Below are 65,664 nucleotides of genomic sequence, written 5' to 3'. Positions count from 1 at the left end.
AAGTTGTTGATTTAACTGAACTGTTAATAAAATATAAAGTATTAAACTCTGCTTTGTCTAAGCCATCTATTTTTATTTTAAAAAATAAATTAAGAAGTGGATTTCACAAAATGCAAACTTCTCAAATTCTTGATTTACATGTTATGACCATGTTTGTCCACCAGGTGGCGCCAACTTGATAAAAATCTGTAAAGTTGCCTTTTGTGTGAAAAACCAGTTTTAGAGTTAAATATTGTTTAAGATCAAGTCAAAACCATAACATGTGACATTTATCATCTACATGCATTAAATTAAATAACACCGTCTGTCTATAAAACATCTAAACGAGTCCAAGTTTCACAGTTGGTGAGATTTTTATTGTCTCAGAGTTTCAGGCCTAAATATAATACGAGTTAACAGTCCTGATTTTAAAAACTCTTGTGATTAAATTGCACGTTTGAAGAAGATGAAGTGAGCGAGGGCAGAAGTGCTGATGTTTCAAACATCAGAAAAGTTCCTCTCGTCTAGTTTCACATGCAGGTGTCTGTTGGCGTCTTGTTTTGTGGTTGCAGCTCCTGTGGTTCGATGGGGAGTCCCTCCTGGTGTGGGGACTCCTGTGGGTGTTGTGACCTGGCAACAAACTAAAGATGCAGGAATTACCCCGACGGTCACGATGCACATGAAGAGCAAGTAAACAGACTGAAACTGATGCACGTTGTGTCAGATTCATCAGGCTGGACTTCTTTGGTTTACTGATCACGAGACCATCTGAGTAGTTCATGTTCATTCCCTTCAAATGGGAAGAGACTTTAGAATATTTTTCCACTTGATGTTTCACATCTTTCCATTTCAAACCTGTCACTGGTTTGAAACAGATTTATTTCTGCAGCAGCTCCTTTTGGCCTAATGACATTCTGACTCTTTGCTAGCCCTCTGTTTATTTTGTCCTTTAATTTTTAAATAATAAACACTCATCTGTCATTCTCTAATTTACACAAATGCATGGCACTTCTCAGTAAATGCCTGGGAAGCTGAAAGAGATCACCTGACACCTGAGGTGTGGCTCCAGGTGAAAAACTGGCAAACACGTCTGACGAATGAGAAAATACCCACGAGGTTCGTTTTCTCTTACATCACATCCAAGCCGTCTGATTGGACAGCTGCAAATGTGATTTTATTATTTTGTGCGTTTCATTGTTTCCATCACACACCATCCATTTTCTCTGCTCAGTATTTCCCAGTCTTCAACAAGTCACCAGCCTCTTCAGGTTCATCGAGGTGTGAGTTCAAACAGGCTTTGGTGCAAAATACAATGTGAAGATGAAACTTATCACCTGGGCTAATTGTGTTTTTTATTCTTTTTATAAGGTATGTGTGAAACTGGAGTATAGGAAAAGCAGTGAACATCTATTTCAATTAGTTTAAAGTCACAGAAGGTCAGAATAAAAGTTTAATAGCTATAAACGAGGTGGTTTGGTTATTTTATGTGAGCGATGAAACAGCCGGCCAAGAATATTCCTGTCAGAAGTCTTTTGGTCCACAAAATAAAAAATGCATCATCAGAACTTTCTGCTAAAAGCTGTCAATATATATACCTTTATGATTTGTTGTATGATTCTTTTTAAATCTATTTTCTGTTTAATAGTGTGAATTTTTATGAAGTTTTCACACTATTGTGAACTATTTTTCTTCTGTACGTTTGTCGGCATCTCTCGTCCCGCAGTTTTCAACCTATGCCAACAATTCATAAATCAAAACGTTCAGCTCTTTCAGGTCAATTCTGCTTGGTGTTGGTGCAACTTTAGCTTTTTTGAAATATTTAGCCTTTTCTGCCACTTTTTGATCTCATAGAAAATGAATTGAGCTCATTTTACATCCTTCAAATCTTTAGATCTGTTTAAACCTTTTACTGCTCCTTTCACTTTTTGTTCTGCTTCAGCTTCCTTGTGCAATTTTAAACTTGTTTTCAGCTACTTTAAGATAATTTCAGCTGTTTTGTGCTCCTTTCAGCTTATTTCTGAAAGTTTCAGCTTTTCTACTATTTCAGCTACTATTTAACTGTTTTATGTTAATTTAAGCTTTTTCCGCTAATTCCACATTTTTTACACTTTTTTCAACTTTTTTCAGCCTAATTCAGCAAAATGTGCTCTCTTCACTTCCTTCTGGTAATTTTTTTCTGCTTTTTAAGCTACTTTTCAGCTGGATTTTTCTTTTTTTGGCTGCTATTTTCAGCTTTTTTTTAGCTAATTTTCTAATTTTTGTGCTCATTTCTGCTTATTTAAACCTAATTCAGCAAATATGTGTTATTTCTTTCTTCTGTTAACTTAGACTTGTTCATTGTACATTTCAGCAACATTTCAGCTTGTTTTTAGCTAATTTCAGCTGTTTTTCAGCAAGTTCTTCAGCAATAAGCATTCATGCTGCATTTTCACAGGAAATGTAATTTCTCTAGTTCTTTCTTGGGATAATAACGGAGAAGAATCAGCTGATGAGTTGCTTCTTACATGTTGTTGAAACTTACCATGGTGATCCAGCAGAGTACAAAAACTTGAGTTTCAGCTCAACGTAGTTAACGACGCAGGTAGTATTGTACCCTTCAACGTGTACTTCCTTCATGTGGTGCATTTACCTCTCAGCTGCATCTGATCATCGTTGATCGTTACTTTCCCCATCGTTCCCTCGAAGCGCCTCCATCTGAACAAAGCTGGGATGAGGTTTTCATTCTTTCAGCACCGTGAGAACGACTCTAGAATGTTGGGTTCAACCAGAACCAGGATGGACCGGGGAGAACTGGAGCAACTTTGGTGGCACTTTGACCTGTGCTGCTGTTCTGGTGCTCTTCATCTCAGCGCAGCACACTGATAGTGAGGACCAACAACTCAGAACTGAGCTTCCAGCTGCTGCTGACCCTCAAGTTATGTTTCTTGTACGCTGCTGTTCATTTGACGACCCAGAATGCATTTCAAAAACAAAGACTCCCCCCATGTACGCTTTCTTGCACCGGGCAATCTCGCCCTTCGGTGGACACAGTCAGGATTTGGGAAACCTGTAGCAAACGTTCCCCGAGAACATTAGAAAGTGGACCTACAGAGATCTCCCGTCCTCAACTGCTGCTTCACAAACTGTTAATATTTTTCTCAGAAGTTACAATTTAAAGTTTCAATTTACCTCTCCCTCATCAAAAATCATGTCACACTGGTTTAAAACCAACAAAGTCCATGCACAATAATCCTTGTTGACATGACTGTTGACGAGGGAGAGGGCCGGCACTGGAGGAGGGGGCGTGCCAAAGAGACCATCTTGGCACCAACAGAACTGGTTTGTTCCACTTTGGAGTAAGCTGTTTGGGGGAAGAATCAGTTTTGTGTTGTGTGTTTCCTTGACTGATGAAGCCTTCTGGATGAAAGGTGAAACGTTTCAGCACAAAAAAAAAAGAAACTGTCCAGATAACTTGACTGAAAATAGTTGGATTGTATACCTGGATTGTTGAGCATGGACTTTGTTGGTCAGTAACTCATTGATCGGACCGACCTCCTCTTTTTATCCATCAAGTACAACATCTGACCTGTGGTGTCTTTTTTTTTTTTCAACCTGAACATAAACACAAACCCAACACTAAACAGAGCCTGAACCTATAACCAGATAAAGTCCACTCATTTCTGTCCCAAGATTACCCAGAAGGCCGTGCAACTCACACAGTCTCTTGATTTAAAGTACATGTGATTTCAATAATCCACAGCGACCACAGATTCTGTAAAATGTGAAGCCAAAACACCACTTTATTAAATGATCAATAGAAACCTAAATGTGATGTTTGAGCATCTCGAGTTATCACTCCTCAAACAGAAATATTGTGTTTGTTGCTTAACTTTAGGGATTTTATGTGTGAATAATTTAAATAATATGCCCACTGTCTGTATGCAACTCATACTTTAGTTAGTATTTATTACAAGTGAAGGGAAATTCCAAAAGACAAAGTCCACACTGCTGTTGTAAAACTGGACACACTATACGAATCACTTAAAAAAAAATTAAAAAAACCCTCTTTCCTGCCTGTAGAACAGGAAATGACCACGTCTTAAACTTATTGTCTGAACACGTTCAGGCAGGTTCTAACAGCCATTCTGACTGGTATTGTTCTACAGGAAATAAACTTTATCCCTCTCTCTCTGTACACACGATCAGAAGGTTCTGGAAATGAGCCCGGCGTGGAGTTTCCCTGTCAGGCCTGTGTGTGTTCAGCCCAAGTGAACGGTGACGGAGCGCTCGGGTCACACACATGAAGTAACCGAGCGGACACCTGGGAACGATTCTCCAAGCAGCAGCTGCTTCCACCGTTCAGTGAAAACAGCGTTCGGTTATTTCTAGTCAACAAATGTTTTGAAATGAACGTCTTCAGCTGTGCTCCGCAGAGCTGGGCTGAATTTAAAACATTCAGGCTCTCCCAGTTTGTCTCAATCTAAAGGTTTCCTGAACTCAAGTGACCTGCTTTGGTTAATGCACGGTTTTGTGGCGTAACTTTGAAACGGTGACTCATTTAAAGTGGTTATTATTTTTAGACAAAGGCACATTCTAGTTTGAGAGTTTCACTCGTTTCCTGAGGACAAGTTCTTCAGGATTCACAAATAAAAGCTGACATTTAAACATGAGACGCAGAAGAAAAAAAATTCATGCAGCTGCCAATACATTGTAAAAGTGAAAGTAGCTTAGTACGACGGAGCTTTAGGGCCACGCTAAGAAGAATAAATAAATTAAAAGCCATAAAATTACGAGAATAAAGTCGTAGGGGACTTTTTATGTTTTTTCCATGAGTCTGATCCACGACGCGACCTGTCAATCAATCCAGTAGGCGTGTCAGCAAATGACCGATCCGAAGCTAAAGAAGTCGTAATATTATCCAAACTCCGACACGGTTACCGCATTTTAACTGGTAAAATGAAGAACGTTGAGCATCTTGTTAAGTTATACTTTGGTACTGGTTTTACAAATAAGGAAATAATCTGTTAGCACATCAGCATCAGATTATTATCAGTGTCAGGACTTTGAACCTGCTGACAGTGAGGTGGTACGCTCTGATGGGCTGCAGTAGGGGTGCGAATCTCTCTGTGTCTGGCGATCCGATTCGATTCAGATTTTTGGCGTCACGATACGATTCAAAATAGATTTTTCGATTCTGAAACAATTTTTCTATTGAAATTGTTATAAATTTTGTTTCAATTATGTAACTGACAAGCTGAAAAGATTAAACAACAATGTAAACAAATAGAACATTTATTTAAAACAATAATTTTAGGTTCTTTACTGTATCAAATCTTTTTGATTCATTTTATATTTATACCAAAAATAGGAAAAAATATAGGAGTGCATAAAATTCTGTTACTTAAATTACCAGTATTAGGTTCGCTTAGTTGCCTGAATTTTTCTAAAAAAATAAAAATAATAATTCATCCATCCATCATCTTTATCCACTTCTTCCTTTTTGAGTCACTGGTGTCACTGGTGCCCATATCAGCCATCACTGTGTGAGAGCGGGGGACCACAGGTCTCCAGTCCATCACAGACAAATAATTCAAAATATATAAATATAAAAGTAAACAGACTTCAGCCTACCCTAGTATATTAACCTTTAACTCAAAATAAAATACAGACTTCACAGTTAATTTTAACCATATTGCTCTAACATTTGTTATATTTTCAAAACTTAACCTAATATGAAATATACAGACTTCACAGTCTTAACCGTATTGATTCATTGGCTAACTAGCTTGCTGTACGGTGGCCTACACAGCTCAATTCTACGGCGGCTGAACGGGGAGTAGGAGCGGAAAAAATATAAAACTTAAATGCATTTTAAAATCGATTTATGGACCTTTAGAAACGATTCAGAATCGCCAGGACTAAGAATCTAGATTCTTTGAAAAATCTATTTTTTTTTCTGCACCTCTAGGCTGCAGTGCAGCTCTGCAGGTAACAAGCATTTAGCTTCGGATTGGTCATTTGCTGACACGCCTACTGGATTGATTGACAGGTCGCGTTGTGGATCGGGCTCGTGGAAAAAATAAATAAATAAATAAATAAACGAGAGCTGGAAAAAAAAAAGTCTCGTACGACTTTATTCTCGTAATTTTATGGCTTTTAATTTTTTATTTTTTTTAGCGTGGCCCTAAAGCTCCATCGTAGCTTAGGAACGTATCAGCTAAACAAATAATAAATATATACTATACACTCATTCTGAAGTTCCTACATCTCTTTTATCTTTCTCCTTTTTGTCCGTTTCACAGGAAACAACAGAAATTTCACTTGCGTTTTATTACTTCTTTGACATAAACACACGAGGACACGAGGGCAGAGTTGGACGTGTGGCCAGTAGCGAGTGGTAGTTTGAAGGCTTGAGGGCGAAACTAAAGAACAAACACGGCCACAAATAGAACGAGGGCTGGTTTCTGTTATTTAATAAGTGCATCGTTAAACGAGCGCGGTGAACAAACGTAAAAGTCCCGTCCAAACAACTTTTCTGATTACAAATGATGTCATGCTGCCAACATCGTCTAGCAGGAAGTTATTTGGTTTTACCAAAAGCAAGCACGAGCACACGAAACAGACTGTATACAGTTTATCTGTCCATTTACTACGTTCTAAAAGCAGCAGTTTACAGAGCTTCTAATGGCTCCCAGGTTCAACAGAGAAGTTCACCAGTTCTCTTTTCCGTTCTCTGCAGACTGGATCCCATTTCTGTCTTTTTAAGATTAAAGCTTGCAGCATTTAAAGGAACGTTTTAGACAGGTACACCTGCTCCTGGTTGGTTTAGCCTCGACCAGCAAGGCTTTTAGGTTAATAAAAGAGGAGAAATGTGAAACTAGAATTACACAGTGCAAGCAGCTGGAGCCAAGTTGTTTGGGTTCCTTCAGTTTTTGGGACATGATCTGTTCCTGGTTCTTTGCATGTGGAAGTTTGACCCCAGTCTGACATTCAAAACTAAAGCAAGAGTTTCAAAAGAAGAGGGGAGAGGCGTCGTTTGAACCCGTCTGCAACGACCTCATAGCTCGTCCTCCGTCTTCACCTGCAACACGCCGTCCTGCGGTTCCGCTTGTGGATTCTGGTTCTCGTTGACCAGCATGTTAAACTGGATGTCGTTAAATTGGGAAAAGTCCTGTGGGTACGGGCCGAAGTTTGCGTTGTAGTTCAAGTCCATGCTGGCAAAGGTGGCGTTTGTGTCCAGACCCAGGTTGCAGGGTAAGTTTGGGTCGGACAGAGCGTTTAAAAATTCAGGGATCTCCAACAACTGATTGATGAGGAGCTCGTCTAAAGCGCTGGAGTCCTGGGGGTACTTGTCCATCTCCATCTGGACGGGGTGCTGGTTCTCACCTGGTGACGTGACGTTTGGAGTCGGGAAGAAACGGCTGCTCTGATCCAGTGGAGGCGTGGTCTCTGAAGAAGAAGAAACAGATTTAGTCAATAAAAATAGAGTTCATAACAGACCTGTCGTCAATGTAGCTTGGTACTAAGACATGATCATATTGAAGCCGATAATCAGACGTGGAACAGCGTATTAAAACAAAACGTGTTATTGTGTGAATGCTATTCGTGATCCTTTTTATATTCATTATGATTCCGGGTTCTTTAAACTATTCTGTACGTTTTAAACATCTTTCTCGTTCCACAATTTTTGTGCTATTTCAACAAATCAAAAAGTTCAGCTCTTTCAGGAGAAGGGTGCTGTGACTTTTGTTGTTAGTGCAACTTTAGCTTTTTGAAATATTTAGCCTTTTCTGGACATTTTTTTTCTCACAGAAAATGAATTGAGCTAATTTTACATCCTTCAACTTTTTAGATCTGTTCACAACCTTTGTGTCACATTTTGTTCCTTCAGCTTCCTTGTGCAAATTTAAACATTTTTCAGATACTTTCAGCTGTTTTTCAGCTGTTTTGTGCTCCTTTCTACTTAATTCTGCAAACCACAATATTTTTGAGCCACTTTTAACGTATTTCTGTTAATTTTAGCTTATTTTGCTCCCTTCAGCTTATTTCTGCAAGCTTAAAACTATTTCTGCTATTTTAGCTACTATTTAGCCGTTTTATGCTAATTTGAGCTTTTTCTACTAATTCAAAATTTTTTGCACTTATTTAATTTTTTTTCAGTCTAATTCAGCAAAAATTTGCTCTCTCCACGTCCTTCTGGTAATTTAAGCTTCTTTCTACCTTTTTAGTTACTATTCAGCTGTTTTTTGGAAATTTCCACTTTTATCAGATCATTTCCACTTTTTGTGTTCATTTCTGCTTCTTTAAGCCTAATTGAGCACAGTTGCCCTCTCTCCACTTCCTTGAGCTTCTTTCCGCCTTTTCAGTAACTTTTTGCTAATTTCAGCCTTTTTAGCAAATCGACTAATTTTTGTGTTAATTTCTACTTACTTAAGCCGAATTCAGCAAATGCGTGTTCTTTCTTGTTTCTTCTGATAACTTAGGTTTGGTCTTGAATTTCAGCTACATTTCAGCATGTTTTTAGCTAATTTCAGCTGTTTTTCAGCACGTTATTCTGCAATAAGCATTCACGCTGCATTTTTGCAGGAAATGCAGTTTCTCTAGTTGTAGTTTATTCTTCTTCTTTTGGCTGCTCCCTTCTTCAGGGGTCGCCACAGTGAACTAACTCACACAAAGACTTGACAGTTGTTTTTACACCAGATGCCCTTCCTGACTCAACCACAGACCACCGAGCTACCACAGCCCTCTGTGTGGAGCAGATGGCTGCCATCTAGGGCACCCAGGGGAGCAGACGGTGGTGTTAAGGGCCTTTCTCAAGAGCCCAGAGTGGGGCAAATGAGGGTGGAGACAAGTGTGGGCATTATTGTAATCAATAGTTTATTTATAAGCAAATAAAATATTGAAATAAAACTTGAGCCCATGTGGAGTAAAAGGCACCCTTACACAACATATGTAGCCATTTATTACTTCTTCATTCATGTTTCTGTGTTTTCCCGCAGTCTGTTGGGACAAAAATATCACACCACCACTATTCATCAAATGTAAAGTTGTTGTGAATCATTTCTAAAAGCCTGACGTTGAAATCAAAGGTCAACACCGACCTATATTCAAATACGTACGGCTGAGTCATCGAGCAAATATGTAGCACATCTACAAAACATCTTTCATAGCTGGAGTGACTTGTTACAGCAAGAAAACCATGTTCACAGAAGTGCCAGTGACTTAGTCTTGTTTTCATACGTCTCTCAATAAGTCACGTGCACAATGAGCAAGTCTGTCGGGTAGCACAGGCGTAAAAAAGGTAAACACAAAGCCCGGTTCTTGTATTGGACCAGCTGCTCGCTGTGACGGCTGAACAGATACGCATTCATGTTTGACTGAAAAGGAGCCGTTCAGTGTCTGATAGCCATTATTTAGACAGCAGGGTGTAATCCTGAAACTTTTTTGGAGATGCACTAAGTCACAACGTTGCTGCCCTTTAAAAATGCTTATTTTATCTTATTATGTATTTAATGCTGCTGCTTGAGCAGATTTGTTCACTTCATCTGTTATACTTTTAGCTGAAGCCAGGCGTGGGCAACATTTTTTTTTCCGAAGGGCCAAATCAAGGTATTTAAAGCAATCAAAATAGTACATAGATTTCCTCTAAGATAATCGGGAACACTTATTTCAGGCTTTCTCTTGCTGTAGTGAAGTTAGTATGCTTGATATAAATGTCTCCTCAATACTCTAGCAATATAAGACACATTCTTTGCAAACTGGCTCTTGAGACAATATGTTTGTTAAACAAATAAATAAATAAACACTGTATACTTAAAAAGGTTTTGACATTTCTTAATCCAAATGTTTTTGATGTAATTACTCAAGAGGTTTAATGTAGACTTAAGTTTAATTGATAAAATGCTAGCTTTCATCAAATTATTTAAAAGTTTTCTTTTTGAATTAAGAATATTGAGGGCTGGGTAGAGGTTGTCCAAGGGCCACTTTTGGCCCTCGGGCCATATGTTGCCCACATCCGACTTCAGCCATGCCAAGCAACAAAGTCTTCCTGTTTTAGCATGTACGTTTGCTAACTAGACTTGTAGAAAAGTAATTAGGTACCCGACTTTGAAATTAATGCGGCATAAAGTTAAAAGGGAATATAAAATTAGGTCAGCTTTGTTGGATATGTAATTGTGACTTATTAAATTTTTTAGATAAAATTTTTTTTTTTTTATTTACTTCACTGTTATCAAATTGACTACATTTGTTCAAAGTAAACCGTCTTAAAGGTATTCAAAAAGGTCCCACTGTAAGGCTGGACGTTGGATGAATGAAGTGAATAAATTGAAACTACCCGTACATGTTTCGTGTCTTTTTGTTAGTAGCATCGTTCACATATCTGCAGAAAACTGGCAAAAACAAACAAAAGATAAACTGCTAAACTACTCTCTTCTGTTGCGGCTTTGGTCAAAGAGTCAAAGAGCCGCAAGATGCAGACCCCTGAGCTCCACCACCAAGAACCAGTCCACAGAAGCCCACTTTAAAAGAGCCGAACTATGACTTTACATACAAAGATTTAGTTCAACTCTTATCATTAATGGATTAAATAAAAAAGTTACAACTGCTTAGATAACTGTGTTTTAGACAGTTTAATAAGATTTAGTTGTCTACTTTTGGCACTTAATGTACTAAAGAAATGTAACAATGCATATGGAGATGGTTTTTACATTACTGCAGTAACTTTTCATTGTCTTGTTGTATTTAAAGCTTAACTTTACAAAAAAATAAAAATAATAGCGATAATAATAATAAACAGATTGTAGCCAAATGATCTTTTCTCCTGGTAAAAATAGTCAAAATAACCAAACAATCTGTGTTTTATTCCAGTTTGTCCTCACTGAGGATGTGGTTGTCTGAATTTTCTAAAACTATGAGAAATAAACGTGGATTTTTAGTTTATTGTTAGCAGCCAACAAGACCCATTAACTGTGTAAGAGAGTAAGAAAAATGCTGCTCTGGTAACGTGGTTCCAGTCTGGGCTGGTGGTAGACGTAAAGCCATAATGGGACACAGCACAGCCCAAGAAGACACTTTGCAAAATAGCCTGATTCACACCTTGTAATTACTATGCAAGTACCTCCTTAAGTAACTTGCAATTATTCTGTATGTTTCTCTTACCTACCCGTTCTTACCACATATGAATGCCCAAAGATAACCTATAATTAACTGTACTTTCAACCTGTAATAATTATCATATTAGTACTACCTGAAGTGCCTGTAAGTATCATGCAAGTGTGCCCAAAGTAATCTTTAATTATCCTTTATGTAATTTCTTAAGTACCTGTAATTATCCTCTCATTACCCACTAAGTAACCTGCCATTACCTTATATGTGCCCCTATAAGTAACATGCAACTATTCTGTGAGTTTCCCCATAAATAACTTGTAAATATCATAATTGCCCTTGACATACTAAAGGTCAAAGTCAAGGTCAAGGTTTCTTTATTGTCACTCTCATCATATGTGGTACATGTGGTGGAACAAAATTATGTACACAGGGTCCCATTTACATCCAACAATAGTATAAATTGTAAAAGAAAAACAGTAAACAGATCTAAGATATGAACTAAGAAATATGCTAAACTAAGAATACACTGAACACTAATAGTACAAAAACAATACTCCGAACAGCAGGAGCACAAACTTGTATGTACTGCTATAAGTACACTGTATATACTCCTGTAAATACCTTTATGTATTTCTGTAAGGACCTTTATATTTTCCTGTAACTCAGGGAAAACCAAATACATGTGCACATACTGTTTGCCATTTATACATACATTCAATCCTAGACATGTACTTTTATCTTAATACTGTGTATTAATACTGTGAGTTGCTGCCATGGAGGACGCCAAATTGAGTTTCACTGTTTTTAACAATGCTATTTAAAGTGACAGTAACAATCTATTCTATTCTAATGAATAAAAAGGGACAAATAGTGCACAACAACTATGAAATTATTCCAAAAAAGAAACTGTCCAGATGACCTGACTGAGCATTATTGGATTTGGTACCTGGATGATTGAGCATGAACTTTGATGATATGAAAGTGTTAGTTTTTAAAATGCTTGCTGGATGTCTTTATGCTGGATTTGTTACTTTTTGCTTGAATTTACGGGGCACTTCAGATTTCTACTGACACACAGACCCCAGTGGTACTGCCTGTGGTTCTAGCATTATTAGAAGACGTCTGCTCATCTTTCATGTAACGGCGGTTAAGTTATGACACGCAGCAGAAAAAACTACACATCAAACTGCAAGAGTCCCACCTGTTACGCAGGATTTGTCCGAGGTGCTGCTGTCTCTCTTTATTGTGGCTCTTTTTCGCTTCACCTCGTACGGATCTGAAGAACACACGTTCAGAAACACTCGGATTAATCTCCAGCAGCTGTAGAAGCAGCTTCACCCGTTAATGACTCGGACCAACGTGCGGTCCTCACTGACCCTGGTTGTGTGGCAGGAACGTAAAGGGGACTGGCTCGCTCTCCATCTGGTCTGAGACGCGACGCAGGACGACCATGACCTCCACCTCCTCTGTGATGTCCTGGTCCTGGTAGGGCGGCGTTTTGAACACGATGGCTATCTGTCGATGAACGTCCGTCTGGGCAAACTCCCCGTTTGCTTTCCACATCCCTCGCCTGAACAGGATCTCGATGTCATCTGTGGATTGGCAACAAACCAGAAGCTTACGCCACTCTTACTGGCTGACCTGCTTCCTGTCCACATCTTAGCGCAACAAAGTATCCAGATTACCACGTATGGAACATAAATTACAACTACTGTTTTATCGACAAACATATTTAATGCAAAAATACTTAAAAACAGCAAACACAGGCTGTATTAGTTCTACCAGCCTTCAAACCAGTAAAGCCTGTAAATGTTTCAGTTTTAATAGACGTGTATTTTATGATTAAGCTCATCTTAATCACCTGCACACCTGAAAAACACTCGACTTTATCTAGAAGTGGCGTCGGGTGAGAACTGAAAAATATGTACCTTTGATAAATCTGTTCTTTGTGACGAGCCGACTCAAAACAATAAATAAATAAAAACAAGTTGAAATAACTTTTACATTACCAGAAAATTAAGTGTTTTCTATCTGCAGGACATTGTTTGCTAGATCAATGGTTCTCAAACTGGTCCATGAGCCGGTGCTTGGGGGTCCACCCCATTTTCTTTTGGATGTTTAACAACACATTAAAATACAGCAAAATGCAGGAAATCACATCTACTTTATTCAAAATTTTCTGGGGGAGGCTGAAACTTTTTCTCCTCTGTAAGGGGTCTTGTAAGGTTTTTTTTCCATCTTTATATCACTTCTTGGTCTGCTGCCTTCATACATCTCCTCCTACACGTCTCTGCGTGAGTGCAGCTACAGCGTGCGCTCTCAGGACATTATTACCTGCAGTGTTCCCTCAGTGTGGACTGAACTAGACAAAAGAGCCTTCTCCTACTCTGCTCCCGTTTCCTAGAACATCTTGCAAAAAGACCTGAAGCTCTCGACCTTGACCTCTTTAAGTGGCTTTAAACATCTTCTTGGGAAAAACCAATGCAGACGTGTTCCTGTTTTTAGTTTTCTACACCGCCTTATAATCTAGCGGTTTTTTTCGCTGCTTTTCCTTTTGATTGTCTTTTTGGTTGCCATTTTATTTTAACTTGTTAAAAAAAAAAAAAAAAAAAAATTGTATGCATTTTTTATGATTGTCTATTGTTGTCCACTGTTGTCATCACTCTTTGTTAAAAATTCAGGTCTCTCTTGTAAATGAGTCCCTGAGGCTCAATGAGATTAACCTGTATAAATAAAAATTGAATGAAAAAAAGGGGTCCCTGAACCCAAAAAGTTTGAGAACCCCTGTGCTACTTGACTTCCACTTCAATTTGTCAGAGCCGTTTGTATATTCAGTATGTACACAAGCTAATTAAAAAGATCTTTTAGTTCAAGTTCAAGAAGCTTTATAATCCCTGAGGGGCAATTAGTTTCACAGTCAGTAGACACACAAAACCTCCATACTAAAGACAATGAGACTTTAAAATAAAACATTAAGTCATCACTGTTCGTTGAGAAGCCTGATCACTACAGGGATGAATGAGTTTCTCAGTCTGTTCGTTCTACATCTGCGCTGCAGATAACTGCGTCCAGATGGAAGCACCCTGAACTCACCACGGAGTGGGTGATCAGGATCTGCCAGAATAAGCTTGGCCTTGTTCACTGACCTCGCCTTGTGTTTTAAGCATCTCTGCAAAACCTCTTACCTTTTTGCACTTTGTCACAGAGCATGTAGACCTCAGTCTTGCCCCTGCAGGACCCTCGGGACAAGTTCAAGTTGCAGATCTTCAGCTCCGATGTTGTCGTGGCCTCTTAAAAAAAAAAAGAAAAAAAGAAAAAAAAAAACGACAAACGAGAGCGCGTGAGAAAAAGGAAGTTGATGAATAGTTGTGATGCATGCCGTTGGTTCCAACTGTGACCAAGAGTCAACGGGAAGTGTTTCGTAATCTCTTACTTTTGTCATAAATGGGTTTGGAGACGACCGGGCTCAGAGAGTCGTTCCTGCCATCTTCCCACTCGAGCTCGCACTGAAAACACAGACGCACCGAGTTCATGTCGATGTCTTCGATGCCCTTAGTGAAACCAGCTGAGGGGGAGAGGAGGAGACGGCAGGCGGCGTGTCGGATCGATCAGTCTCAAATGTTAAAATTGTTGTGTGTGTGTGTGTGTGTATCTGCGTGTGTGTCCTGCTCACTGTGAAATGGGTCTATACTTTGGCTTCTTCTCTTCTGAAGCGAGACGTCCAGCTCTTTCCTCCTCACACACTGAATGCCAAGGTTGGCAAAGCTGCAAGTCAAAAATAGACATAAAAACACATTTTAGTTAAACGTTCGTTAAAAAGAAGAAGAAAATTAAACTATAATTCGTGTTTGACGGGGGTTAAACAGCTGATCACCTGTGACGCCGGTTTGTATGAGGGTTGAATGAAACCACACAGATGCCAGAATCAACGGGGCAATCTTTACCCACAAGGCAGTGGGGGTGAGGCCGGTGTGGGAGGTCTTTGGTTACCAAGGAAACGGTGACGATGACCTTCTTTAGGCGGTCAATGGGACCATGAATCTGTAAAAAGTGAACAGGGCAAGGTGAAAGGCAGAAATTAAACTTTTCCTTTTTAAATGTACAGATTAACGTGAGAAACGGTAAGAAGCAAACATTTAAAATAAAAATACAAGCGTTCACACCAGAACCGAGCTGAAATTTATTAACAGAGAAAGAAAGCATGAAGCAGATCAACTCAAACTGTTGTTTATTTTAATAGTTGTTTTTTTTTTAAGTTTTTCCCTTTTTAATAGAAATCCAACATTTAATAACATATTGTTTTTAGCTCAGATCTTAATCTGATGGTTCAGTTCTTCTTTTGAGACGAAAAGCTTTTGCAGTCCTGTAGATTTTAAAAACACCAGTTTTACATTTTAACTTTGTTTCCCATTAAATGCATCATGTTTCTGTTTTCTCCATTGACTCATGTAGTCGTTTAACGTAATAAATATTGCATGGCGTTGTTTTTATATTAATGCAATAATCTGATTATGTTTACTATCAGTATATTTTGTTTTCTCTTTTATTGAAAAAAATACATCTATCTTTGTAATGCACTGAGGCAATGAATGTATTTTATTTTGTAATATGTGCTTGGGTAAATAGATTATTTCATAGTTCTAGAAAAATGTTAAAATACACATTTTAAACAACAGATTAATAACAGTTTGTAAATGCAGATAAGAATTTAATCTTTTGTTTTATGCGTTTAAAAAAAAAAGACTATATCCGAGTTAACAGGAAGTTGGAATAAAGTGCGGGAGAGACGCGCAGGTAGCGCTGATCGTCATGCACAGAGACCCCTAGGAGCAGAAAAAAAATAAATACATCAGATTTTATTATTATTTATCTAAATTAAATTGCCATAAAATTATTATAATAAATAATTTTATTATTTTACCATTTTCATTTTATTTTACCACCTTAAACTAAACTGTAAAACATTTTGGTGAACTTCAGTTTTTAACTGGGGAGGGTTAAGGGCCCAGAGTGGGGTAAAGGAGGGTGGAGGCAGGTGTGGGTGCTTCACCCACCCCACCCAAATTCTTTGTACTGCCCTGCCAGGCATCATGGTAGAAAAAGACATAACTAAGAAAGCAATGGAATGGAAATAACACTAATGTTAAAAGAATACGAGAATATATTAAATTAAAAGTAAAACGAGCGTATGAATGAGTGTGCACACGTTTGTTGGTAAAGAAACAAGGGATATACCCCCCCCCCCCCCCCCGAAGTGTTTGACCACAGCAGACCTGGGGTTTGTGGGGACTTTCTAATCGATTCTTTCAGCCCACATCCTCCCAGCTCCACCCTTCTTTCTTGCACCCGTCTCTGTTCGGGGGTACGCATCAAACGCCATCAGCTTGTGGTTAAACCTCGCTAACCGTCGTGAGAGGTTGAAAACTCCCTCCAGATCTGAAACTAAAACCAAACGCACCTCTATCGTGGGCTGAGTCTTGTTGCTGTCTGTGCTGGACGCCCCCATGATGCTGCCGGCCGAGCGGCCTTCACACTGGTACCGAAACCTCATGCCCCTGTCCTTGGGCTCCTCCACCACCACCAGCTTGGGTTTTTCCAGAAACTTCTCCAGCATCTCCGTGTCGCCTTGGCTCTGAGTGGAGACCGGAGCTTCTGGGGCCAGCAGGCAGGAAGCGCCTCGACCTCGGGCAGAAGAGCCGACGTGGGCCGGATGGATCGACGACATTTCTTTGGAGGAACCCACTGTCTGCTGCGGTGACAGGAAGTTGGGCTGTGGGAGGAAAAACATCCACTTTAAATACAGTTTTTAACTTAAACGTTGTCTCAAAAACATTAAAACTGGACGAGACAGAAGCACAACAAAAAACTTCACTCTTTAAAAATACCTCCCTTCTCCAGTTCAGCTTCCAGGAGTTGTTGGAGAAGTTTTATTTACCAACTTTAACCAGAAGCTGCAGTGCGACTAATATTATGTCCATTTACTGACCTACTTACTTACTCAGCTGTAGTTCCATTTTGTCACCAAACTTTAAACAAAAACTTTAAAGTACAGTTCAGGGGTTGTTAATTTAAGTATGTGATCTCGGTTCCCTTATATAATTTGAGTTATTATACACAAAATTTAACCACTAACCTAAAAAAATGTACTGTTATCTAGCTGCTTTGTGTGGCTCGTGACTAGCTAAAGGTTCAAGACACGCTTCGGCTCGTCCAGCTGCTAACTTTATGTCATCTAAACTATTTTTCAACATCTAAAAATACTTTAAATGTACAGTATTTTTAAAAAGTAAGAAAAGAGGTGCACCCTAAATGACAAGTTCTCAGCTTGACTGGTTGATCCAAAACTAAACAAAAAAACTTTCTGTTTCTCTAGTCAGCAAACACACCATAAGCTGCTAATTAGCATAGTTCATTATGTCATCGGTGTGTATGTTTTTATCAAGAACAAATTTGAGAAAGTCCAAAGAAGCACCAAATGTGTAAAAAGGGAAAAACAAAATATGCACTCATCGGCCACTAAATTATTCAGTTGCTTCGTAACAGAAATAACTAATCAGCTAATCACATGGCTGCACCTCGGTGCATTTAGGCATCTAGATGTGGGGAAGTTTAGATTAATCGTCAAAAACAGGGACGAAATGGGATTTAAGTGACTTGGTTGTTGGCGGCAGACTGGATGGTCAGAGTAAATCAGAAACTGCTCATATTTTGGGATTTTCACACACATGCCTCTTAAGATTTACAGAGAACGGTCTGAACAAAGAAACAATCTAGTGATGTCAGAGGAGAATGGACAGGCTGGTTCATGGTGATGGAAAGGCAGCAGTAAGCACTCGTTACAACCAAGGTCTGCAGAAAACCGTCTTTTTACGCACAACCTTGAAGCAGACGGGCTGCAGCAGCAGAAGACCACACCAGGTGCCACTGAACAGAAAAGCTGAGACTACAGTTCACACTAACTCAGGACAATGAGAGATTGGAAAATCACTGCCTCGTGTGACAAGTCTCTGTGGAGGAATATCTGCTGTTCGTAAAGGCTGAGGGTCTCCATTTAAGTACTTTGAGAGCAAAGAGACTTCAGACAGACAACAGGGAGAATATTCTCCAGTTTTCTCTCCATTGGCTTCCTGTCAAATCCAGAATTGAATTCCAAATCTTACTTCTAACCTACAAAGCTCTCAACAACCTAGATCCGTCTTATATTACAGATCGTATTGTTCCATGTTTTCCCGAGAGAGCACGTCGTTCTCAGACTGCAGGTTTACTTGTGGTTCCTAGAGTTTCCAAAAGCAGAATGGGAGGAAGATCTTCCAGTTATCAGGCTCCTCTCTTGTGGAACCAACTTCCAGTTTCTCTCTGTGAGGCTGACACGTTGTCCAGTTTTAAGACTGGGATTAAGTCTTTCCTTTTTGATAAATCCTATAGTTTGGGTTGGCTTGGTTTCCTGAGCTGTCCCTTACTTCTGCTGCTAAGACTGTTGGATTTCAAATTCACCACATTTCCTCACTCTGCTGTTGCCTTTACTTGCTCACTCTACCTGTTTGTTTGCATTTGTAATTATTTTTCTTAACATCTGGGTTTTTTTTTTTTGGTTTTGTTTTTGTCTTTCCTCCAATAGAAGGAACATCTGGATCTGTCATTCTGTGTTCGTTTATCCTTCCCGTCCTCTCAAACCTCAGCCGGTCGAAGCAGATGGCCACTCATCCTGAGCCTGGTTCTGCTGGAGGTTTTGTCCTGTTAAAGAGAGTTTTTCCTTTCCACTGTTGCCTTTGTGCTTGCTCAGGATGAGAGACTGGGACGAAGTGAAGATTCATCACAATCTGCTGTCTTCCTTAGAAAGATAACTTTTACTAAAATTAGAAAAAGTTCATTCATATACAGGTCCTTCTCATAAAATTAGCATATTGTGATAAAGGTCATTATTTTCCATAATGTAATGATAAAAATGAAACTTTCATATATTTCAGATTCATTGCACACCAAGTGAAATATTTCAGGTCTTTAATTGTTTTAATACTGATGATTATGGCATACAGCTCATGAAAACACAAAATGCCTGTCTCAAAAAATTAGCATATCATGAAAAGGTTCTCTAAACAAGCTATTAACCTAACCATCTGAATCAACGACGTAACTCTAAACACCTGCAAAAAATTCCTGAGGCTTTTCAAAACTCCCAGCCTTGTTCATTACTCAAAACCGCAATCATGGGTAAGACTGCCGACCTGACTGCTGTCCAGAAGACCATCATTGACACCCTCAAGCAAGAGGGTAAGACACAGAAAGAAATTGCTGAACGAATAGGCTGTTCCCAGAGTGCTGTATCAAGGCACCTCAGTGGGAAGTCTGAGGGAAGGGAAAAGTTTGGCAGAAAACGCTGCACAATGAGAAGAGGTGACCGCACCCTGAGGAGGATTGTGGAGAAGGGCCGATTCCAGACCTTGGGGGACCCGCGGAAGCAGTGGACTGAGTCTGGAGTAGAAACATCCAGAGCCACCGTGCACAGGCGTGTGCAGGAAATGGGCTACAGGTGCCGCATTCCCCAGGTCAAGCCACTCTTGAACAAGAGACTGCGTCAGAAGCATCTCACCTGGGACTGCTGCTGAGTGGTCCAAAGTTATGTTCTCTGATTACAGTAAATTTTGCATTTCCTTTGGAAATCAAGGACCCAGAGTCTGGAGGAAGAGAGGAGACACAGAATTCACATTGCTTGAGGTCCAGTGTCAAGTTTCCACAGTCACTGGGGTGTCATGTCATCTGCTGGTGTTGGTCCACTGTGTTTTATCAAGCTCAGGGTCAATGCAGCTAGCTATCAGGAGATTTTGGAGCACTTCATGCTTCCATCTGCTGAAAAGCTTTATGGAGATGAAGATTTCATTTTTCAGCACGACCTGGCACCTGCTCACAGTGCCAAAACCACTGGTAAATGGTTTACTGACCATGGTATTACTGTGCTCAATTGGCCTGCCAACTCTCCTGACCTGAACCCCATAGAGAACCTGTAGGATATTGTGAAGAGAAAGTTGAGAGACGCAAGACCCAACACTCTGGATGAGCTTAAGGCCGCTATCGAAGCATCCTGGGCCTCCATAACACCTCAGCAGTGCCACAGGCTGATTGCCTCCATGCCACGCCGCATTGAAGCAGTCATTCATGCAAAAGGATTCCCGACCAAGTATTGAGTGCATAACTGAACATGATTATTTGAAGGTTGGTGTTTTTTGTATTAAAAACACTTGTTTTTCATTGGTGGGATGAAATATGCTAATTTTTTGGGACAGGCATTTTGGGTTTTCATGAGCTGTATGCCATAATCATCAGTATTAAAACAATTAAAGACCTGAAATATTTCAGTTGGTGTGCATTGAATCTGAAATATATGAAAGTTTCATTTTTATCATTACATTATGGAAAATAATGACCTTTATCACAATATGCTAATTTTTTGAGAAGGACCTGTATATGAAAAAGCCGATTTTGGCTTTTTCATATATATGAATGTTTCTGTTCAGTGTCCTGAGACGACTTCTGTTGGGACTTGATGCTATATAAATAAAATGAATTGAATATTGTTCCGTGATTACACATTCTGTCTATCATGACCTGATGGATTGTGAAATGATGGAAGCCTTTAAACTTCCAAGTTAAAATGAAAGCTGTATTTACTAACTGGTAAACAACACAAACGCTGCACTTACAGGTAAAAAAGCTAAATGATCCACACTTATAAGGCATGCTTAACCTCAGGTTTCAGGTTTGAGGGGAGTGGCGGCACAGAGGTTAGAAAAGGCGAGTCGTGATCGGGAGGTCGTCGGTTTGAATCCCCTGAACGTTACAACAAATATCTGGGTGTGAACAGTGGAGCACCCACATCTACCTCCATCCTCATCTGCTCCATTGTGGGCCCTTGAGCAAGGCCTGGATGGCAGTAGTGCAGTGGTTGCATCAGGAAGGGCAACTGGCATTAAAAAAAATACATTTGCCAAGGCTTCATGAATGTTTGCTTGCTGTAGCGACCCCTGAAGAAGGGAGCAGCCGACAAAAAAAAAAAAAGCATTTAATATTCTCAGTCATACAACAATATTTATACTGCCTCAAGACTTTTTGGCATACTGCAGGGGCAGGGAATTGAACCCCCAATCCTCCATTAGAAGGCAGCCTCCAAACACTGGGTCTAAGCTGCTCCCAGTTAGCAATGCTAAACACGCTAACCAAGCTAAACTTAAGACAGTTAATAACTCCTCTTAACTACATATTAACTAGTTAACTCTTATTGTAGTAGCTGTACAAACCATTATAATAGTTCATAACTTTAATAACTATTATTATAGAATCTGCAATAATTATTATAGATATTAACTATATTATACTATATATAACTACTATATAATACTATATATAACTATATTATTAACTATAAAACTGAGTTTTATTTGTACAAACTCCTCTGTTCAATACCCTGTGAAACAGTCTATTACGGGTAAAGTTTAAATTTTTTATCCAGAAATTAGGCAAAAAATATATAAAAGCTACTACCGTATTTTTTGGACTATAAGGGACTTAAAATCCTTTAATTTTCTCAAAAATCTACAGTGAGCCTTATAATCCGGTGCACCTTATGTATTAATTCTGGTTGTGCTTACTGACCTCGAACTGATTTTATGTGGTTATTGTGAAGGAGTTGAATAAAGTTTGACTTATCGGCCTGTTTTGTTTCGCTTAATGCGCCTTATAATCCGGTGCACCTTATAGTCCAAAAAATACGGTAATCATAGTTCTAAGATAGAAATCTGAAACAGCCAAAATCAGCATTGGCACGTCAGAGCTCTACTAAAAACTCTAAATCTGAATCGGCTAACAAAACTGAAATTGTTGTAAAAAAGACGGCTCCAGCCTAAACGGTGCTTCAGTTCCTACACACTGTGTGATTTCAAAGAGTAGAAAAACTTTATTTTTTACTTTCTCATATTGATGCTTTTGATTAAAAACTATTCTCAACAGATTATAAAACATCATCTACACACAATCGGAGAAACTAAAAAGGCCCAAAGTCAAAGACAAGAACCAGATGTTTGCCAGGTGTTGTAGTAACTGCAGTGAAACTAAACGGCCAGACCGGTTGTTCCTCCTTCATACGTGTGCTTTCCATCACGGCAGAGCTCACAGTACTCTTCAGCTCCTCCTCTTCCATCTGATTGTCTGATTTGTTCCGTTACGCCACAGACTCCGTTCCCACTCCCACTTAATAACTTTCTTTTTGCTCCTTTCACTCTCTCTCTCTCTCTTTCTCCACCCTTTCTGCATCGTTGAGCCCCCGATGGGTCTCAATACAAGAGAAAACACGTCAACTTTGATGTTTTACAAAACAAGCACGATCATACCTGCAGGGAACAAAGAGTTAAAGAGGCCGACTCTTTTGTGAGCACTTAATGAGATTAAAGAGTCGCTCCGGGTGTCCCGAGTGACGCCTCAGCATGAGATCATCTTTTACAGCATCCCATCAGGCCGCAGGCGTCTGGTGTCAAAGTGTTTGTGCGCCGCTGCGAGCGTGCGCCTCCTCATCGTAAAGCACTGAACCCAAACAGACGGGCCAGGCAGTCAGAGCCGGCAGAGACGAAGAAACAGGAAGTCAGCTCAGCCCAACCGATGCGAGGAAGAAAGAAAAAGAAGCGACCTTTAACCTCTGGTGGGTTTGGCTTGTAAACAGAAAAGACGGCGAACTGAAAGCAGGAGTCAGATTACACTTTCTTCAAGACAATATCCTCCTCCTCCTCTCTCAGCCTCCTCCCTCAGAGAAGCATGCTGGGTAAAAAAAAAGAAAAGCTTTTTGTTTTTGTTTTAATTCAATAAAAAGTGTATTACACACACCTACATTAAAACTGGTCACCTATTAAAAGGTAAAACCTGCTTTGTGTTGCCCTTCGTTGTGAGCCGTGTGTGCAGGCTGCATCACCGCCGTCTCATCAGGTACATCTCTGATCTCAGCGCTGCCTGTAAACCACGTGCTTTCTGCTCAGAGTGTGAGCTGCTGCTCTGAACGGCAACAAAACCTCCGGCCGTCTGCAGTCAAACCAACACAAGCATCTTCTGCTGAGATTAACGCTTCATCAGCAGCCGAATCGTAGCACGAGCTCTGATAATGATCGTTTAGACGTTTCTGTTGTCAAAAAGTGTTCAGCAATACAGCATTATTTGAAAACTGAACATTAAGACAGCTCTAAAACATCAAACCTCCTGATAGAGAAGCTGTCAGCGAATCAGCGTTCAAGCATCAGCTGAAACTTCAAGTTGAAAATAGAGAAGCTGGGAAAAGCCAAACCAAACAGCTTAAAAGTAAAAAAGCCCGAATTTCCTCAATCGCCAGTTTCAGGGTAAACCACAAATTATTTAAAGTATTTCTGCAGTTTAGTAACTTCATTTAATCCGACTTCTCCAAACAATGTCGTTAAATTACCGGCTGAGTCAATTTACTAACAAAGTCACATCTTTAAGCAAACAAAGTTCAGTCAGGTCCTCTGGATGGTTTCTTTTTTTGTTTTGTTGATTTGTTTCATCCTTCATCCAAAGGACTTCAGATGAAGGACAAAACGTCTCAACGACAACAAAAAAGAAACCATTCAGAGGATCTTTGTTGAATTTTTTTACCTGGATTACTGAGCATGCACGTTTAAGCATAAACTTTTAACATTTATGCTACAATTCATGGCCCTCATTTAAAGTTTGTTGATGCTTAATGTAGTAAATATAACTACTGTATCATATATTATAGACACGGCACAAAGCAAAACAAAGAAATATCAAATGATAGATAATAATCCTCTTTAAACGTTTAATAGTAAATCTTAAAGGAATGCAATCAGGAGGGAAACTGAACGAGCAGTTTAGGAGATTTTAAGCTTTTAATTAAATATTGTTAAAGCTCACTTTTAGATTTTAATTAAATTGATGTGTTATTAATTTAAGGCCTCATTTCTCCCTAAATAACTTTTGACTTTATTACAGTTTATGAATAAAAACTTGTAATAAACATCTTGCTGTCCTGCTCAGTGTTGTTCTGTTTAACAGGAAAACCTCTTGATGGAGTTTATAAAACGTCACACTCACTTTACAAGCAGCGCCTCTTGGCACCAGCACAGGGTTAGAGGTCGATGGAGGGTTCTGTTGGACCGTCCTGCGGTTCTGTCTGATGGGCGCTGGACCAAACAGGTCAGGAGGAGGAGGAGGAGGTCCGGGAAGCACAATGTGCTCCTTGATTATTTCTTCAATTAGGTCTGCAACAAAACAACAAATGGGCTCAAACTGTAAAAATAAATACACAAAATAAACAGTGGTGGGGTTTAAAATGACTGAGAGCACAACAGCTTTAATGTTTAATCGGGAAAGGCAAAGTTTTGAGTAGATAATCTGAGAAAAAATTTTAAAAGAAATGACAAACAGCTTCAAGTTACGTGCAAGTAAATGCCTTTGTGTTATTTAAAAAGGGTTATTTTAGAGCGTCTCGTTGTGTTTTAAAGATAAAAACACTGAAAAACTGTAAACACGTTAATAAAGTTAAACAATCTGAATTATTTGATGAATAGGCTGCACCGAACACTTCCTGTTTGGGTTAATGGTTAATCTGCGCCTCTATAGATGCCACCATTAAATTAAGTCAGACGAAGTTCAACCTGTACTGTTGCTATGGTTACCAGCAGGTAAATACAAATATATCTGAGGGGGTGGCTGTGGTCTGTCTGACACATCTGTAAGTGGTTTCCCGATGTAGAAATGTAAACAAAGCAGCTGTAAAGTCCTACTACCATCACAAATATTGATAACTTATCAATAATACTTAATAAAACTTGTTTTCTTAAATAAATTTTAATTTTAGCATTTTGTTAGTTAGTCTCAGTCAGCCAGACATGGCAAATAAGTCGATTAGATGTTTAAGCTCATGGCACGGGCTACTTTCTTATGTTAAACTGAAAAGTGCAACATTCAAAGACTTAAAGTAAGAGCGAGTTGCTTTGTTTAGCTGAACTCTCTTGCAAATCACTCTCCCTCCCCTCCCTCCTGAGGGTCTTGTTAACCTGGTCCATGTGAGAAATGTTCTGGTTGCTTTATGAACTGGTGTGAAACCGACTGTGGATTAAAGCAGAAACTCTTGACAACCCTCGACAGGGAGGGGAGGGAAATGTGGATGATTTGCGCATGAGCTCATGTAAACAAAGCAGTTTTTAAAAGATTGGAGAAGTTTTCAGTTTGAAGTAAGAAACTCCTTAAAATTGAAAAAAAAATAATAAAAAAAAACAGCCTATGATTGATGCATCTATTTAGGTTCTAAAATGTAAACAGCTGAATACGCAAACTTTGGAAGATTTTGTAATAATTTTCCAAACTATTTTAAATTGTTTATATTCATATTGTCAAATGAGCATCATAGCTGTAGTTTATTTAAATACTGAAATTGGTAACAGATGTTTGCTTCTCCTTTTTTTTTTTTTTTTTTTTGGATAATGATGATTTACTTCCGGTTTCTGTCTTGATCAATAAAAATAAAGGTGAACCTCACCGAACTCCGGGTTGTAGGAGGAGAAGTGAGGAGGCGCGCCCGGCAGGAGTGCGCTCATCCCCGGGTTGGGTGTTGGCTCCTCTGCTGTGACAAACCACACCGTCTGAGAATGTGGGCACTTTACACAAACACGACATAAATGAGCTTTAAACCTACCGGAGGCACCGTTAAAAACGTCCATGTCTTTCATCGCATGAGTTCTTAGAGGGGAAAAAAAAAACTCTCCGACGTGGAGTTTGTGAACTCGTTCCGAAGCCGATGAATCCAGGAACTAGTCGGAGCCGCTCCGTGAGAAAACCGTGTAAGCGTGTCCTGTCGGCTCACGGTGTTTAGTCTGAGTCCAGAGGAGGTTTTGGACCGATTTGAAGTCGTGTGTGTGTCAAGCTCCGCTGATGAAGTTCGCTTTCGTTTTGTTCCGCAGCGGCTCTCTCTGATTGGCTGCTGAGCTGCGCGGAAATCCCCGGAGTGTTACGTCACCTCGTTCAACGGGAAACCCCTCCCCCCAACACTTGACTTAAGCATCTTCACCCCAACACGAGTGGTGATCCATAAAAGGAGAAACATGTTTCCATCTTTAATGTAGCCTGAATGCAGAACTTGCTTCAGCGCACATGCAAATTGACTAATTTGAAACTCCATAACAACTTGCACAATAATGTGTAACAACAAAAAGGCCGTTTTCGACATTTCTCCTGCTTGAGTCAGCCCCACGACTCTGCTATGATACATTTCATTTATTTATTTCATTTAGTCACAGTCCATCCTCTGCTCCCGTTTCCTCTAAACTGAAATAAAATTTAAACGGATCAATGACCTTGTCCGCACGCGCGTTAAACTCTCCTTAAATGACCCCACAAGACTCTACAGCAGCTGTCGGTATTGCGCATGCGCGAGCAAAACGTTTGTTATACACACGTGTACACGAACTATCGAAACGCAACAGAAATGTTAGTTTCATCTAAAAACAAGGTCGTGTAAAAAAAGGCCTGAGACGAGGTCTTGATGCACCTGAAAGGTGAGGTGCAGCAGCGACACCTGCTGGTCACACCGAGACAATACACCATTTAAAGGAAACCGAAAGTTTCGAGGAAGAAGTGACTCAGCAGAAATGAGCATCAATTAATGACGGGTAGAAAAACTAGTTCTGTAATACAAGTTAACTTTAGGGCAATTAAACCATTAACATGCAACATTTAGAAAAATAATGTAATCCATTCAATAAAAATCTTCAACTGTAAGCACAAGTTTAGTTTAAAAAAATTAATCCGGTCTAAATTTTACACAAAGAAATGCCTTGCTAAGGTCTTAAATTTTCACAATTAAAGCCTGATTTGGTTATGAAAGCCTTTATCAAACTACCCTGCTAAATGCAGCCCAAGAATAAAACTAATAAAAAAATCTATATTCACAAAAATTAAGATTACAGAGCCAATTTCCGTTTCATTAATACATTAAATGCATGAACTGTTCTGTGCCATAATTACTGCAGACAGCTTGTCTGTACTTGCTGCATTGTGGGGAAGTCTGGTGTTCAAAATCATTAATTGGCACAGATCTGAACATCAGTTTGCCAATAAATGCAACCCCTCCAGAGGAACCAGGACAAAAATTTAGTCTGACAGAAAATAAACTTATTAGCCAACCTTTTAAACAGTACAAGCTGGCTAAGTTGTCAAAATTTAAAACCTAAAACTTTCATTCAATTTATGTACAGCTGACTTTTTTTTTATGTTAAACTTTGTAAAATATTTTAAAGCTGTCATCTTCAGGCTGTCAGACAGAAGTGCCTTATTGTTTAACAGGATTTATACAGGACGATACCCGGGCGCAGTAATTCAGTGGTTGTTAAAGCACACACATCTCAAAGCAACAAACATAACAGCTGCAGAAAGAAAAGCTTTGCAGAGAGTGGTGAAGGCTGCACAGAAATCTGTTGGAATCAGTCTCCCCACCATCACAGACATCTACACCTCCAGATGCAGGAAGAGGGCCACCTGCATCATGAAGGACCCCACCCACCCAGCACACACACTTTTTGCCCCACTCCCCTCAGGAAGGTTAAGGAGCATTAAGTGTAGAACCACTAGACTGAGGAACAGCTTGTACCCTGAGGCTGTTAGACTCATGAATCTCTAACTAGAATAATCACTGAAAAACCATATCATGTTGCTGCTGATCTGTTTCATGTTGCTGCTGATCTGTTTCATGTTGCTGCTGATCTGTTTCAATGTTGATGTGTTCATGCGTGCACATCTGCTCACAGACTCATGTTCACGTTTGTGCTGATGTTCAATGTTTTATGTTATGAGTGCTTAGTGTATATTTAGTTGATGTTTTTCTTAGTTCATATCTTAGATGTTGTTACTGTTTTTCTTATACATTTTATTGTTGGATGTAACTGGGACCCCGTGTACATAATTTCGCTCCACCACATGTACCACATGAGGTGCGAATGACAATAAAGAAACTCTGACTCTGATAAAAAGGCAATTCCACGCAAAAAAAAAAAAGGTCAAATTAAAAACTAGGAGTACATTTTTAAAAACAAGGCGTTGCATAGACATTTTAAACCACACAATTGTTTTTATTATAAACATGAATTTTCAAAAATTGAACATGGAACCCTTTTTGTTTTTCAGATTTACAGAATTCAAATAATAAAAATAAAAATTCTTCCATCACACATCTGTTGTGACGATCTGAATTTTAGAGTGTGTTGGTGATTTAAAAACAAGACGGTGAGCTGAGGGGAAAATAATCAGATTTTGTAAATTGCCAACTGTTAAACGGAGTTCACAGGAATTATTAACATAAGTCTGTACAGTTTGAGGACATACGAAAGAATGTTTTAGTGACTGAAAAACAAAAATTAAGTTATTGACATCATATACTTATATTAATACCAACAAGGCTGTTATCTTTTTCTCATTCAAGTCTAGAACAATAACCGTTGTTAAAATTGAGTGTAGTAGTCATTGTCTCGTGGGTAGTGCCCTGCAGGGTCGTCCATCCCGTCTCTGAGTGTGACTCAGGATCTTTCCAGTTTCCTCCAGCACTACACACCAGTTTCCAGGCAACCCAAAACACGGCGCTCAAATGGAATGAAAAGAAAATGTCACATGGAATCGACATGAAGAACCAAAGTCGCACTTGGCCTGTATTCATTAAAAAAAAAAGTTTCTGCGACCTGTTCCCCTCACAACATCAACGCCAAGAGACTGTTACCCTCTGAAATCAAATCTTACAGAATACAGAACATCACGTTTTGTTTTACTTCACTTGAACTGCAGAAAGAGAGGGTAGGGGGTGGGTGGGTGGGGAACAGAAAAAATAATTTACCAAGTCTACACTGAATATATTCCTCTGTGGAGCCACAAAGAAAGAGAACGAACAGGTAAACTGCTATTTTTTCTCGTTATTTTTTTGTTGTGGCTTCCATGACAAATAATTGGCCACTGAGCCCCACCCCGCTTCCTGCTCAACTTCCACAAGTTCTCTTTGCCCCAACAGTCAGGGCCACAGGTGTGTGTGGGGCGGGGGGATAAGTGAAAGGTCTCGCTTAATCATTCTTCTTCTCCCCTTCTGGCTTGTCTGTGATGGCACCGGCAGAGTCTGCTGTGTTGTTCTGAGTGGAGTCAACTCCGCTGGTGCCAAATTCATTGACCCTGTTGGGATCGACCCGATAGATCCAGCGCTGGTAAAGGTAGATGAAGAACACCACATCTGCAGGAGAGCAAGCAGGTGAGAAAGAGGAAGAGTTTAGATCAACTGCTGTCACCTTAAGACAAGTGGTCTTCAAAGAAGCGTGATTTCTGAAGGGTCCAGGGAATCCTGGTTGAACTCAGCCCAGCACAGTTGCACTTTTGTGCCTCCAAGTGAAGTAATGAGCTGTAACACTCAGCATGTGGACAAGCAAACTGGTTCAGGGTTTTACAACTATATGATGCAACAGATTCAAATAGATTCATTACAGAGAAGATCAAGGACGACTCACAACTTTGAATTAGATGGGGAAAAAAAAACAAAGTTTAACTACAAAAGAATTGCTAAGCCAAGTTTATATGTCATGTTTTGAAATGTTTATTTCATCCATTTACAGTTAAAAAGAAATATGTCACATGTTAACATAAACAAAAGTCCTGAATGAAAAGGAGTGGTTTGAAGAGATATCTATCTATCTATCTATCTATCTATCTATCTATCTATCTATCTATCTATCTATCTATCTATCTATCTATCTATCTATATCTATATCTATATCTATATCTATATCTATATATATATATATACACAAACCAGATTCCAAAAAAGTTGGGACAAGTCCATTTTTACCACTGTGTGGCATTCCCCCTTCTTCTTACAACACTCAACAGACGTCTGGGGACAGAGGAGACCAGTTTCTCAAGTTTAGAAATAGGAATGCTCTCCCATTCATGTCTAATACAGGCCTCTAACTGTTCAATCGTCTTGGGCCTTCTTTGTCGCACCTTCCTCTTTCTGATGCGCCAAATGTTCTCTATAGGTGAAAGATCTGGACTGCAGTCTGGCCATTTCAGTACCTGGATCCTTCTCCTACGTAGCCATGATGTTGTGATTGCTGCAGAATGTGGTCTGGCATTATCGTGTTGAAAAATGCAGGGTCTTCCCTGAAAGAGATGACGTCTAGATGGGAGCATATGTTGTTCTAGAACCTGAACATAGTTCTCTGCATTAATGGTGCCTTTCCAGACATGCAAGCTGCCCATGCCACAAGCGCTCATGCAACCCCATACCATCAGTGATGCAGGCTTCTGAACGGAGCGTTGATAACAACTTGGGCTATCCTTGTCCTCTCTGGTCCGGATGACATGGCGTCCCAGTGTTCCATAAAGAACTCCAAATCGTGACTCATCCGACCACAGAAAAGTCTTCCATTTTGCCACACTCCATTTTAAATGACCCCTGGCCCAGTGCAAACATCTGAGCTTGTGGAGCTTGCTTAGAAATGGCTTCCTCTTTGCACTGTAGAGTTTCAGCTGGCAACGGCGGATGGCACGGTGGATTGTGTTCACTGACCATGCTTTCTGGAAGTATTCCTGAGCCCATTCTGTTATTTCCTTGACAGTGGCATTCCTGTTTGAGGTGCAGTGACGTTTAAGGGCCCGGAGATCACGAACATCCAGTAGAGTTTTACGGCCTTGACCCTTACGCACAGCGATTGTTCCAGATTCTCTGAATCTTTTGATGATGTTATGCACGGTTGATGATGATAACTTAAAAGTATTTGCTATTTTACGCTGGGTAACACCATTCTTGTATTGCTGCACTTTCTTTCTGCGCAACAATGGTGGAATTGGTGATCCTCTTACCATCTTGGCTTCTGAGAGACACTGACACTCTGAGAAGCTCTTTTTATACCCAATCATGTTGTCAATTCACCTAATTAGTGTTAATTGGTCTTCCAGCTGTTCCTTATATGCTCAATTTCCTTTTTCCAGCCACTTATTGCTACTTGTCCCAACTTTTTTGGGATTTGTTGACACTGTGAAATTTTGAATCAACATATTTTTCCTTTAAAATGTTACATTTACTCAGATTAAACTTTTGATCTGTCATCTATGTTATATTACGAATAAAATATTTACATTTGCCATCTCCACATCATTGCATTCAGTTTTAATTCACAATTTGTTTGGTGTCCCAACTTTTTTGGGATCCGGTTTGTAGTTAATGATGAAGACTCCTGTCACAGAGTAGTGCTCCATGCCTCATTTGGTTCCATACAAATTGCTTAATTTTTGAAAGCTCACATCAAACTGGGATGGGGCCAGCTCTGACCAGCCATTTCCCAGAACTGTTGTCTGACAGTTTCCATGAAATCAATCCAATGGCTCATGTGATATTTTGCCAACACAACACACAAACAAAAGCACACAAAAACATTTTTGCCTTTTTGTTTTGGCGGCAAGTAATTTGAGTAAATTTACCAAGAACAATCCTCCAAACATCATCTGAAACCAAGAAACTAAAAGAAAACCTTGAGCTATCGTCACATCTGCAGTCTGGACATTAGCCGTTTTCATCCGTCAAGAAAGTCTGAACATTAAAAAAAATTAAGTTCAAGCCCCCCCATTGAGTTCTCAGGTGAAATTACATGTGACTATAATTTAATAATAGTGGATAATTAGAAGGAAAACCCAGAAAGAACACAGACATACATCATGACTGGTTTGAGAAAAGTCTTGATTTTTTTCCAGCTGGAATTGATCTCAAGAATCTTAAAAGCTTTTTCAAACTGTGTTAGATGTTTTTGTTTTTTTATCAGTCTTTTCAAAAATAGTACTTCAAAATAAACTTCAATTTCTGCTCAAAAATAAAACAGTTGGATACAGTTTAGTTATAGACTTGTTCAAAACAACTGATACAAATGTTATTCATCACCACAGTCTAATTACTGAGCTTAGAAGGTGAGAATTATTTATGTCCATCTAAACAGCTCTATGATTAAACTGATTGTGATAACCATCAGGGCTTTTTACACTTTAAGACAGTCAAAAAGATTTTATCAGGCAACAGAAATATCTGCTCTGCCCACACAATTCTAGTCACCTGACACTAGAGGGGGTTAAAGTGTTAACCACAGCAAATAATGTGACTAACTCCAGAGGAAGATGGTGATTTAAATACTTAGTTTAAGCTATTTGAAGCTTAAGAGAAAATAGTTGTACATTAAAGAGTAAAAACAGAACAAACAGAGCATAGCTTCCTTTAAACAAACCACAAATCCTCTTGGACCAACTGTCCGCCTACGTTAGTTCCCACAACACTAAACAATGAGTCAAATCATGAAACACTTGCAGTAAAACACAACGCGTGTCTTCTGAAAATACTTTCTCTTAAACAATGACACAATATTTGTTTTTAGTAACAAACGTTTTTCAGGAAGACTCACCATCTCTGAGGCATCCTATCCTGTACATCATGGGCATCTTGATCACAAAGGCAAACAGGTCATCAATAAAGGTATTGAGAGCCTTGTAAGTGAGCATCCTCCATGGGAGGTGAGCTACAGATTTCATTTTGCAGTTGATGAACAGCTGTGGCGTCATCGTAATGAAACCTATAAAAAACAAAGCACATGATTTATGAACAAGTCCACGAGCAGAGGCAGTAAAATAATCAGAGGGCTACTGAGTGTGTCTTTATTTCTAATAATGCACAGAGCACCAGAACAGGCTCCTGGGATTTGAGTATGTAAGCATGATGCAAGTATGGGAACATGAAGAGTTCGCGCAGCCACTCCAGAGAGACAATATTATCAGGCAGATTTCTGGACTTTAAAACAATCAGCTGAACACAGTCTCAGCACATTTTTTAGTAATTTCACATTTTATTGAACTGAAGTTAATGTATAGTATTGTTTTTTAATGACTAACAAGTGAATCGTGGTTCTTAGATACGTACGCGTTTACAAAAAGAACATGATCATTAAGACATGGGTCATAGATAATCAGACGATAGCTGACAACAAATGAAACGTCATAATATTAATGTGTGTGAAGGTCAGACGAACTTACCGAAGGTTAACAAGAAGCCGTAAAGCATGCTGAGTACCCACGAGTACCAGCCTTTATGCTCTACGTAAATTAAACTGTAGATGGCATAGCAGCCAAACAGAGGAAATAGCAGCCTGGCCAAGTACTTGAAGGCCATCTGTGAACACAACAACAAGAGGAAACATGGGTCAAACGTTGACACCTTGTATTAAAATGTGTTCTTTTGTTCTTGTGATTGGATTTTAAAATTCTCAATACATGAATAAAACACAACCAGCTGAACAATGACAAATAATACCAATAATAATAATTTAATAATGGGTCCTTTCAAACATATGCACATATAAAAATAGCTTTAAATATTTTAAGTGGCAGATCACAGAACGGTTATATTTGCCGTCACTGCAGGGGTAAACATTGCAGATACATTTATTCATTCAACCTTTATTTAGACAGGTTAATCCCATTGATATCATACCATTGATATCCCATTTATACCTGCAGTCACTGGTGTACATTTGTTACTGACTCACTCAGGACACATCAACCAACACAAATTGACGTGAGATAAAATATACAAGTGGTTTCCAAACTTTTCAGCCTTTAACTTTAACTTGACAAAGGCAGAGACAAGTGACCACAACTATAAATGGTTGAAGTCAACAAAAATTGCCAATAGTCCAATGAAACGAGGGCTTAATGACAACACAGAAAAACTGTCAGTTAACTACACTGTCTTGAAATATATGTGGCAAAATATGCTAATGCAGTAATTTTAAATTAAAATTTAGTTTGTGAGATCATCATGTCAGCTGAATGCTGCACGACTTACAGAAGGGTCCTGAACAATTGCAAAGTTAGAACATTTACGTTTCTGTTAAGCAACTTTTATTTTACAAAGTTTTACCTTTCAATTTTATATTTTAAAGTAATCTAAATGTGGTCAGTGTCTACATGGGCTCTAGAAGAATGAACTTACATCATCATAGATTTTGGTTGAAGACTCCACGTATGTTGACTTGTCTTTGAAAACCAATCTTGGGAAGATCCCTGCAATTTTATTCTCTCTGTCCAACTAGAAATAAATCAACAAAAAGTGGTTACAGATATGCACATTGAGCTGTAAAGATGCTGTATGAAACTCAGTATAACTTCTTCTGAATATATATGACTTCAAGCAATTTTTTAAGTTACAAAAACAGTCCACTTCAAGAGTAAAAGAAATCCAAGAGAACAAAAGATAATTTATTAATTGAAGAAACTGAATGGAATTTTTTAAACAATAAATTTAAGTTTTCTTCTTTAGGACACAATTGCATTGATGGATTCAACTGTGGAGCACAATGACCATCAAACTCAGAGCCACAGAAATGTCCTTTGTTTGGCATATTGTATAAAAGGTTTCCATGTGATTACAGTTAGTTGAAAGCTCATTGTTAATGAAGCAGAGCATTCAGTCACCAGACAATAAAAACAACTAATTAATTTATCCTCAACAGCTACTGGCCACTTATGGATGTAATGTTGATAAAATAGTCAAATAAATGACAAGGCGTGATATTTTGACTTACCCTGACATCCATGACCTTGGTGATTTTCCACAGGTCAATAAGCAGACCAATGAAGACGCTGACCTGCACCACAAAGTTGGTTTCGTTGTCCAGTATGTAGAGCAGAACAACAAGTGACTGAAACACTCCAAATATAATGGAGCGCACAGAAAGGCCTTCAAGGGACTGCCTGCTGTTCCAAAACTGGATATCTGAGGGAAAGAGGGTGTGGAGGTGAGACAAAGTAAATAAAAGTCCCGGGGAAGAAAAACGTTTGGGGCATTAGCTGCTTACCATTTTTGAAAGCAAGAAACTCAAAGATGCTGTGCACAATGGAGACGATAATGGTGACTCCCAGCAGGTACGGGTTTGTTTCCAAAAGAGCAACCTATTGGAAAACAAAAAAAAATGTTCTTTTAAACTTCATTTACAAAAGTAATACAATTCTTTGGTTTTATGCTCACAGAAGAGCCCAGTCAAATACAAAGCGGATAAATAAGAGGTCTAAAAGGTGCATTTAACTGTAAGACAATTAAATAGACCACAGATCTAAAAGTTATTTCCTGGGTCTGATTATACTAGAAAAACCAAGTCTCACATCAACTCAAATATATATTTTAAACAAGCAGATGAAGATCAGACATGTCTATAGAGCCATTACCACATTGTTTCAACAAAATGTAATTCAACAAACTGATTAAGCCCAATTGCATATTACCATACGAGACTAGACTGTGATACTTTAAAATTCATTGAAGACATTAAGGCAGTATCTCACAGGGCTAACAGTCCACAGTAGTGGACTAAACTTGTCAGAAAGCTGCAACAAATGAGGCAAATTTTTAATGCCCGTCTCACTGAATTTTGAACATTCGTGGTCAAGTGACCAGTAAGACGTGTAGAGCAAGACTCGCAAAACGGGTTTCTAGTTCGTCCGCTACGTTTTGTTGCACACTTCGGCCCACATTGTACCTGCCTCAGCTCACTTTGTACCCACCTTGGGAGTCACTCCACATTTATCGTTTATTCTGCTCAAGTACACTTTAAAAATAAAGATAGGCAGATTTGGACCAGTTGTTTGATTAATTACTATTAATCCTTGATGTGATTAAAGACCTGGACATTAAGACTCAAATTTTATCTGTCAGATCTAATGTAATCCAACCACAGACTGGTCATAAAATACAGCTCTAGTGCTCTTGAGAAGGGTTGGAGACGCATGCAACAAAATTGGGAAGGGTTTAAGTAAGGAAATTAGGACTTCCTTGAGAATGTCATTCACCAACTAGTTGCAGCCCAGTGAGATACCACATTACTGTTGGGATCAATAGTGCACTGCAGGCCTGGAGTACTCACCTTAACAGAGTCTTGGTCTTCATCAGACTGCTCATAGGTATCCTCTGGGAGGAAATTCCAAGGAGAGCGAGCATTCTGAGCAGCGTACAGCTGCCAGCGCCACAAAGACAGCGGGCAGTAGTTGAGACGCAGCGGGAGTTTAGTCAGGGTCTCGTTGATAGGATAATAGTCTTTCTGAAGGTTCCAGTAGTCATTGAAATATACAATGGGGTAGTAGTCGCCACTAACTGCATCAAACTTAACATCTAGTAACAGGGGAAAAAAAAAAAATGTCAAACATGATTAAAAAAATAGAATTTTGTTGATAAACGTTAAAACATTTGACCAGAAACTTACACTGGTCTAGCGGAGGTGGAACAGAGCCTTTTACCCAGGCTGTGTGATCATCTACCATATTAATGGTGAGGTTTGGATGCCAGTGGGAGATGATCTCCACCGGACCGTGGCTCTCTGCTCGCTGCGACAAAACAGCAGAACACACAAATCAGTGCAAACAATAAACACAGGAAGTAACTCAAAATTCATAAATAAAATAAAGTCACTTTTGGTGTGAAAAACACAGTTATACAGTACTATATTATGCTTTTTAAAGAACCAAATCCCATTGTCTGTGCAAGCAAGTTGTTGTTATATTTTACACAAAGCATGTTTTGGACATTTGACAAACATTTTATTTAACTTTTTAATTTACGCTTAAGAAAAAGATATCAAACTGTAAAGATTACATTTCTGCAATGCCTCTTTTTCTGTTAAAAATCTGACACTGGTTAAAAAAATGGCACATTTTCTAACTATACTAAAGCAACAAAACTTATTTACTTCCAAATTCTTTGTATTTGAGTAATTTGTACATGAGTCCTCGAGACTCAATAAGACTAACCTGTATAAATAAAGGTTGAATGAATTAATGAATTTAGTAATACTGCAACATTAAAATAATTAATAGTAAATTATTTTTACCTTAATCATCTCTGGATCTGCTTCTGTTTCGCCTGTGAGCAGGTTCTTGGTTTTCAGAAACTTTCTTCTCTTGAATTTATTCAACACTGATGGAATGAAAAGAGAAAACAAAGGTTAACAGTTTGAACACAGCAACTTGTGGTCTTGTGTATCTTGATGTGCGCACTTTTTGTTGAATGAACTGTTGCCAGTCTGCGATACTGTCCCTTGCGTTTGGGGTCTGGGTGGAATCCACTTTTTGTGAAGTAGATATGCATGTAAAAGGAGCCGTTATGCTGGACTTTCTGTACCAAACCAAACAAAAAGACATTATTTTATCTTCTGCCCTTATTATTATAACATCTTTCCAGTCGATGTGATAAAATCCATATCCTCCTCCTTAATCTAGTATAATATAATTCTAAAAAGTGCTTTTATCTGTAACATCTCATTTTGCTCCTCCACGTGATCCTGAGTGATCCCTTACCTCTGGGATGTCCAACTCCTTATAGTTCTGGTAGCAGCCATCTCCATCCTCCCCTGTGTTCCAGTCTCCGTAGACCAGGTCCCTTTGGAACCAGAACAGGGCATCTGTGTTGTTGAAGTCAGAGAACACCTCCTCCTGGGACAAGTAGACGTACAGGTCCTGCAGGAATGGTGAGAAAATAAAGGTGTTGATCTTGTTACAGTGTCGGGAGAGATGGAGTCAGTCTGAGGGCAAAGCAACACTCAGGTACAGCCTGATTACTTTAGGGGATCAGAATGAGAGATGTTGAGGAATGAAGGTCTTGAATTCAGCTGGAACTTTTAACACTTGATAATGGGATTTCTATGCAAAGAGGAATGGTCACAAAAATATTTATGAAAAAAAAAACATTCAAAATATTCTTTCATATATTTGTCTTATTTTATCTGTGGTGTTTTATTTATTTATTTATTTTCATTATTGCACTTCAACCACCCATGTGTAGGGAGATGATCAGTGTAGTACCATGAGGGTGTCTTTGGGGAAGAGGTTCCTGCTGGGTACTCTGGGGGCACCAGCTGGTGTGTTGGGCTCAGGGGTGGACGGCCCTCTGCGGAACCAACTACTGATTGCCCAAATTATAAAAATTCTGAAGGAAAAAAAGAGTAACAAGGGGAATATGAGTTAGTGAAATAACTAAACCTTCACAGAAAAACTGAAAGCTTCCATAAATCAAGTATTTTAGCTGGTTTTGTAATGTCTTGATGAATGATTGTTACAGGTTAATTTATAATCTCATGGGTTAATGAAGTGCACAAAATCCATCATGTTCACAAAAACTTCATTCGGTTTGTCATTTTACAAATTCAAAATTAACTTAATTTCCAAGTGAAAATAATTATTGCCTTTGTATTTGTTATATACAAATATACAAAATTCATCAGAAACTTAAAAATATCAGTAATAGAAAATATCAATCAACTCCAAAATCTAACATTATAAGAAAACAGCTTCAAAACAACAGTAACTGAATTAAATGTGTATTTTAACTACAAAAACTAAAAAGACGCCTTATTAATATCGATTCATGCCCAATAATCCAGGTAGAAAAATCCAACACAGTTAAATTTGGTTCTCTGGACGGTATCTTTTTGTTGAAACATTTCGTCTTTCATCCAAAAGACCATCAGTCCAAGGAGCCACAACAAACTCAGTCTTAAAGGCACCTTCACATAGTGGGTCAACCAGTTTGATGGTGCCAAGATGGTTTCTGGACCAGAGGACCAGACTTAACTTTGTTGGATTTTTTTAAAATGGATTAATGAGCATTAACTATGATATTTTTAACCACTTTGTTCATGACTGCCTCAAACGAGTCGGCCAGGGAGAGGGCGGACTCCAGAAACCATCGTAGCACCATGAAACTAGTTGACCCACTTTGTGAGGTGCTAGTTATAAGACCGAGTTTGTTGTGGTTCATCAGACTGATGACGTCTTTTGGATGAAAGATGAAACGTTTCAACGAAAAGAAACCGTCCAGAGGACCCGACTTCTGTGTTGGAAGTCGTTTTAATGTTGATTACACGTCCTAGTTTATGGTACAGGTATTTATGTGCACTAACCAAATAAAAAAGCCTGAAAAAAAAATAAATTTTGCAAGTCAAATTGAAAGGATTTTGAAGCCAATTGGCAAAAACTAGTGTCTCCTGAAAAACTGAGTGAGTACAGTGAGAATGACAAAAACAATGAGATTGACTACAATTAAAGATCTATTTAAAGATCTTACCTTTGTCAACCTAACAAGTCTAAAATACTAAATATCTCGGTTTTTGACTCACTCAATTATGCTCCAATTTGTGCAGAAAAAGACAATGACTCAGAAAACAGAAGCAGCAAAACAGACCGAATACTCTGTACAAAAATCTGGGACAAAAAACTTGGAAGCAAATGACGTACAGCATACCATTATGCACACTTATTTAAAATTGGACTGGGACACCACTTTAATATGCAATATATTAATTATTACACCAATGACATCAGAGGAGGCTTTTAACTGTGAGTTGGCTCTTCAACTGCAAAGACAATGAGCCAGCAAGATTAAAAGTAAAACTCACCTAAAGAGGACTCCTTTAATAACTTGCCATGCATTAGGTGCTTGTTGCTGCTGCTGCTGAGGGTCCTGTGCATTTCCAGCTGTTTGTACAGCCTGGCTGTCTGTTGCAGCAGTTCCATTGCTGCTTACCTACAATCACAAAAGCACATAAAAGACATGTTCAAGGCAGCCAAAGTCTGTAATGATCAGCGTCACCTGCTTTAAATAAAGCACTTGTTGGTTAAGTTACTGCACTTTCCCATAGAGACAACTTTAAGATGCCATGAATGGAAAAAGAATATACTTAATCTACAGTCAAATATGGTGCATAATTTTTTGTCTTGCTTGTTTTTAATACTGGCCTAAGTCATCCACTACCAAAAAGTATGATTTACTTTATTTATTGAAGCCCCTGCATTCCTTAAAGGTATTCATATCGTCTGACGCCTTGTGCTGAGAAGGGAAAGAGATACTTGGCATATTCTGAGAACTGGCAAAAACTGTGCCATGTGTTACACTATGAGGATGACAGCTACAATCACAGCAAAAATTAACTCAACATCTTTCAAATTCACAGAGTTACAGGTCCTTCTCAAAAATTTAGCATATTGTGATAAAGGTCATTATTTTCCATAATGTAATGATAAAAATGAAACTTTCCTATATTTCAGATTCATTGCATACCAACTGAAATATTTCAGGTCTTTAATTGTTTTAATACTGATGATTATGGCATACAGCTCATGAAAACCCAAAATGCCTGTCCCAAAAAATTAGCATATCATGAAAAGTTTCTCTAAACAAGCTATTAACCTAACCATCTGAATCAACGACGTAACTCTAAACACCTGCAAAAAATTCCTGAGGCTTTTAAAAACTCCCAGCCTTGTTCATTACTCAAAACCGCAATCATGGGTAAGACTGCCGACCTGACTGCTGTCCAGAAGACCATCATTGACACCCTCAAGCAAGAGGGCAAGACACAGAAAGAAATTGCTGAACCAATAGGCTGTTCCCAGAGTGCTGTATCAAGGCACCTCAGTGGGAAGTCTGTGGGAAGGGAAAAGTGTGGCAGAAAACGCTGCACAACGAGAAGAGGTGACCGGACCCTGAGGAGGATTGTGGAGAAGGGCTGATTCCAGAGCCACTGTGCACAGGCGTGTGCAGGAAATGGGCTACATGTGCAGCATTCCCCAGGTCAAGCCACTTTTGAACCAGAAACAGCGGCAGAAGCGCCTGACCTGGGCTACAGAGAAGCAGCACTGGACTGTTGCTCAGTGGTCTAAAGTGCTTTTTTCAGATGAAAGAAAATTTTGCATGTCATTCGGAAATCAACGTACCATAGTCTGGAGGAAGACTGGGGAGAAGGTATCACAATATGCTAATTTTTTTAGAAGGACCTGTATAGATCCTTTGAGTTTGCTGAGATCAATTAGCTGTGATGGCTGTCATGAATTGGATTGACACTACAGTCTACTAAATATAATTTTTGACCCAAGGACCTAACAAACATTTTCTGCATCAACACTCAGAAGACAGTGCCTTTGGCAGTTTGGTTTGTAATTAATTAGTTACAAGAAATTTCTGGAAAAAAAAAAAAAAAAGTTTTTCCCAGCCTGAATGTTTATAGCTTTGTTTCAACATTTAGTCTTAGTCAACTCCATTGAAAAAGCCCCAGGCCAAAGAGGCGAGCCAGTGACCTTGTCGCGGAGACACAACAGCTCTGACCACTGTACTGCCTGAATAGTGACTACAGTATATAAAATTAAGACTTGAAGAGCCTCTGTCGTTTTGAGAGTAGAATAAATGAACGGCATATGTGGAAATTAGTGTATATTACGCCCCGGCCCCGACATCATCAAAATTGTGGGTGGGGTGGGTGAAACACCCACACTTGCCCCCACCCTCATTCGCCCCACTCTGGGCCCATGAGCAAGGCCCTTAACCCCCACCATGTGCTCCCTAAACAGGTCTCTCTTGAAAATGAGTTCTCGTGGCTCAATGAGACTAACCTGGATAAATAAAGGCTAAATGAAAAAAAAAATAAAAATAAATATTACCCATTACTTTAAGTCAGCAAATTCTTTGATCAGTTTCGTCTTTCATGCCCCTCAGCTGGGGCAACAACACCACCAGCCTGATCAAGAAAGCTCATCAGAGACTCTACTTCCTCAGACGGCTGAGGCGAGCTGGACTGGGAAGCTCAGTCCTCACCTCCTTCTACAGGTGTGCAGTGGAGAGCATCCTGTGCTCCAGCATCAACGTGTGGCATGGAGGCTGCACAGCTGCAGAAAGAAAAGCTTTGCAGAGAGTGGTGAAGGCTGCACAGAAGTCTGTTGGAGTCAGCCTGACCCACCATCACAGACATCTACACCTCTAGATGCATGAAGAGGGCCACCTGCATCATGAAGGAACCCACACACCCAGCACATGCACTTTTTGCCCCGCTCCCCTCAGGAAGGAGGTTAAGGAGCATTAAGTGTAGAACCACTAGACTGAGGAACAGCTTCTACCCTGAAGCTGTTAAGACTCATGAATCTCTAACTAGAATAATCACTGTGAAAAACCATATCATGTTGCTGCCGATCTGTTTCATGTTGCTGTGTTCATTCATGCTCATCTGCTCACACAGACTCATGTTCGTGCTGCTGTTCGGCGTATTGTTTTTATGCTATTAGTGCTTAGCGTATTTTTAGCTGATGCTTTTCTTTGTTCATAGTCTTAGTTCATATCTTAGATCTTATTATTGTTTTTCTTTTACAATTTATTGCTGGATGCAACTGGAACCCTGTGTGCATAATTTTGTTCCACCACATGTACCACATGTGATGCGAATGACAATAAAGAATATCTGTATTTATAGTGTTTTTCTCCTTCCAAGCTGGACTATGTTGGTGTAACCCCCTACACCGCTTCTGGCAAGGCCACACTCATACAATTCAAGTGACACAATAGACAAGCACATGCCAAGTCATGAGGCTCGTTCTCTAAACATCTAATCTCCCCTGTTGTCATAAACACAAAGGAAGACCAGTGGTTGGCCCCTTGAAACTAACAAAACATTACTGGGAAAAAAAAGTTTTTTGTTCAAACAGAGTATTGTTTATGAAGGCGTCAAGACAAACTAAAAAAAAAAAAAACCTAACTAAAAATGTACTGGTACGTTTTTTTTTCCCTTTTCCGTTTTCAAGTCAATTCATCTTTCACCTGTTCCACCTGTCAATTTCATTTTGTACAAGACATGATGAGAATTGAAGAGAACCTAAACAGATTAGTTCAAGGTTATGAAGTGTCCCGAAATAAGCCTTTTTTAAATTATACAGCCATGTTCCAGTGTGTTGCGTCAAATTTATTCTATATCACATAAAAACAACAAAAGTTGACCAAAGTGCTTTACAATTCAGTCAAACAAAAACAGACACTAAACATAGACATCTCCTGGAGGGAATAAATCATAAATAGTCTCGACAACAGGAAGTTCGTCTCTCAAAACTTAATTTACAATTTGTACCTTCCTAAAGATGAATAATTTAACAGTATTCTGAGTAAATGCATCACAATAGTTTATCCCTGTCTGGCATTAAAGAGGAAAAAAAATTCAGGCATAATTGTCCAAAGAAATAGATATTACTGGTAATGTTTAAAACACTGTGATTATAAACCCAAACACGGCTTGTGAATAGAATTAAAAACTCTTTACTACAACACAGATTCTCTGAAAACTCGGTCAGTTTTCTATTTCAAGCATTCACATCATACAGAAAACATTGACACTGTGCTGAGGTCACTGTTATTACACCTTACAGATACCGGTGGTTATGTTGGGCAACAGACTGAATCCTCTGATCTTAAAACAGAAATTTCAGATTAGCACACCTAAAGAGCTACACAAGAGCTCCCTCTATAAGCAACAGCACATTTCTCCTGACAGAGCAGTTTGATTTCACCAGAGATATTTACTGCATTCTGTATCTTTATCCTACATGATGGCACACATGCATTCACATTGATACAAACCAGAAATAAGAACTTCTTTTGATGGAAGCGGCTTGTAAAAGCTGAATAAATTGTTCTCAGAAATTCAGAGAATATCCGGAAAATACATCTTCTAAAACACGGACAAATAACCTTTTCTTTAAGCTGTAGTTTTGTTTGATCTTTGTGGTTGAAATGCCTAAAAAAGACTGAAACAGAAGTTACGAGTTTTTACCCGACATTCTGACTTCAATGTAATAAAATAAAAAGCAAGACAAACTGAGTAATTTAGATTGGAAACAAACAAAAACGCTCAACACAATCAAGAACCAAAGCTGAATGTCCTATCAAATCAAAAAGCAACTTACTAATTGTGAATAGACTTCTGGTCCTCTTTACTGACAGAGATAGATTCACTTCATGTGTTTTGTAGATTTGTGTAATTGCAGTGGATTATTTTGTATAATTTAACATTAAGCATGAGGGAGACTAAACGCTTGCCTTCTGAAAGTGATTATTCGCATTGACCTCTAATGTTGAAAGCACTTGTCATGTTTTGGAGGGGGACTTTTTGTATTTCAATCTATAAAAAAAACTATTTTTTAGAATACAGACTTTTTTTTATCAACAAGAAGGGTGCCTGGTATGTCCTAAACTTTGTATTTTATGGACTTTTAGTGTAGTCATTGATATTTGATTAGAATAACGCATTTCTTAATATTTCCACTTCCTTTGGGGTCGTAGTCACAGCACAGTCACTCTAAAAGCAAACAGTCCCTAACTGTAGACATTTATGTTTCCACCTTCACATTTAAAGAATTAGGTTTCAGGCCTCCTAAGCCCTTCAGTTAACTCCGTTCAGAAAGCATGTTTTAAACCAGTTTTGACTAACATTTACTTTTTGTCCACGGTTGGGTTTTTTTTTTTTTAAGATGACTCTTCCTGCCTGGCTCGCTGTGAAAAGGCGGAGCTGCTGTCAGGTCAAGCTTTGTCTTTAGAACATGTAGATAAAGTTAGGAGTTGGGTAGCGGGTAAAAGATTTACTAACGAGGCTGAAATGAGAGGGAGAGGCTAAAGACTAGCCCGGTTAATCGAGCCACGCTGCGCTGCTCAGGTTCAGGCCTTCTTGTTCTTGTGTCACGCTGCGGTTGTCAGCTGGTTCCCACTAAGACACGGTTAACTCATTAACTTCGGGTACAACTTCGCCGTCACTACGGCCCTCAACTCCGCACCTCAACACAGCCAGTACTGTATTTCACAGCACGTCCTAGTGTTCAAGTGACCGCTGGTGGACGTTTTAAAAACCCACCGGCACTCACAACTGTCACTGGAGCTGGCGCAACGAAACGCTTGAATGCTAAAATCCTAGCACACGACGTTCAGAACCGTCGGTCCATATTCATCAGCCGCCGCGTCATAATTTTACCTCACCGTTGCTCACGGTAGACTTAGTTGATTCGCTCCCCTGCGTCGCCATCTTTCTTCGTCTCTATCGCGTACAGTGCCGCTGCTCGCTGGCCGTTTCACCCATAGAAATATATACGTCTATGGTTTTTACCAACCGGCACTCACAACTGTCACTGGAGCAACGAAATACTCAAAGGCTAAAATCCACGTACATGACGTTCAGAACCGTCGACTCGGTCCATATTCATCAGCCGAGGCGAGTAAATAACGCCGCTGTGAGAGTGTCATTGATTTTACCTCGCCGTTGCTCACGGTAGATTTAGTTGATTCGCTCTCCTGCGTCGCCATCTTTCTTCGACTCTCTCGCGCACACACTACTGCCGCTGCTGCTAGCTGGGGCTCGGAGGGAGGGGGGAGTGGGGTGCGGGAATCGCGCGAAATCTCGCGAGAATTCAAATGCAGCGTCACTGTAGTGACGTCCGCGGTCTGTGGGGGAATGATGAAAAATGTAATTTCTAATAAATATTGCAGGGGGCTTTCTTGTCATGACTGGATGATGAAAGTGCGCGAAACATCGTGCTTGGTCATGCAGACGTCACTTTAAAGATTAAGAGCCTGAGTGAAAGTGGGTGAGCTTGTAAAAAAATTAAAAATGGAAGGATGTTAATTTGAATATTGTCATTGCTGTACAGTATATAGGATTTTAATTCAAATCTTGTACTCAAGCTGTACTGCCTTTCTTTAACAAAAGCTACAAATATGAGAATAGAACCCACTTTAATCAACTGTGCTATAGATTTTATGGATTTTCTGTGTTGCATTGTCCTCATTTGTCTATCTTCTGTGTCATTACATAAATAATTAAAAGCCTAGCTTTCTATAACATATCACCTTTCATGCCAGTGCTTTAGAGAAAAAAAATATTATTTTCAGAAATTGTAGAATTATTCTGGTTAAACCTTTAAGCAAAATTCAGTGCAATCGTGATTGTTCCCATGATACTTGTAGTATGTGTTGTGAATGAGGCTCAGCTACTACCACACCAAATTTTAGCTCAGTATCTGTAACATTCACTAAAGTAAACCCACTTTTGTGTAGGTTAAAGTTGAAGCTATGACGGATTGTACAGACTTGGGTTTTTTCCAAAAGTTAATAGACGTGCAGCCAATTATTACTTTGAGTTTTATTAATATTTGTTCCGTGGTTCATGAGATATTTTGCTAACACAGTTTATTCTAATGATACTGGCCAAGTTTTCAGTTCCAGTTTGCACAGAGTACAAGTTGGGAATCAGTCTGTTACTACCACACCAAATTTCAGCTCAATATCTATAAAAATATCCTGATGCATGCTCAAAGGTAGAAAAATTTAAAAAAGTTAAGTCTGGTCCTCTGGACATTCAAAAAAGAAAAAAATATATATTATTATTTTTTGAATGTCCAGAGGACCAGACTTAACTTTTTTAGAATATCTATAAAACTGAGAGGTGGCGCAGAGGTTAGAGAAGGTGGGCCTGATCACCGGTTCTACTCCCGGTATACTGACAACATCATGAGGGTGGGATAGGTGGAGCACCCACCCACCTGCCTCCATCCTCATTTGCCCCTCTCTGGGCCCTTGAGCAAAGCCTTAAACCCTAACCATCTGCTCCCCCGGATGCCCTAGGTCAGGGGTCTGCAGGGGGCCACATGCAGCTCTTTGATCCCTCGGTAGCTTTTTCAAACTTTGACCAAAACTGACATCAAACTGCATTTTATTGGTTATAAAAACAACAAAAAATGATTAGTTCAAACAGTTTTCCTGTCATTTCTTTTGCAAATATGTGAACACTGGAGTGAGTACAAGGAGTAAAACATACTTTAACTTGATGCTTTATTTCTTTATATGAAGAACTGTGCAGCTTATAGAATTTTTAATTACAAAAGATGAAAACTAATCCCCCCCCCCCTTTTTTCAAAAAACTGGTCTTTTTTTTTAATAAATGTTAAGAATCCAACATTTTTCAGTCAGGTCATCTGGACAGTTTCTTTTTTTTTTTGTGCTGAAACGTTTCGCCTTCGATCTGGAAGGCTTCATCAGTCAAGGAAACACAACACAAAAATGTTAAGAATCATTACCGGTGAAGTGTTTTTTTTCTGTCGCCCATACTGGCCACAAAAGCCCCCTCCAGCAAACTTAAAGTGGCTCACGGGCCACCAGTTGATAACCACAGGTTGTTGCGGCTCCAGACAAGTTTAATGTAGTAAACGAAGGCGTAAAAATGGCTCTTTTAATTGTAAAGGTTGCAGACCCCTGCACTAGATAGCTCTCTGCTCCACGCAGAGGGCTGTGGTAGCTCGGTGGTCTCGGTTAGGTCAAGAAGAGCATCCGGCGTAAAAAATCCTCACCAAATCTTCAAGCGAATTAGTTCGCTGTGGTGACCCCTGAAGAAGGGAGCAACCAAAATAAAAATAAAACTGAGTTATACGCAGTGTTGCGTTTACAGAGTTTGTTTTTCAGTGATGGCCATCTTTAATGGAACTCATACAGGCAATAGTGTATTACAAATTAAATGTTTTGCATGCATTGGAGAAATGCATACCACCTTCCAAATAAACTACTTTTCAATATACGCTTTACAAAAATTTAAATCATCTCATAATCGTTAAGAGCTTGAAAGTACATGTTGGGTATGACTCTCAGCTTCTACAACTAATTCAAGGTTGGGGTGGGGAAGAATGAAAGGTTTAGAACATGATGGTGAAACCTGATATGATGTATGGATGGTGGCACAAAAAAAAGACGAGACAGAGTTGTTGCAATCTGATCGTTTTTATATTTTAACTTTTGGCACACAGTAACACCAGCACTTCAGAGATCAACGGAGAATTCAAAAAAATATATGTCCAGAAAAAATATTTTATAGCAAAGACATCACAATAATTTACATTTTCTCTGTTTTAGAAAACAAAAAGAACATTTTGTTAATTCGACAAGCACATTTTCCAAAGTTGAGTTGTGATCTTGAAAACGGAGCGAGTAACAAAACTATTACGTGAGCAAAAAGACGTGAAGTTTAGCATTTCATTTGAACATATAGTACAATGAAAAATTGGACAATACTATTAAAATGCTATTTGAAGTATTTCAACATAAACACAATACATTAAGAAAATTTCAATTTCCTAAGAAATTGTGCTAAAAGTGAACAGAACTGTGCAAAAGTCTCGAGCCACTTTGTTTCTCTTTATTCAAACTTGCTTCAGTTGTTTAAGATACGCAGTACTTTGAAAATAATGTGACGTAACCACAAGTTGAGGACAAATTAGAAACAGGAGGTCTAAGGTGAATTATGTCTTTAAATAACACAAATCCAGCAAAGAATGAACAAAGTTCAAATTTCTGGTCCATTGATCAATACGTCCATTCTCATTTTGCATTTTTAAGAATCAACATTTTTCATTTGTGTAAAGACACTTTCCCACGACTTTCGTCCCCTGAACAACAAACTACAGACTTTAGCATAGCAGTGTTCACTCACAACTGGACCATTTTACAAACTACACGTGAACAAAAGAAATTAAAGATATGTTTTGTTTACTGCGGGTGTGTCTAAAAGCAGTAGTAGTGCCAAGTACAGCAATATGAAGCAAAACTAAAAGTTTACTATAAATCAAAAGAGCAAATTAAAAACATGGAGCTGTGTTTCTCAGGAGCACAATGAGCACTACAGTTTATGGTGACCTTAGGCCTGACTTTCAAGAAAAAATACACATTCAAACAGAGTACAGAACTAAAGTAACATCAAATGAGATGAACTGGTTACACAAGTAATTTGTCAACGTGTGTTAGTGTAACTTTTCCATTTATTCAACATGAGACGATTACAAAGAAATGTACAGTCCACCAGGACTACGGTTAATTATGAATGTTTGCATATAGTCATTTTAAGCACACTGACATGGATCAAAAATAAAAATTTAAGCAGTAAAGTTAACACTAAATATATTAGAGGTGCATGGAGTGAAATAACAAAATCCATTAATAGGTTGAAGTTCCTTTCTGAAACACTTAAAGACTGAATTCGTTGTGATTTTCTTATTATAATTTCAACTTGAAGATTGCCTTGTTCTATGTTGCAGGAAAAAACTAAACATGACGTTTAAGTGCTTTTTGATCACACTCTTCAGAAAAGCACAAAAAAACAAAAAAAACCTTGAAGTTGCAGGAAAATGACTCTCCTTCTGATTTATGAGCAGAAGATGCTTCAATATCAGGTCAAAGGACTGACCAAAATAAAGAAAAATAAGTTTTAACCAGTTCTACATCTCATCTAAACCGTAATCCTCCTCAGGGAAGTCTCCCACCGTCACAGTCATCGGCTTCACAAACCCTCCGTATTTGTTCTCGCATTCAAAGTACTTTTTCCCCTGAACCCTATGAAGACAAACAAAAAATAAATAAAAATCAGGCGACATTATTTCAAACATTTCTGTTACAATTGGCGGAGAAATAAAAATCGAATGCCCCTACGTTCCGTCGTGCTTTCCTAGGGGCTCGTCATACTTCACACCCACCCAGTAACCAGGCTTGAAATCTGTTGTGCCTGAAACATATATGAAATGTTTTTATATGAAACAAATCTCAGTAAATTATTTTAAAAATACAAATATGCTTTTGTTCTTTATCTTCAAAAAATGTTTTATTACAGTTCAGTGCATGCACATTATACATTTTTCCCTTTTTGTACTTCACCCTCCGTTTCATGACTTGTCCCTTCCAACAAAATGCCTGACCCGCAGTGTTTACATGCACCAATATCCCAGTTTTAATCATACTCCTGGGCCCTGAACCACAAACCAAGTTTGAAAGCTTTGAAAAGTTTCCTACTTCAAGTTGAACTCTGAGTTTTCTGAGTCATAAAGCAGCTTAATTTATTACCAGTGTGTAAGAAAACTCAAGTCAGTAAGTACAGCAGATAAAAGTTTGAGAAAAGAGATCAACACATTTTAAAGCACCTCTGGTTCTGACTTATAGAAGAGGATCTGTACCCCGAAGCGTGGCTGATGCACAAGGGGCACTATGTCCACCAACACTGCTCAGAAGTGTGAAGAAAATGGATGAAGCAGACGACCCAAAGACACTTTAGACACATTGAACCTGGTTTTATTATAGCGGCCCTAGATTCAGTGTTTATATGAAAATAAATTAATGAATAAATTAATCCATCCTTTTTATTTCTCCTCTCTGGATCATATGGCAGCTGGTGCCTCTCTCCAGCAGTCACTGTGCGAGAGGCGGGGTACACCTTGGACAGGTCGCAAGTCCATCACGGGGACAAATGGAGGAAAATGAGACAAACAACCATTTACATTCTCACCTGAGGACAATTTAGTTTTAGGGCAGCACGGTGGCGCAACTGGTAGAGCTGCTGCCTCTCAGCGAGCAGGTCCTTAGTTCAAACCCCGGTCCAGGGGCCTTTCTGGGTGGAGTTTGCATGTTCTCTCCGTGCGTGCGTGGGTTTTCTCCGGGTACTCCAGTTTCCTCCCACAGTCCAAAAACATGCATGTTAGGCTGATTGGTAACTCTAAATTGTCCATAGGTGTGAGTGAGAGAGTGAATGGTTGTTTGTCTCGTTTGTCTCTATGTGGCCCTGTGATGGACTTGCGACCCGTCCAGGGTGTACCCCGCCCCTCGCACAGTGATTGCTGGACATGGGCACCAGCGACCCCCGTGACCCAAAAATGGAATAAGCGGGTAAAGATAATGGATGGATGGATATGTTTTTGGTCTGTGGGGGAAACTGGAGTACCCGGAAAAAAAACACCCACGCACGGAGAGAAGATGCAAACTCTATTCAGACAGGCTCCAGGCCAGGAGGAGATCTGGTGATCACTTCTAACCACTGCGCCTCTGTGTTGAATGCATGGAGGTGATCTATAAACCTGGTTCATTAAAAGCCAATTAAATTGCCATGTCCCAATCATGTACTTATCTAATTAGTTAAATAACAGTCTATCAAAAAATACAATAAACAACTCAAAAGTTACTTTAAGTCATTTTTAACTAGTGAAGCACCTCGTTCCTGCCTGACTGCTCACACAAATGAGAGAAACAGGCCTTAGTCACCACAGCTTACAATAAAAACTGTTTTGTTTCGGGAGTATAATGTTTTGAACTAATGTTCCAAAAAACTAAAACCTCTAAGCTTTAGCTACACTTACCAACATACATGACAGTGCCAAGTTTCGTGGGTTGCCCAGAAACCTCCACTTTACAGCGGTTGCCCACAGAAATGGCATCAGCAGCAGACTTCTGTTGTTCTTCCTGAGCAGTGAGCTCAGATTTCTTCTTAGCAACCAGATCCTCGTTGTAATGACCGAACTGGTGTTTTTTCATAAATGACCTTGCAGAGTCTCAAGAAAAAACATATTTCCATGTTAAACACTTGTTACCATTAAAGCAATCAACAGTAAATCATCTATTAAGTTGTATGCATCACCTGATTGATATTTAGCTGATCTTTTTCAGTTTGCTAATAATTATTGACTAGTAAATTCAGAAAAAAGCTTCAATATTCACAGTGAATAAAATCACTAGATTTTGTTAAAATTTGAAATGATTTAAAAAATGCTCATTTTGGCAACAATTAATTTTATAGTCTATTAATTTAATTTGTTTTTGGAGAGTAAAGTGAAGAACTCTGATACCTGTCCTTTGACCATATGCTTCATTTGAGAGCTCAAACTTTTCCACTTTGGAAACGTCAAACAATTCGCCCACCTGACCACTTTTATCAATAACCTGTGAAGGAAATGAGAAACACATCAGTTTTGCATGTATCTGAGTCAAACAATAACTACTTACACTTAAGAATTAGCAAAGCAAATGTGTTTTTATGTATAAAATTTGATTTATTACGTACAGTAACGTTCATAAAAAATTGAAGACGTCCCACAACAACAGCCAACACATCAATTCACTGCAGATGTGAACGTATTCTTTTTGGCTCGTACTACCTTCGTAAAATAATTAGCAACCAATACACAGGCTTTTTTCTCCTTTTTACTAAACGCTATTTAAAGTCAGAGAAAGGAATGTTGTAAGCTGTTTGAGGACAGGAGGCATCTGCAGAACTTCACCAAAGCTTTGACGTAAAGAATCACATCTGAAGAGTGCTTATATTGTCCTAGACAATAGATAAAGAAAATCCAAAAATGTTTTGAGATCTGGTCAGCCATAATAAATGTACCACTCACATATCTGATCTGCTTTAGCCACAAAAGCAACAAAAAAAGGCAATGATAAGTCAATGTAGCTTCTGATTAAAAGATAAATCTACAGAATAATCATACTAAATCGGTCACAATGTTGTCTATATCAAGATGCTGCAAAACGTTTCTTCTCAGCGTTCAAACTATTGAAGGAAAGAAAACTGGTTGTACTTGAGCTGCAGTATCTATATCATTAGCTGCTCCACAAAACCCCTTAATTTAACCCAATTTTGTGCGTTTCATAGCTTGAAATAAATTTTGACGTTAAAACAGCATGTGAGAAAACTGAACTATAGGGGGCCTTACAGAGTTTTGAGTAGGATGACAGACAAGTGTTCTCAATATTGTGTGTCCTGGAGTTCATATCTGTTTACTGTAGTGTAATTAATCCCTAACAAGTTAATGACAGATAATATGAAGCAAAATAAGAACATCAGCTGATTCCATTGTCTCCATGTTTTTTCACAATCACTGCAGCTGTGGCAGTGGCACTTCGCTGATATGACGAACATTGTGCTTTTAAACTGAATGTGATCTTCAATTTGCTAGGTATTGTTGGTGATATTTTGTTCTCCTATTTCTTGACAAAGCAGTCTCGGGAAATTCTGGCAAGACACTGAATTATCTCTAGTTTGCATAAGTAAGTGAACTTTGTTTTAGCTGTCACCGCTAGTTCCTCCAAAATGGCAGCGTCTTTAGGATTAGAAAATTTGATAAATGAAAACACTATATTACAGGCAATGAGGAATTAATCTTCATGTACATACGTGTATTCTGCAGTTGTTGTCCACAGGATAGGAACCAAGTAAAGCTTCATCGTTGCCCATTTTCTGTAAGAACTTATCAGAGACACTAAAAATTTCCAGATCCATGGAGGAGGCAGGAACACCCACAATCATCTCCAGTTTTCCCTAAGTACAACATGACAGGAGTGCAGACAGTGCAAGTTAGAATGGTCTAGATTATCTACAGAAGCACACTTTGGAACAGATATGTTGTGGGAGTTTTACCTTCAGCTCTGCTACAGTAATTCCTCTGTCAAATTTGCGCTGCGACTCAAAGGAGGACAGGGTGCTGGTCACACGAACTGCCACAACGGAGTTGGTAACTATGACTACTCCGCCGTCCATCCTCCACGACAAGACCTGGAAATGTAAGCAAAATAAGTTGAATGGTATATTTAACTTCAGCTTTATCACTCCATTCATAAATACAATTTAATATTTAAGGTCATGACTGTTATAGACCCCAGACTGAGGCAAATACAGTTTACCAACTTGTGCTCCCTGTTAGTTACCATTTACCATACTCCTTTTCACGTTTAGGTTTAAAAATATTGCTTTAAGCCAAGTAACTCTTTTTCTTCACATTTGAGACAGAAATCTGCTGAGTTAATTTTCTTTTATCTAGCATATCCTTATTTTAAATGGCTCGTTATTTAGCTGCACGCTACTGCTAGCTAGCTCCGTTTTCGGGTTGGTGGTCAGACAGTCATGCTAGGTCCTCCAGCAATGTTCACACAGTTACTTACTTTTTCAACACAGGGAACAACTCGTGAGGACAACAGCCGACAGTATACGTTTTAAAAATCCAGAGTTACTGTAATGCTACAAAAAAAATTGTAAACTTAATGTATTTTCACCGCACTGTCACGCAGCAGTTTCCGTTTACGCCCTATTCTGGAAAGTTCTACCCGCCTTTGCTGAAATTAACCAATCATATTTGAGATCAAATTTATTTGACCAATAGAATTACAACTAGAGGAAACTGGGACCGCCCACTGAAAAGTTGATTGACAACAATAATAACCAATCGTCTGACAAGCCGTGAATGCTAAAGGTTGGTTGAAACAACCATGTAGGGGCGCTTAGAAACAGGGGAAACGCCATTAGAAATGAGAAGAATAAAACTGTCACTATCATACTGGATCAAACTTAAAGGAAATAAAGAAGGAAATCCAGCAGCTATGACTATACAGAACTGTTGGGAGTACGACAAATATCAAGGAAGAGGATTTGGATGGAAAATAAATAAATTAGCAGAAATTTATGGGATAGAAAATATAGAATTTGCTAGGAGTAATCCAAAAAGTGTTATATCACCCTGGCTAATCCCTGAAAGTAAAGTGGACAAAAAATTACTAGAATGGAAAAAAGAATGGAAAGGTAATGAAATAGGGGTGAAATCTAGCAGATATATTAAAGAAAATTATTCCAATTACTTAGAAATCTATACAGATGGATCAAAAAACGATCAGGGAAGGGTGGGAATAGGAGTCTTCATACCAGAATTTGAAGTTAGTATTATCAAAAGAATTACAGATCACCTTTCAGTGTTCACGGCTGAGATGGTGGCAGTTATTTTTAGTTTGGAATGGATTGAGGAGGTTAGACCAGTGGCAATATTCACAGATTCAAAAGCGGTAATAGAAAGTATAAAGTCAAACGGAAACAATAGGAAAGATCTCATTTTAGAAATTCAACATGCATTATTTAGGTTGCACAGAGGAGGAATAGATGTGCATTTTTGTTGGGTGCCAGCACATGAAGGGGTGGAAGGGAATGAAAGGGCGGATGATCTTGCCAAGGCAGCGTTGAAAAGAGAAATAACAGCTAATATTCCATTAGGGAAAGGAGAGGGTAAATCAATTATTAAAAGACAAGAACTAAATAAATGGCAAAAGAGATGGAATGAGGACAAGAAAGGAAGAAAATTATTCAGGATTCAAAAATCAGTTAAAATAACAACGTGTAGAGAAAGAAGTAGAAGAGAGGAGGTGATACTTATGAGACTGAGGGTGGGGCACACATTCCTTAATGACACAATGTTCATATTGGGGAAAAGGAATAACAATAGATGCGAGGAATGTGGGGAAACTGAAAGTGTGGAACATGTATTGATGGATTGCATTAAATATACGGAAGAAAGGGAGAGACTGAAAAGAAAAGTCAAAGAGACAGGGAGAGCTTGGAGTTTAGGAGGAATTTTAGGAAATGAAGGGGAGAAGGATAAGATAAAAGACGTCAGAAAAGCATTGGTTACATATTTGAAAAACATTAACATAAAAAAAAGAATTTAGGGACAGAGGTCATGTGTTGCACACTCTAGCTCAGTAGGTGGCGGTATGCACCTGAAAGCAGTTTGCAATCCGCCAATAAATTAAAAGAAGAAGAAGAAGAATGTAGGGGCGCTGTAATCCAATCTAAACTTCTAAACTAAAAGTTGTGTTTATTTTTCATAAAGAGGTTTTTAGTTGTATTTGGGCCATTTGTATAGATATACACTTAATAGCGCTTTACTAAAAGTAGAATTAAAACCTACTAGGTTTGTAATTTAGGTTAACTGTATGTGTTATCTATTAAATTCAAATACTCCACCTCCCCTTGTAGGAGACAGACATGTATTATGTCAGGAAAACGTTTATTAGCTTGAATTGAGTACTATATAGATGAGAGGAAAGATATTTACATTCCTGAGGCTGTTAAAGGATATGCAGGTCTGCAAAACCAGCCTCAATTCTTATCTTTGAGTCATACATATATCAGAAAAACCACAATAATTTCCATGTTCTTTCCTTGCCCCGCTTTAGTTTCAGGTTTAAACCTGCAGAGTCAGATAAAAGCTGTTAATTTTAATCCATGTGATCATGGGAGAAAGGAAGGGAAAACAAACATGAATTATCACACTTTTGGATCCATTTCAGACATATGCAACTAATGGAAACCTGCTGAATTATTAGTGATTATTTGTACAAAAAGTATTTGCACATAAACCGCTTATTTACGTAGAACAAACCATGGGATATATGGAAAAGTCAAACCGTAACAGTTTAACCAGAACAAATGGGTAGATATTTTTCTTACAACGGCCTTATTCATTACTTAATACACATCACTTTTTATGTGTACAGCACTTTGTTGCAGCTGTGTTTGTTTTAAAGGGCTTCATAAATAAATTATTGTTATTATTATTGAATAATAATTCTACAAAATTATAACCTAAAGCCTATAGATTTGATCCAAACCAGCAATTTATGACTAATCTATTTTTTAAAATCACATAAAAACAGACAAGTAGAACATCTTTAAAAGAATTGAAAAACCACAAAAAACGTTTTCCATTTTCTCGATTAAAAATGAAAGATTACTTCACGTTTTAGCTGATCATTTGACTTTTCTTTCTTTGTAACGTGAGAACTTTTACTTGTGCAGAAGAATCCTGTTGTAGACGAAGGGTTCCTTTCGTCAGGGGTGTAATTTGTGAAAGAAACATGCTTTTTTTTTTTTTTAAATTACACTAAAAGTTATTAGGATTCTGCATCCATTTTTGAGCAAATTTACAAGTCACAAAAAACTGACATGCTTGTTATTAGTATTATTATTCCTATTAGTTTTTGTAGTATGTTTACCTTTATTTCATGCTTGAAAGAAAGCTCATGCCATACCATGATTGCTTGCGAGGGAGGTGGGATTTAAAGCCCTAGTGCACAGACTCTGGTTCCAAAAAATACACCATGGCAGCTAAAATACAACATGGCAGCTTTTGGGTCCTGTAGGCTTTAATTCCTAACAAGAGAAGGTAAAGACAGTTGAGGCCCTTTCACAGAACAGTTCAAGCCTGGCCGTCCTCTGGCTGCCTCAGTTTGAGTTCTGAATGGACCCAGGAGAGGTTGAAGCCAACCTCATACATCACTGTCCTGCAACGCAAGGGGCAAAACAGCAACACATGAAAAGGTAACTCTGCTTTGCAGCTCAAAAACGTGATTAAGTGATGACTTTTGGTCTGTGTGACCAGACCACCCAGTTGTGAGGTTAAACAACAGATTTATTACTGAGGAGACTGATGATGACTTTTGCCTAACTGTATTGTTTCCCTTCCAATTCCGTTCAATTCAGCTTATTTATATAGCACCAGGTCACAACAGGAGTCACCTCAGGGCACTGATCAGTTGGTACTTACCAGGCCAGCACTGTAAATAAGATTTTGTTCTTAGTGTTTATGCTGAAAATAAACAAAGAAAAAACTTTGCATCTGTAGTTTAAATAAAATACAACAGTTTTCAGCCAGTTCATCTGTATGTTTTTTTGTTTTTTTTTAAGAGACTGTCCAGATGACCTGACTGAAAATTGTTGAATTGTATACCTGGATTATTGAGCATGGACTTTTTTGGTTTAAATAAAATAGTTAACTACCAAGAGGATTTCTAAACTGACTTAATTTGTTATGCTTTACGAGGGAGATGTCCATCACAAATTTAACGTGTCACACTTCAGGTCCACCCAGTTGAATTCTGCTTCATGACTATTTTGGTTCCATAATGTTTACTTAATCAGAAAACTCACGTCTGTGTGAGATGTGGCTGGCTCCAGAGGCAGTATAAAGACAGACTGATCTTCACAACCATGTCGCAGAATTGCTTTGCAAAAGAGCCGCCCTTCCGTGTATACGTAATATTTACAGCCTATGGTCAGAACCCCTTATCTCGCTGATCTGCTGCAGCCATATGTCTCACAGCGCCCTCTGAGATCAGCAGACCAGATGCTTTTATTGGTTCTAGGCACCAGTTTTAAGCTCACGAGTAACAGGGCTTTCTCTGTTGCAGGTCCAAGACTGTGGGATGAGATACCGCTGCATGGCAGGCAGGCCCTGGCTAATGAGAGGGGTGGTTTATACCGATTCATAGTCCAAATGGTGTGCATGTAAACACTTAATCTGATCATTTTATTCCGATCATGGAAAACTGACCTGACTGCACATGTGCAACTTGTCTACCTCACGTATTTCTGCCTGGCTAGATGCTAATATGCTGGGGAAGCAAAATTGGACGGTGAATGATACAACATATACTAGAAACTTTGAAAGAGCTCAAAATGATCTGTATTACCTGTAGTTTATTGTAGTAATGTCTCCACTGTCATTATTATTATTGAATAATATGGGTCCATTTTGGTCGCTCAGGTTTGTTTACGTTCATCACGGAAGTAGAACTTCTTCTTCTTCTTCTGTGTTTTTTTAAGGAAAGTTTACCACTCTGCACATGTCAATACTTCTATTCAGAATAAAAGCCCGCTGCATGTAAATGCTCATCATAAACATGTAAACGATACATTTGGATTATACATTTTGGACATGTAAACATGGCTGGTGTTGTCATCATTCTTTGTCAAAAACAGGTCTCTCTTGTAAATGAGTCCCCGAGGCTCAATGGTCTTAACCTGTAAACATGCGCTCTCAGGATATTATTACATGCAGTGTTCCGTCAGTGAGAACTGAACTAGGCAAAAGTGCTTTCTGCTACTCTGCTCGTTTCCTGGAATATCTTGCAAAAAGATCTGAAGCTCTTGACCATGGCCTCTCTAAGTGGCTTCAAACATCTGTTAAGTTCATGGCAAAAACCCAATGCAGACATGTTCCTGTTTTTAAGTTTTCTACACTGCCTTATAATCTAGCTGTTTGTTAGTTTTTTCGCTACTTTTCCTTTTGACTGTCCTTTTGGTTGCTATTGTTTTGATTTGTAAAAAAAAATAAAATAAATAAATTGTACGCCTCTTTTGTGACTGTCTATTGTCATTGTGTTGTTAAATAAATCTTTGTTAAATAATCTTTGTTAAATAAATCAGGTCTCTCTTGTAAATGAGTCCCTGAAAGTCAATGGGATTAACCTGTATAAATAAACCATCATTTTTCAGTCAGGTCATCTGGACAGTTTCCTTTTTTTTTTTTTGTGCTGAAACGTTTCGCTTTCGATCCAGAAGGCTTCATCGGTCAAGGAAACACACAACAAAACTGATTCTTCCTCCAACAGCTTACTCCAAAGTGGAACAAACCAGTTTTGCTTGTGATAAGATGGTCTCTTTGGTACGCCCCCTCCTCCGTTGCCGGCACTCTTCCTTGTTGACAGTCTTGTCAAACTGGTTGAAAACAACAAAGTCCATGCTCAATAATTCAGGTATACAATCCAACATTTTTCAGTCAGGTCATCTGGACAGTTTCTTTATTTTTTCCAGATGACCTGACTGAAAAATGTTGGATTGTATACCTGGATTATTGAGCATGGACTTTGCTGTATAAATAAAGGTTGAATAAATGAAAAAAACTAAAAAGTTTCCTGTGGTCTTTTCCCCCTTCCTCCCCCCTCATGGTGGCGCCCCTGGCTACCAGACACAAATCAAGAGGACTGCTTGCATTTGAAATTAGAAATCAGTTCCAGCTAAACGTGTCTTGTCTACAACAGTTACATGTTTGATTGAATTCTCCATAAGAAGTCTACTGAGACATCTGCAGCGTTTCATCCACCTCCAACGAGAGGGACGCGCCTGGTTTGGGGCTCGCAGGAACATTAATGGTTCGCTCGGCTGCGGAGGAGGACGGGAAAACTCAGAGGCAGTGGGAGGGAGAGACAAGGGGGGAGGAGGAACTACTAGTGGGGAGGAAAAAAAAAAAAAAAAAAGTTAAAGTAAAAATGGCTTCCTTGTCTTCAGAGTCCACAGAACAATCAGAAAGCAGCCCAGAGGAGCCCAAAAAAGAGAAAGACTCCGTCCAGGTTTCGGAACAGCTGCTCCAAAGCTTCCAAAAGTCGGCTCTGAGTTTTTCCACGGACCAGGTTTCGTGTCTCTGCGAGGCCCTTCTGCAGGCGGGCAATGTGGATCGCCTGTGGAGATTTCTCTCCACCGTACCTCCTTCGTCCGAGCTGCTACGTGGCAACGAGACCCTGCTGAAGGCCCAGGCTCTGGTGGCCTTCCACCGGGACGAGTTCAAGGAGCTCTACGCCATCCTGGAGAGCCACGACTTCCACCCGTCCAACCACGGCTTCCTGCAGGACCTGTACCTCAGAGCCCGCTACAAGGAGGCGGAGAGGTCCCGGGGCCGCAGCCTGGGCGCCGTGGACAAGTACCGGCTCAGGAAGAAGTTCCCCCTGCCCAAAACCATCTGGGACGGCGAGGAGACCGTGTACTGCTTCAAGGAGAAGTCGCGCAATGCGCTCAAAGAGTGCTACAAGAGCAACAGGTACCCGACCCCGGACGAGAAGAAAAACCTGGCCAAAGTCACCGGACTGTCCCTGACCCAGGTCAGCAACTGGTTCAAGAACCGCAGGCAGAGGGACAGGACCCCGTCCGGGACCCTCAGCAAAAGGCAAGACACGTTGTTTTCTGCAGCAGCTGCTTTTAACAAACAGGGGGTTTTTTTTTGTTTTGTTTTGTTTTTCCATAAACACAAATAGCCTGCACGTGCACGTGCACATGCAGCAGTGCAAAGTGAGAAAACGCGTTTAAACGAAATGGCTCGGAGTGAGGAGATGGTCTCTTGACAGCAGTGAAGCCACACATCTGAGCGCGTTGCTTTGTTGTGAAATGTGAGATCCAGATGGCCCACAAAGGCTCAAGTTTCCTGAAAGCCTGCACTGCAGAGGGTGACAGAGGTTACAGAGGGGGGAGGTGAGGGGATGCTTCCACACAGGCTGAAATCTGAGCTTACAACTGTTTCATGGTAGATAAGAGACAACAAGGTTATCTTTTCAGTCAACCTTTATTTGTACAGTTGGTCCCATTGAGCCTCGGGGGACTCCTTTATAAGAGACCTGATTTAACAGAGTGATGACAACAGTAGACAATCATAAACACATACTAAATGAGAAGAACAAATGAAAGAAAATGGTAATAAAAAAACCGAAACAAACAGCTAGGCTGTGAAGCGATGTAGAATACTGACAACAGGAACATGTCCGCATTGGTGTTGCCATGAATTTAGCAGTTTAGGGGCGCCCTCGATCTGGCTAAACCTCCGAACAGATGGTTTACAAGAGGTTTCAAGAGTCTGGTCGTGGTTCTTATTTACAGGAGCAGAGATTATGTGTGTTTCAAAATAACTTAAAGTCCCAGAAGACGGATAAATAGATAGGTAGATAAATAGTTTATTAATCCCAGGGGGAAATTTGATGCATGTTCTAATTGTACAGGAAACAAACAAAAAAAAAAAAACACATGAAATACTGTAATTTAAAAAAAAAGAAGCAGAATACACAAATTTGAAAAAATACACTATGCACATGTGCAAGGTGGTAGGGAATAATACATTCATGATTAACTTATACATATGTATATAGGTGTGCGCTGATAAATCGGCCCAGATTTCCTTAATTTTGGGAGATCAGAGATCGGCCGATACTTCCACGAGCAACCGATTTTGCTGTTTTTTGTTGTTTTGTTTGGTAGTTTTAACAACAATTGTCTAAACTTCATTTATATTTCAGAGCACTACCTCATGGCCAGTTAAAACGAGTTTGTATTGTTTCTAGTATATTGTTCAAGTGTATGTTTGTCAATAAAATAAGGATGTAAAATTGAAGGCGCATTGTGACCTTATAACACCTGACAGTGTCGCTTATAAAACTAAATCTGTATCGGCAGGTCAGACCTTTTTAGAGATCGGTGATCAGCCAGAAAACTGATCAGTGCACCCCTAGTATATATACATACACATCTAAGGAATGCATATCACCCACTACCTTTCATGCCAGAGTTTTAGACTAAGACCATTGTAAGATGAGAATTTCAATTCAATTCATAGCGCCAAGTCACAACAGAAGTCCTCTCAGGACATGGAACAGAAACATTCATATATATATACACATATATATATAGATATAGGTAATTAACACTATTTAAGGAATACAGTTTGGGTGAAAACTTGAAAATCACACTACCTGGCCAAAACAATTAAACAGGCCAGCGCCTGGATTCAACTAAGTAAATAGGTACGAGCCTCCCACTGGATAATTACTGCATGAGTGATTCTGTTTCAGCTGGCAACAAGTTATTCAACCCTAACTGTGGGGCAGCTGTGGCTGAGTGGTTAGAGCAGTCATCCTCCAACGGGAGAGTTGGGGGTTCGATTCCACCAGTAGTCACATGCTGAAGTGTCCCTGGGCAAGACACTGACCCACTCATTGCCTCTGATGTGTGTCCCATGGGTGTATGAATGTGATCTAAAGCTCTGATTATTCTTTGTAGAGAAATAGCAGAGTGCTGTATGAATGGGTAAACGAGGACACAGATTGTAGAGTAAAGTGCTTTGAGTATCTTGATAAGATTGAAAGGTGCTGTATAAGTACAGTCCATAAATGATGCAGCGAGTATCTTCTCATTTGTTAAACAACCATATTGAAAGAGTGTGGTTGTGGAAAATATGTTAATCTGTTTCAGAAGGGTCAAATTATTGGCATGCCTCGAGCAGAGAAAACACCTAAAGGAATTGTTGAAATTAGTAGAATCGGGTTAAGAACATCCAATGCATTATTAAAAACTGAAAGGACAGTGGGGAGAGCGCCTCAGAGTAAGAAGAGAGGCGGCTGAAGTGATGCCTAGTGCCTACTGTACAGGCCTGTGGGGGCAGTCTAGGGTGCATTCACACCAGCCCTGTTTAGTCCGCTTTAATCGAACTCTAGCTCGTTTTCCTAGAAAATCCGGTTCGTTTGGGGAGGTGTGAACGCGCCAACGAACTCTGTCACGGAACAAAAAGGCGAACTCTGGCCCGGGCTAAAACCTAGGTCTCGGTCCGGTAGAAGAGAACTCCAGCGCGGTTCGAGTGCAGTGTGAATGTAAACAGACTGGACCCGCTCCACAGGACAAACAAACACGCATTTCTCTGACCTCATATGGAGCCGTCAGCTGCCTTGTGTGGAAAAACAATATTCTCCATGGTCTTCTGTCTCATCTTCTGCTCATGCTAAGTCCATTTTTGAAAAATGACAAAATATAACTCCTAAAACTGCTAAAACTTGATGCCACTTCGTTTTTATTTTTTTTTGGTTCAGGGGGCATGAGACGGCATTTTCACACATAGATTGGTCAAAACAGAGTCCAGACCTTAACCCCATCGAGAACCTTTGGTATGTGCTTGCAGTGGTCTGAATCTCCCGTTATCAATACGAGATCTTTGTAAATAATTAATGCAAATCTGGACAAAAATAAAAGGTGACATCGCAGAAGTTTGTGGAGATGATGCCACAGTGATTGTGTGACGTAATCAAATATTAAGGATTTTAGCCGCTACACTGGCATTGTACATTCTGCACAGTCTGAGATATTAGACTTTGCAACACGTGTTGGTACTCAGAATATGTGTTGAGGATGACTCTCAGGGGCAGCACGGTGGCGCAACTGGTAGAGCTGCTGCCTCTCAGTGAGCAGGTCCTTGGTTCAAACCCCGATTCGGGGGCCTTTCTGGGTGGAGTTTGCATGTTCTCTCCGTGCATGCGTGGGTTTTCTCCGGGTACTCCGGTTTCCTCCCACAGACCAAAAACATGCATGTTAGGCTGATTGGTAACTCTAAATTGTCCCTAGGTGTGAGTGAGAGAGTGAATGGTTGTTTGTCTCGTTTGTCTCTATGTGTCCCTGTGATGGACTTGCGACCATCCAGGGTGTACCCCGCCCCTCGCACAGTGATTGCTGGACATGGGCACCAGCGATCCCCGTGACCCAAAATGGAATAAGCGGGTAAAGATAATGGATGGATGGATGGATGGATGACTCTCAGTTGCTACCACATCAAACTTTAGCTCAAGATCTGTAAACTTCATTAAGTCGCAGCCATTTTTGGATTTGCTAAGGTTAAAGCTGTGGTGGCCATCATGAACTGAGGTGACTTCAAAAGGTTTTTAGTTGTAGATGACGCCCCGTGATTATTTTCTGATGGTTTAGTCTATTCAGTGAGATATTTTCTTAACATGACAGACAAATAAACAGACATGGGGCAAAACATTATGTCCCTTTCCTAATATCTAGTTTTTCAATATATAAAATATGAGATTAGGAAATTATTTCGTTTAATCAACTGCATTCACTTGAGTTGAGATAAAAGTGAAAATATTACACGTTAACTAATAGCTTTTAAAATGTTAGAACGTTTATATTTTTCAGTCTCAAAACTTTTGCTCATTAGCTTGAAGTAATGTAGGCGCAAGAATAACAACCTACCTGTTTAGCTTACCAGTACATATTTATATGGAAATGATCTGCTTTGTGGATATTTAAAAATAAATAAACAGCGCCAAAATAGATTTAAATGTAGAAATTGTGGTTTGAAACACTAAAACAGAAACTTGCATACTTCAGGGAGTTTTGATAGGCAGGTCTAGAGTTGGAGTATGGAGAGCCATTTCATTCAAAATTAAATAAATACATAAATAGTGTTATTTAAAAATTAATAATAAATATTCCAATAAATAAATATATGTTCCCATAAAATTAAACATTTAAATAGAAAATGTGTAGTTTTTTTCCAAGACTTATTTTTTATTATTTCAAAATTTATTTTTTTATTTCAAGATTTATTTTTTCTAATTCAAGATTTATTTATTTACTTATTTATTTAATAATGGAGTTTCATTTTGTGACATTTTTATTTTGTAAAGCTACTTTACATGTTTCAGGGGCTTTTATTTTTTAACCCCGTTTTTTTCACTTTAAACACTTTATTTCATGTTCTTATATTCAAATGAGGGGGTGGGGTTTTCTCGGGGGCGGATCTGATCAGGGTCAATTCAGCCCATCTATGAGTTTTATAGGCCGGGCAAATCAATAACTAAATCAAAAATAAAATTAATGATGGTCTCTCAAGTCTAACACATTGACCGTGAGACGCCCACATTTCATGACGTGCACACGGCACACTTTGTATTTCTCACGCTAAAATACACACGCAGGCCCTTTTTTGAAGCGGAACCAACGTGCAGCACATTGTTTGAGCATGGACTTTGTTGTTAATGTGCAGCGCAATGTTTCTGCACGGGCTGGAGCACAATAGCAGACATGGCTGCAGTGTTGCCAACTTAGCGACTTTCTCACTTTCTTTAGTGAGTTTTTAGACCCCTCTAGTGACTTTTTTTTTTTTTTAAAGCGACTAGAGACAAATCTAGAGACTTTTTTTCTGTGTTACTGGAAACTTTGGTGATGAAAGCACGTTTGGCAGTGGGCCGTAAGCCCCTCCCACTTCCCCAAGCGCTGACAGCTGTCAGTCTAACAGCAGAGAGGAGACCTGCTCCACTCAGTGTCCACACTGCAAATGAATCACACCCTGGAATACAACGCGGGATGTAAATATAATGTAAATATATAATGCTCAATTTCATCAGCAAATCTTTGCATTTCATCTCTGAGTTCTCCAATGTCCTCCATATTGCCCGCTTGTCATCCTGACTTTCTGAACACAGTTAATTCATGATTTAAAGGTAGCTGGACCAAGTAGAGCTCAGTGAGGGGAATACTTTGCTTTGATTGGTCAAAAAAGATTGGAGTACATCCAGACCCGCCCCACAGAGAAAATCCCGCCCCCTCATTTGAATCAGAATCAGAATAAACTTTATTGGCATTGCACCGAGATACAACGCGAATATGTACGTACAGTCGTCCGAAAGATTGGCGGAGTGCACAAAGCTGTGGCTATGAATAAATAGCGTGGCCTTCTTATTCT

General features: G+C 39.2%; 4 protein-coding genes across 4 annotated transcripts in view; 1 reads left to right on the top strand and 3 right to left on the bottom strand.

Annotated features, from left to right (window-relative positions):
- Nucleotides 1-7,015: 7,015 nt before the first annotated feature.
- relb (v-rel avian reticuloendotheliosis viral oncogene homolog B) lies at nucleotides 7,016-25,808 on the bottom strand. Its single transcript, XM_037678191.1, has 11 exons — nucleotides 25,775-25,808; nucleotides 25,619-25,699; nucleotides 24,172-24,338; nucleotides 16,526-16,837; nucleotides 14,942-15,108; nucleotides 14,741-14,832; nucleotides 14,501-14,632; nucleotides 14,253-14,357; nucleotides 12,444-12,659; nucleotides 12,269-12,343; nucleotides 7,016-7,407 (listed from the first exon to the last, which is right to left on the bottom strand). The coding sequence occupies exons 1-11, from the start codon at nucleotides 25,806-25,808 to the stop codon at nucleotides 7,016-7,018; spliced, it is 1,773 nt and encodes a 590-aa protein (XP_037534119.1).
- A 2,519-nt stretch (nucleotides 25,809-28,327) lies between these two features.
- clptm1 (CLPTM1 regulator of GABA type A receptor forward trafficking) lies at nucleotides 28,328-45,342 on the bottom strand. The gene is made up of 14 exons (XM_037678190.1): nucleotides 45,239-45,342; nucleotides 39,582-39,709; nucleotides 37,990-38,113; nucleotides 37,486-37,644; nucleotides 37,186-37,303; nucleotides 37,020-37,105; nucleotides 36,396-36,516; nucleotides 36,060-36,304; nucleotides 34,998-35,091; nucleotides 34,725-34,915; nucleotides 34,133-34,228; nucleotides 33,175-33,310; nucleotides 32,550-32,717; nucleotides 28,328-29,341 (listed from the first exon to the last, which is right to left on the bottom strand). The coding sequence occupies exons 1-14, from the start codon at nucleotides 45,287-45,289 to the stop codon at nucleotides 29,178-29,180; spliced, it is 1,881 nt and encodes a 626-aa protein (XP_037534118.1). The 5' UTR covers nucleotides 45,290-45,342; the 3' UTR covers nucleotides 28,328-29,177.
- Nucleotides 45,343-48,142: 2,800 nt separating this feature from the next.
- Nucleotides 48,143-53,883, bottom strand: tbcb (tubulin folding cofactor B). The gene is made up of 7 exons (XM_037678189.1): nucleotides 53,726-53,883; nucleotides 53,205-53,339; nucleotides 52,962-53,105; nucleotides 51,631-51,724; nucleotides 51,145-51,336; nucleotides 49,454-49,526; nucleotides 48,143-49,357 (listed from the first exon to the last, which is right to left on the bottom strand). The coding sequence occupies exons 2-7, from the start codon at nucleotides 53,322-53,324 to the stop codon at nucleotides 49,243-49,245; spliced, it is 738 nt and encodes a 245-aa protein (XP_037534117.1). The 5' UTR covers nucleotides 53,325-53,339; nucleotides 53,726-53,883; the 3' UTR covers nucleotides 48,143-49,242.
- Nucleotides 53,884-59,622: 5,739 nt separating this feature from the next.
- The window catches only part of six5 (SIX homeobox 5), an 11,847-nt gene continuing 5,805 nt past the window's right edge, over nucleotides 59,623-65,664 (top strand). Inside the window, exon 1 of the mRNA XM_037678187.1 lies at nucleotides 59,623-60,327. Coding sequence (XP_037534115.1) covers nucleotides 59,657-60,327 — 671 coding nt within the window. The 5' untranslated portion in view covers nucleotides 59,623-59,656. The remainder of the gene's footprint in view (nucleotides 60,328-65,664) is intronic.

The sequence above is a fragment of the Nematolebias whitei genome, chromosome 6 (genome assembly GCF_014905685.2).
Source record: "Nematolebias whitei isolate Nwh7 chromosome 6, NemWhi1, whole genome shotgun sequence".
Lineage (NCBI taxonomy): Eukaryota > Metazoa > Chordata > Actinopteri > Cyprinodontiformes > Rivulidae > Nematolebias > Nematolebias whitei.
The sequence above is the reverse complement of the archived record's forward strand: the minus strand, read 5'-3'. Positions and strand labels throughout refer to the sequence as shown.

Excerpts from the sequence above, each read along its gene's own strand:
- clptm1 (XM_037678190.1), bottom strand. The coding sequence starts at position 45,289 with ATGGCGACGCAGGAGAGCGAATCAACTAAATCTACCGTGAGCAACGGC. Across the intron at positions 39,710-45,238 it reads CTACCGTGAGCAACGGCGAG|GTAAGCAGCAATGGAACTGC; the intron begins GTAAAATCAATG and ends TTGTGATTGTAG. Across the intron at positions 37,645-37,989 it reads TCCCCAAAGACACCCTCATG|GACCTGTACGTCTACTTGTC; the intron begins GTACTACACTGA and ends CCATTCCTGCAG.
- relb (XM_037678191.1), bottom strand. The coding sequence starts at position 25,808 with ATGAAAGACATGGACGTTTTTAACGGTGCCTCCG. Across the intron at positions 16,838-24,171 it reads CAAGAGGCGCTGCTTGTAAA|CCCAACTTCCTGTCACCGCA; the intron begins GTGAGTGTGACG and ends TTCCTCCCACAG. Across the intron at positions 14,633-14,740 it reads AAGTATAGACCCATTTCACA|CTGGTTTCACTAAGGGCATC; the intron begins GTGAGCAGGACA and ends TCTCCCCCTCAG.
- tbcb (XM_037678189.1), bottom strand. The coding sequence starts at position 53,324 with ATGGACGGCGGAGTAGTCATAGTTACCAACTCCGTTGTGGCAGTTCGT. Across the intron at positions 51,725-52,961 it reads ACAACAACTGCAGAATACAC|GTTATTGATAAAAGTGGTCA; the intron begins GTATGTACATGA and ends TTTCCTTCACAG. Across the intron at positions 49,358-49,453 it reads CTAGGAAAGCACGACGGAAC|GGTTCAGGGGAAAAAGTACT; the intron begins GTAGGGGCATTC and ends TTGTCTTCATAG.